At 35.7% G+C, this 72,089-nt stretch overlaps 3 protein-coding genes across 6 annotated transcripts; all 3 read left to right on the plus strand.

The window, feature by feature from the left end:
- Nucleotides 1-3,693: 3,693 nt before the first annotated feature.
- LOC131610096 (uncharacterized) lies at nucleotides 3,694-6,049 on the plus strand. The gene is made up of 4 exons (XM_058881962.1): nucleotides 3,694-3,844; nucleotides 3,922-4,188; nucleotides 4,267-4,336; nucleotides 4,418-6,049. Exon 4 carries the CDS (start codon nucleotides 4,642-4,644, stop codon nucleotides 5,494-5,496), a length of 855 nt encoding a protein of 284 aa, XP_058737945.1. The 5' UTR covers nucleotides 3,694-3,844; nucleotides 3,922-4,188; nucleotides 4,267-4,336; nucleotides 4,418-4,641; the 3' UTR covers nucleotides 5,497-6,049.
- A 14,282-nt stretch (nucleotides 6,050-20,331) lies between these two features.
- Nucleotides 20,332-27,326, plus strand: LOC131610097 (U-box domain-containing protein 3-like). 4 transcript variants are annotated; one of them, XR_009286399.1, is made up of 6 exons: nucleotides 20,333-20,582; nucleotides 20,823-21,103; nucleotides 21,249-21,365; nucleotides 21,880-24,789; nucleotides 26,791-26,911; nucleotides 27,064-27,326. XR_009286399.1 is itself a non-coding variant. In XM_058881965.1 (6 exons), exons 3-6 carry the CDS (start codon nucleotides 20,828-20,830, stop codon nucleotides 26,854-26,856), a joined length of 3,369 nt encoding a protein of 1,122 aa, XP_058737948.1. In that variant the 5' UTR covers nucleotides 20,333-20,582; nucleotides 20,679-20,728; nucleotides 20,823-20,827; the 3' UTR covers nucleotides 26,857-27,326. The 4 variants fall into 4 exon arrangements, 3 of the variants coding, with proteins under 3 accessions (XP_058737947.1, XP_058737948.1, XP_058737946.1); XM_058881965.1 differs by adding an exon at nucleotides 20,679-20,728 and having other exon boundaries at nucleotides 26,791-27,326; XM_058881964.1 differs by having other exon boundaries at nucleotides 20,332-20,582; nucleotides 21,892-24,789; nucleotides 26,791-27,326.
- Nucleotides 27,327-52,986: 25,660 nt separating this feature from the next.
- Nucleotides 52,987-54,728, plus strand: LOC131612450 (protein LIGHT-DEPENDENT SHORT HYPOCOTYLS 4-like). Its single transcript, XM_058884245.1, has 3 exons — nucleotides 52,987-53,366; nucleotides 53,443-53,839; nucleotides 54,149-54,728. Exons 2-3 carry the CDS (start codon nucleotides 53,541-53,543, stop codon nucleotides 54,492-54,494), a joined length of 645 nt encoding a protein of 214 aa, XP_058740228.1. The 5' UTR covers nucleotides 52,987-53,366; nucleotides 53,443-53,540; the 3' UTR covers nucleotides 54,495-54,728.
- Nucleotides 54,729-72,089: the final 17,361 nt, after the last annotated feature.

Here is a 72,089-nt window from a genome sequence, read left to right on the forward strand (position 1 = left end):
TACACATTATCATAGTGGATGTGCTCTCCGGTGCTGGTACATGCATGTGGTAGGCGCTGCGATCTTTGTCGACAAGAGTGCGAGGTACGTCGACATGACCTACCTCCGCTACTTCATGGACTTGACCACCGTTCACCAGTGGAACTGGGGGGCAGCTTGTTTACGGTGATTTCCGGTAAACAACCGCTAGTCTTCCAAACTATAATAAATATGATTTGGTTACTTGCAGGATCGACTAGATTGATCCTAGGACACATAGTCAAGAAGATTGTTATCAATGTTCATTTGAATCATATTCGTAATTTGTCCTCTTCGATGAGTATTGTTCGATTCAAGAATCTTGGTAATTGCTTCGTTATATGTAATTATAACTTCAACAAGAAAAATAAATAACATAACATATGAAACTTAAAAATTGTTAAAACATAAAGAATCTTAAACTGCAGAAACGTTAAGGACTTTAAAAGTAAATGATCATGAAAGTAAATTCGAAAGTAAAATAAAGATACAGGAATGTAAATGACAAGAAATAAATGGAATGCAGTAACTCAGAAATGTATTCGAAAATGAAATACAATACACATGTATTAAAATGGTGGTGTCATACGTACATTTTCTCAGCGAACTCTTTCTCGTAACACTTGATACTTGAGTAAATATGTGAGTGATTTGTACAAAATGAACACCCGGAATCCTAACATAAAGACCCCTATTTATACTAGTTTCGACCTTAACGGTCCTACACTAATCTGCTGCCACGTTTCTCATCAGAACTTCCAGCGAAGCCATCTGTATTTGGACAGTTACGATACTGCCTTCGAATTTCAAATCTTCCCGCCTGAGTCCGTCTTCGACGCGTGGCAGTGTAAAAACACTATGAAAACACGCTAAGTAGTAACACTTAAATATATACTTTATAAATTTTGTCTAAGTCCCGAAGACATATGCTTTCATTAGTCTTTCAGTGTTCACTATCTTCAACGAACTTAGAAGTCTGTATCTTCGAGGCATGACCATCAGTAGCCATTCTTTCACTTTTTAAGGGATGGCCATCAGTAACCATCTTTCCTTCGATTCTCAACTCCTTCGAAGGACAAACAATATAAAACGAAATCTTCAGCTAACAAATTGCCCCCAATAAATGCCTGTTTCGAGAATCAACAGAAATAGGCGTTTCTTGTCATTATAAGATTTCGTTTTTATGATCTTTGAAAGTTCCAAGACTGCTGACTAACGTCATAATCACTGATAACACTGTTTCCTAAACGTCTTGTCATTTTCAAAGATGTCTTCTCATGACTTACATTCCCACGTTTTAACCTTACTTACTGATCATTATTCCTATATACTAGGAGTAAGGCTAACTTATTCAACCGTCGTTGGATTAAATCACCAACCGCCATGTGTCTCTCGGGTTTTACCCAAAAGATTTAAAAGGGTTTCCGTTAAACCTTTAAATATTCGACCTTGTGACTTTATACCACCTTCCATTCATCTTCTACACCGAGAAAACTAAGAATATCTTCACTCTTTCTAAAATCTTGCTCTCTTTAGCAAAACTCCTCCATGGCTTCATCTTCAAATGTTCTTCAACCCGCTGTGAAGCTCCAATCAACAACACGTTCTGGGGAACGAGAGTTCGTCCCAAACCCTAATACTGAAGAAATACGCGCAATCTACGCTTCCCAGGTAATCATACCTTTTGATCTTTCTGGAAAAACTCTTGCCTTTATGGGTCCGTTACCGAGTGAAAATATCCAATCCATGAATAAGTTTTTCCCTGCTTACTATAAAACTAGACCAATAGTTAGCAAAGTTAGGATAGATGAAGACGGTCGTTCTCTTTTAGGCAAATCTACTAATGTAGAGAAAACTTCAACTGCAACCCCTTTAGCTTTAGCCAAAATTAGGTTAAACTATATGACCAATTCTGTAAAAGTGTTTAGGTCATTTCCTTTAGCCAAAGATCCTGATTTGTATTATGCTTGGCTAGAAAAGGTAGAGAAACAAAAAGGATCCTTTTGGAAATCGTTAGGGATATACGATTTGATCCAACTGTCAAAAACAGGTTTAGAATACAACCAACCCATGTTAGTAGCAGCGGTTCATTTCTGGGATGCTTCTCACAATACCTTCCATCTTCCCTGTGGAATGGTTACCCCCACGCTTTTTGATGTGGCTGCTATTACGGGACTTCGACCAACTGGCGAAACCTTTGATCCCAATGACATGGATAATGACACTATAGGTTTCAACGATTCGCAAGTTACTTACACGGCATTCATCCAGAAACACCATATTACCACCGAAGCGACAGTATCTGACGAAGAGCATATTGCTTTTCTAGCATTATGGCTCTCACGGTGCGCCTTCTGCTCAAGATCTATCCAGGTTGCAAAGAGGTACCTTTGCATGGCTAATCAGTTGCATGCTGGTAGAAAACTCAACCTCAGCCAACTACTTCTAGGGTCTCTTTACGAAAACCTTAGTGAAGCTGCGAATCTTACCAAGAATTTCAAATCTGGCAGTTTACTTTATGCTGGTCCTTTTTGGTTATTGCAACTGTGGCTCAATGCCACATTCGAAACTTATCTTCCTTTTCGAGGAGATGTCAATGAGGAAGATAGCACAATCAAAAATCGAACTATAGAAGGGACCAGGTTAGCTTACCTAACTCCAAAAGAGGAAATGGGAAAGCTTCATGAACATTTCTTGGCGTATTCAATGATGTTTGCTCGGCGTGATCAGTTCGATCCTTCCATGGCCCCATTTGTACACAGAATAATAGGTCCTGAATGGTTTACTCGAAAATTTCCACCAACATCTCAAGATCAGCAAACTGAATCCATGGAAATTTGGGAAGCCTTTCTGACTCCAAGATTATTTTCCCACCGTCTTCGACCATCAAAGGGTCAATGTATCCTCATGTGTTATCAACCAAATTTGGTCTCGAGGCAGTTTGGGCTAACTCAAATAACACCCAAGTGCTTATATGAGAAAAGGAACCATATGTGTTTCCACACTTTGTATTTGACTGAAGAAGAATGTGAACAAAAAATCAACAAATACGTTGACGTCACCAATCTTTCTCCTATTCCTTTTGAACCTTCTTTTTACTCTACACCAGATTTCCATCAATGGTGGACAGAGTATTATAGCTCTCAAATTTTTGATGCTGATAGCCTTGCTCAAGAACTAACCGCAGCTTTCACTGATGTGCAGGAGAACTTCAAAAAAGGTACTTCAACTCATATTAAAGAAATCCAAGCTTTTCAAAAATTCTTTGAAACTATCTATAGGCCTGATGATCTTAGTCGGACCGTTCGTGAGGCTGCAGTCGCTTTGCGCGAAAAGTTTTCCACCAAACTAAATAAATTGAAATTGCCCTCGTATGTTCGACCAGAACTACGTTATGAAGTGGCTTTCAAACTTCATCCTCCAAAATTCCCTCCACTACCAAGTGCTGATTTTGGTGTGGCTCTAAGTCCTCCTTTCCCAGACTGGTTTGTGTGTGGGAATGCTCTCAAAATTCTTCGAGAGAGTACTAAAAAACGCGCTGAACGAGTGGTCCCGACTAAGCATACCTTGGATACTTTCAAAGGACATCTTCATATAGATCTTAAACATGTCCGTGTCCTGACTCCAATACCTGAAGGTTTGAATTAAGATAATCTTTTTCGACTGACTTTTCTTTTCTTTTACTGATATACTGATTTCAGTCTCAACTACAGCTGTTGCACGAAGGAGGAAGATTAAAGAAGCTTCTGCCCCAAAAGAGTCTGAGACATCTAAAAGCGACAAACCAAACGAAAGTGATTCGATCGTCACGGATAAGAAGCCCACGGTAAATACTTATCTCATACTCTAAATCTTGTACAATTCTGTGATTGGTACTCATCTTTCTCATCTTTCACTTGCCAGAGCTCGAAACCCCCAACGGGTTCGAAGCGTAAAGCTTCTTCGACCAATGCCTCAGATGGTGAAGACAAATCTCCTCCTCAAACTAGACAAGGACAGAAAAAGAAACACAAAGCTGTTACCCCTTCAAGAAAAGGGAAAAAGGCAAGTCCTTCAAAAGCTGCTTCTCCTGGCAATAAGGCGTCTTCTGAAGAGTCTCCTTTGAAGACTGCCAGCAATGCTCTTGTTTTGGAAAGTCATAACTCAAGCCCAGACAATAATCCACCCAAGGTATCTTGCGTTTGTCTTACATATTATCTTGTAATTTTAACTAACTAATTGCACTGGCATTTTACCTTGTTATTGCAGGATGATGCTGGCACTGCTACTTCTGGTTTCAAAGACCCTGGCCTCACCATTGATGTTGATAAACTTTATGGTAATTGTTAAATTTCAACTTTCGTCAATTAAAACTTTCGAAGGCTTAACCTCACGATTAACTTGGCTTCGTTCGAAACAGATACTTCTCAAGCTAGAACCCATGTTCTCTCACCAGTCTTCGAAGACGTTAGGCCAATTGCCACTATATTGCCTAATGAGCCAATCGAAGAAAGCCAATCTACTGACGAATCCCCACCTACTCATCAAGGCAAAGATTTGGAAGAGGATCATCCATTCTCCGGCAGCGACAATGTGAACCAGCAATCACATGGCAACGAAGATTCTGCATCGGAGAAAGATGCCATGGAGGAGATTTCTCAACCAGAAAAACCAATTTCTCAAGGAACTTCGACTCCCGATGTAAAAACTATTCCTGAGACAACTTCGACGCCTGCTCCTACGAAGCCTACTCCTTCGGAGCTTGAACAACTTAAACAAACTGATCCTCTTGGGTTCCTAAGGGCTATCATGAATGTGAATACTTCTTCACTTTCGGAGCCTGATGTCTCTCCAGCTGTAACTGCAGATTCTAGTGACAAGGAAGATACTCCTAATCTTCTTCGACAGATAAAAGAGAGATTCTTTGGGGTCAATCTTGTAGATGTTCTCAACCGGGACCCTGTTAAAAGCTACAACTTAAATCAACTTTTAAAGAAAGTAGATTTGCTTCAAGTTTCCCCAGAAGTCTCAGAGATGATTGTTCTGCTAGGCTCTCTCCTTGAACAACTCCAAGCTGACATTCTTCGAAAGCAAAACGTCGAGAAAGAATTATCTGAGATAGTGGCCTCTCATGACTCTTCATGGAATTCTGCTGTGGAAGCCACAAAACAAGGTGAAGCCCTCAAGCTTAAACATTCGGCGAATCAAAAAGCCATTGATGAATATGAGAAGAAAATCAGCTCCTGGAAACAAGAAATAAAAATGCTCGAGGGCAAGATAAAGGAAGCTGAAAGTAGCCAAGCAGCCCTCCAAGAATCTAACCAACAAGATTTGCTCGAAGTGGTGCAGTCAGGAATCAAACATTTCGAGACTGCACAGAAGTTAGTGCCAGAGATCGAAAAGTTGAAGAAACAAAGGGCACTAATTGAACTTCGAATGTCCTCATGGGAAACTCAATATCTGAAGATCAAAAGGGATCTCCCTGAGGACTTTAGCTAGATGTCTTCAATCTTGTTTCATTTGTTGGATTTTTATTTTGTAATCGAGACATATAATATTTGTACGCCTGACTCCCATTTCTATCTATAATATTTGCTTGCATTAATTTTAACAAATCTTTCAATTTTCTGCCAAATATATCTTTAGATTTCCTACAGTGCTTTTATTAAATACAACATGTAGAACCTGAACATCCTTCGCAGCACTCTTGCCTCTAGACTTGACGTTTCCACTTCTTCTAGCCATAATCATTATTAAAAGTGACGTCATTTTCTCCAAAACGTCGGTTTTTAAGACGTGCGTGCATCAGTTTAATGATTACTTCTCAACTTCCAAGGGCGGGAAACGGCGGAGGCCATAACTTCTTACTTTGAAAAACGAACCGCAGTCTAATCACTCATTAAAAATGTAAAACCAACCTTCAGTATTCTCCTTCTATATAAAGGGTTCCATATCACTTTTATTTCTTCATTCAAGTATTTCTTCCCCAAACCAAAACACAGAAAAAAGAGAAAACACAACTCTTTCCTCTCAAACACCATTTTTCCCTGAAATGGCTGGAATTCTCTCCTTTAACGATCTCAAAGCTCTCATCAAGGGTGAGTTCAGACTTGATGAGGATGAACTCGTTCGTCATTTCATTAACATTGAAAATCTCTTTGCTAATCAGGAACTGAACTTCTACTTTGAGGAAGTCCTGGAGGGTGCCATCTACCCTAATATGGTGGCAGAGTTTTGGATGAATGCGTCTTTACGCATGGACCCTGAAGGTAGAGCCACCATTGATTCATCCGTTCGACATGCTCACCTTAGCATTACCCCCACCACTATTGCCAATCTCATAAGATGCAATAACTCCGGAGCAACTTTTGATGATAATGTTTTCAGCATGACTACTCATATCATGTTGAGAACACTCATGGATAGTGATCGCTACAGCGCACAAACCATCAGGATTTGGCACCAAATGCTCGTAGGCAACTTTCAACCTCGGGTGATTGATGAGAATAACATCATGGTTGAAGATCTGGAGTTTATTCTCTGTGGTATTCGGGGAAGAAAGATTAACATACCTTTGATGATCTTCAAAGGTCTTGTCAAAGCTGTTGCTATCGGCGTGGACCGTCGAGAAAGTGTAACTTGTCTTCCATACGGGAGACTCCTTAGTTACATTTTTCTCAAGAAAGGCGTAGTGAGAAGAATGCGTGATTCTGGGGCTAGGGACATGTTCGAAGCTGAACCTGTTCCTGTGCTATCTCTGGAAGGTCTAGACGCCAGAATTAACTAGCGAGTCTAGGTTTAATCTTTTTATATGTCTATGCCTTCCTCTCTTTTGTAATCTCAGATCCTATTTCTGGATCTTTTTGTAATGAAATGTATTTCCATGCTTGCAATGAAAAGAATATTTTGGTGTTTTGATTTTTCTTTCCATAATTCTTTCTGATTCTAAAGCCATTTTGATCAATGTGAAGTATATTTTGACACATGCCTGACCATTTTGGCTTTTCGTAGTACTTTGAGTGTCTACGTCTTTGCAATCTTTACTTCATGCATGCTAGGTTTATATCTCTTCAAGTATTTCCCGTTCACTCTTAAGATCCTGCGATCTTCTGCTAACTCTTCTATTTCGTAGGCATTGTTCGAGAATACTTTTAAGATTCGAAAGGGTCCTTCCCAATGTGGGGACCATTTACCAAGTGCCTGATTCTTTCGATCTATAGGTAGAATAACTTTCCAAACTAGATCATTATTAACAAAAGTTTTACCTTTCACCTTTTTGTTATATGCTCTGGACACTCTTTCCTTTTGCCTCTTTATCATTTCCAATGCTCGAAGCCTGTCTTCGTCCAAATCTACTAACTCGTTCATCATTAATTCCCAGTATACGTTGGGAGGAATGTCTGCTTGCCTTTGTATTCTTACTGATTGCAAACATATCTCAATTGGAAGTACTGCGTCATGTCCAAACGTTAACTGAAAAGGAGTTGTATTTGTGGCTTCTTTTGGAGATGTTCGACAAGCCCAAAGTGCCTGATCTAAAGTCTTATGCCAATTCTTGGGTTTCTTTCCTACATGTTTCTTAATAAGGCCAATTATTACTTTATTTGCTGCTTCAACCTGGCCATTTGCTTGAGCATAATAAGGTGTAGAAGTAAATAACTTGAAACCTATTTCTCTGGCAAAGTCTTGCATTTTTCGTCCAGTAAAGACTGATCCCTGATCCGTTGTTATGCTTTCTGGGATTCCAAACCTATATATAATATGTTTTTGAATAAACTCAATCACAACCTCTTGATCCACATTTGCCAGCGGTATTGCTTCGACCCATTTTGTGAAATAGTCTATTCCCACCAAAATGTATCTTTGACCTTTAGAGGACTTGGGGTGAATTTCTCCAATCAAATCTAGTGCCCATCCCCTAAAAGGCCATGGTTTTACTATCGTACTTAGTTCGTTTGCTGGGGCGTGTTGGATACCTGCGTGTTCTTGGCATTCTTGGCACCCTTTTGCAAATTCTATGCAATCTTTTAACATCGAAGGCCAATACATCCCATATCGAAACAAAAGCCATTTCATTTTGTGCCCTGCTTGATGTGCACCACATGCCCCACTATGTACGTTCGACAGAGCCAAGTATGCTTCTGCTTCTCCCAAGCATTTTAACAATACCCCTTCAGGAGTTTTCTTGAACAATTCATTTCCCATCAGATAATATGACAGGGCTCTATACTTGATTTTTCTGTCTGTATCCGTCGAAGGATTTTTTAGATAGTTAATAATTGGACTCCTCCAATCTGTGTCTGTTAATGAATCTATATTCAGTACCTCGAATTGTTCTTTGTTGGCATAACCCAATCGTGAGTTCTCCAGATCACTTGGCGAAAGTTTAGTAAACATTGCTCTTCCTCTTACTTCAATCAATTCTTCCAACTTTTCTTTTGATACTTTATATCCTGAGGCTAATTGTGCCAAGTCGTTTGCTTCCTGGTTATTCACTCTTGATACGTGTTTTAATTCCACATATTCAAATTTCTTGAGTAGCCTATTTGCAATAACAAAATACATGATCAAATTCTCTTTGATACACTTGTACTCTTTTGTCAATTGCTTGATGACCAATTCGGAGTCTCCTTTAATTTCGACTCTGGTTGCCCCCAATTCTAACAAAGCCTCAAGTCCAGCAATCAATGCTTCATATTCAGCTTCATTATTGGAGCATAATGGACCTTCAATTTTATACTTGAGCTTTGTTGGAATTCCATCAGGAGAAATTATCAATATTCCAACACCAGTACCCTCTCTATGTGTTGAACCATCGAAATATAACTTCCAAGGTTTCAAATCCACATAATGCTGATGATTCTCAACCACCGCATGGTCAACAATGAAATCTGACACAATTTGACCTTTCATTGCCTTGAGAGGCTGAAATATTAATGAATATTCAGTAAGGGCTAAAGCCCACTTGCCAATCCGACTGTGTAGTATTGGCTTAGATAACATGTGTTTAATAACATCACAATGAGATGAAACGTAGACGTCAACTGGCTTTATATAATACTTAAGTTTGATACAAGAGAAATACAAACAAAGGCAGAGTTTTTCTATATCAGTATATCTAGTCTCTGCATCATTGAGTACTCTACATGGCTCTTTCGATGCCGTTCTCATCTTCTTGGGCTAACATGCTGCCTATTGTTTTATCTGATGCTAATATACAGGCGCATGTGCTTCTTCCCATTCGGGGGAATGAGAATTGGTGGACACGTCAAGTATTGCTTTATTTGATCGAAAGCTTCTTGATGTTCTGCACTCCATTCGAACTTTCCTTGCTTAAGCCGTAATAGGGGCGAGAAAGCTTGGGTGCATCCACTTAAGTTAGAGATAAATCTTCTCAAGAAATTTATCTTACCCAATAAAGACTGCAATTCTTTCTTCGTGGATGGAGACTTGGTTTCCATAATGGCTTTTGTCTTGTTTTGGTTGATTTCTATCCCTTTTTTGTGGACTACGAAACCCAAGAAATCACCTGCCTGCACAAAGAAAGCACATTTAAGGGGATTCATCTTCAAGCCATATTTCCTCATTCTTTCGAATGATTGGCTTAGATGATCGAGATGACTCATACCCGAGGTAGATTTTACCACGATGTCATCTATATACACTTGCATGAATGTTTCTATAAAGTCATGAAATATAGAATTCATTGCTCTTTGATAAGTTGCCCCAGCGTTTTTCAGACCAAAAGGCATCACAATCCATTCGTAAGTGCCTATTGCTCCTGGGCAACGAAATGCTGTCTTGGATACATCATCTTCTGCTATAAAAATTTGATTGTATCTTGAATATCCATCTAACATGCTCAAATACTCAAAACCTGCGGCTGAGTCTACTAGCATTTCTGCTACAGGCATAGCATACTCATCTTTAGGAGTAGCTGCATTAAGGTCACGAAAGTCTATGCATACTCTTAATGAGCCATTCTTTTTAATTACAGGTACTATATTAGCAATCCACTCGACATACCTTGTAGTTCGGATAAATTTGCAACGCAAGAGTCTTTCGACTTCTGTCTTAATCTTCGAGTGAATCTCTGGCGCGAACCTTCTGGGAGTTTGCTTTATTGGCTTCTTCCCTTCTTTTATTGGTAATTTCAATTCGACTAAGTCTCTTCCGAGACCAGGCATCTCATCATAATCCCAAGCAAAACAATCTCTGTTGTCTTTCAACATTTTGATGATCGTTGCTTTCAACTCAGGCTCTAGTTTCGCGCTGATGTATGTTATTCTCTTTTGATCATTGTCTCTAAGATTTACTTCTTCAAGAGGATCTTGGGCCAACATCTTTATGTTCGACGCCATTGGGTCTTTCTCGAATCCCAAAGGTTCTTCGTCGTATATTGCATCTAACCTCTGACTTGGTTCTTCTCTTATGATCTCTTCAACTGGAGCCGTGTCTTCAGGGAATTCGAAACTCGTACGTATCTCCAATTCTGTTGTTCCTTCCTTGATTGGAACTGTATCTATCTTTGTACTTGATAGTTCGGCTTCGAGAGCCGCCTTTCTTTTGTTCTCGGCCACATAGGCCGAAATCTTTTCGAAGAACACAGACTCAGACATTATTACCGTCATCATCCCAGCCTGTTGGCCGTACTGTCTGATAATTCTCCAATGGTGCTGTATCTGGTGGTCCATCCATGATCTCTCTATCCCATTGGAATCCATTTGGATGCAAAGTCAAATAGTACAATGCATTTCTATTTGGAGCATACATCTCTTCAGCAGCATGACAAGGACCTATGTTTGCCAGGTTCCTATCGAAGTTGGTTCTATTTACCTGGTTGACTTCAGCCATGTAGTAACTCTGATCACCTTCGATATTCTCCACTATACCATCTTCTCTCCAAATCGTCACCCTCTGATGCATTGTTGAGGGTACAGCTGCTACACCATGAATCCATTCTCTACCAAGCAAAAGGTTGTAGTTTGCTTTTGCTGGTATAACCATAAACATGGTTGGCCTCGTAACTGAGCCTACTGTCAAATTGACTTGAACAACTCCCAGTGTTTGTCCTATTTTGCCTTCATAATTAGATAAGACCATGTTATGTGGCCTTATATCTGTATCGAACATACCAATTCTTTTCAGCATATATTGAGGCATTAGATTCACTGCTGCTCCTCCATCAACTAAGACTTTATTAATACCAACATTCTCAATCTTCGCCCTGATGTAAAGTGGCTTCAAGTGGTTTCGCATACCCTCATCTGGTCTTTCGAAGAAAGCATTCTGTTCTTCTACTGCACCATTATTCAGCACATAGTAACACACAGGTCTGTGTTTTGTCATTTCTTCGATATCAGCCTCTTCGCAGTCTTCTACTTCAACTTCCTGGTTAAACTCGTGAGGGAGTACAGATACTACATTACAATTAAGATTTATGGATGACACTCCATCGGAATCAAAATCATTTGTCATTCTATCCTCTTCTTTCCAGGAATTTGAACGCATCTTCTCTTCTTCATCTAAGAGTTTCTCAGCTTCGAACAACCTGCGTTCCACCGGAGGTTTGTTTAACTTTGCCCCCTGGTATGAGACTTGGTTGCTACTAGATTCTCCAACTTCTCTTGGCCTGTATTCCTTCTGAGACTTTTTTATCCTCTGATGCCTTCTCCACTGGGATCGAGACATAGGATTTTTTCCCTTATAATTCTCCAATCGATTCGCCTCTCGATTTGGTCTTTGAAATTGTTTCCTATATGCCATTGCAGTTCTTCCTCCTTGGTCCCAGCTTCGCCATTTGTTGGTTCTTGCATCAGCTTGTATCCACCTATCCCTGGGTGCATTCGCAGGGACTTTGAAAGTCACTCTTCGAGCTCTAGGGTGTGGACTATCAGGCCTCTTTGTCGGAGTCCATATGTCGAAACCATAAAGTTTAGGACGCAACCCCTGAGTTTCCCTACTCATATGGCAGTATATGCGTTCGAATGATCGTGCGAGTCTTTCATCATAGACTGCCCCACATCTGGGACACAGAGCAACTTCAGTGTTTCCTTTGTGGCATCTGACCAAAAATCCTACCAAGCTTTCATCCATCTTTGGATATAGTTGTAGCAGGGGATTTGGCTCTCTTCCTGGATGTTCCCATCTTTCGCGCCGAGCCCTCTCGAAGTTGGCTTCGACTCTTCGATTCAGCATGATCGAGCACCTTGGACACATCCATTGCTTACCACCGCTTCTCTCGTGACATTTCCAAAGATATTCTTTGAGGCTTTCAGTTTTTTGTGGAGCTTCGATGCCCCCATTTTGCCTTGTTAACCAAGTCTCTAATTCGCCAAACTCAGACACTGGGCGTCTGGCACTGACCATGTTAACTGCTACTGGAGGAACTTCAGAGATTTGTATTTTCTGGAGTTTCATCCTGAGGTCTTCAGTGGCCTCGCTGCTTTCTTCCTTCGAGGCTTCAGTTATCTCTGCCTTGGAAGATTCTTCAACATCAGTATTGAAGATTATGTCACCATTTAGGCTTTCAGTAGCCTGCTTTCCATTGAACTTTGATTTAGTTTCTACAACTTCGACTTCAGACGCCTCCACCATGTTGATATCTTCTACCTCACAGAGGCTAGCGTCAGCAATGTTCAGAGGATTTGAATCTACCCTCATTTGATTCTTGGTTTTGTCAGCAAACTTCAACCTTCCATCATTGAGAGCATTTTGAATTAGATCCCTGAAAAGAAAACATTGAGAAGTTTTATGGCCTAAAAAACCATGATATTTACAGAAACCTCTTTTCTTCCGTTGTTCCAACGGAGGAATTTTGGAATTTGGGGGTAGTATCATTTGGCCATCTTTTACCAGTAAATCAAATATTTCATCACATTTGGTAATGTCAAATGTATAAGTTTTCTTAGGGAACCTATCATTCTTATCATTTTCTACTGGGTTTTTTCCATTTGCTGGACTTAACAATTTGCAAGCATAAGGTGGCGCTTCTTTTAATTCAGCCAAGTCTATTTCGACTTCTTCAGGGCTATATGAGTCATTGAAAGACTCCTCATCAACATTCTCGGCTTCGACGTACGCCACTCTTTCTTTCTTATAGCTTTTATTTGCCCTAGCTTTTTCCGCCTTCAGGCGTTCGACCTGTCGAACCCTATCTGCTAATTGGGCCATGTCCCTGAGGTATTGGGTATCTAGTTTCTTTCTTATTGAATAATCCAAACCACCCGCAGCCATTTCGACGAGTTCATGTTCCGGAACCGTTGTAAAACATCTTGATTTCAACAGGCGGAACCTATTTAAGTAGTCATCAATTGTCTCTGCGAATTTTCTTTTAACACTGGCCAATTCTTTCAGACTTATCTTAGTTTGACCCATGTAGAATTGCTCGTGGAACAACCTTTCTAAGTATGCCCATGCGTCTATCGAATTTGGTGGCAAAGTAGTGAACCAAATAAACGCATTTTTTGTCAGCGAACTAGGGAAATATTTAATCCTTAGATCCTCGTTTCCCGCTAAGTCTCCTGCTTCTGTTAAATATCTAGCAATATGTTCCACAGTTGACTCATTAGTTTCGCCAGAAAATTTTGTGAATTTAGGAACCTTAGTTCCCCTAGGCAATTCTGTTTGCATGATATAATCTGATATAGGGGATGTATAATTTGGACGTCTGAGTCCAGTACTAAGGCCATTATTGGCCATAACCCTTTCTATCATGGCAGTTAAATTATTTTCTGTGGCCAGATTTTCTCTTCTAACTCTTTGGACAATCTCATCTGGATGATCGTCCCTACCCAAAATCCTCAATCTGGGTCGTTCTTCCTCCATTTCTTGTCGAAAGGGGACGGTCCTTTGACTTGAATCCTCCAAGTTAATTACCGGAGTCTTTTCGAACGACTCCGTCCTTCGTGAGGGGCCTATATCCCTAGGAACCGTCCTAGGTGGGGGAACCATATCTTGCACACGTTCCAAAATAGGCCTCTCTTCTTGACTCACAGGCTGTTTGTCTTTCCTTTTAGGTGGTGGTACTCCCATGAATTCTGCCATTCGATTCATTTGCGATGATATCTTTTGGAAAATTTCTACGTTTTCTCTATTTGTCGTAGTAACATTTGCCATTAGTGGGTTCAAGACTGAAGTTAGTTCTCTGGCCAAAACCCCTACCATATCATGGTTGCTTGCATCCATTTCTTGTCGAAATGCTGCTTGGTTATTTGTGGTGAAATTGGGTATTTGGGTAGAAAAATTAGTGTTGCGTCCACTTCGACCCACTGAACTAACATTTGGTGAAAATGTCGTATTATGAGTTGAGGTGTTTACAGGTCTTGCCCCTCGGACGTCTGTTCCAAATGGGAATTGGTATGGCATTCCATATGGACTATTTGGTCTCCATTCGAAGCCAGAACTTGTGCCTTGACCCATTGAATTGTTTGCAGCGTTTGTCCAGGGATACAGTACATCATCTGCACTTGTAGATGAGGGTGCGGTTGTCGATGCCGAAACTGGAACAGTTCCTGAATGTCCTGTAGTATTTTCAGGCGCAGTCTGGGAATTGTCTGCAGGTCTCGATCCATTTGGACTCGTTGCATCTCGTGCTTCTTGAGTAGAAGTCGAATTTGCCGCTCCTGATCCTGAACCTTGTGGGGGATCTTGATTACCCCCTGCACTGGCCGTAACGACCATTTTCCTGTTGTACCTTCGTTTGGGAATCGGTTGTGCACTGTCTTTTAATTTACCGTTCCTAAGGTTCATACAAGGTCTTGATATTGTCTAGACAAAAACAAAACAATTGATTAAAACAATCCGCGTGACACTGTCCCACTGGGCGTGCCAATTTGTTTACGGTGATTTCCGGTAAACAACCGCTAGTCTTCCAAACTATAATAAATATGATTTGGTTACTTGCAGGATCGACTAGATTGATCCTAGGACACATAGTCAAGAAGATTGTTATCAATGTTCATTTGAATCATATTCGTAATTTGTCCTCTTCGATGAGTATTGTTCGATTCAAGAATCTTGGTAATTGCTTCGTTATATGTAATTATAACTTCAACAAGAAAAATAAATAACATAACATATGAAACTTAAAAATTGTTAAAACATAAAGAATCTTAAACTGCAGAAACGTTAAGGACTTTAAAAGTAAATGATCATGAAAGTAAATTCGAAAGTAAAATAAAGATACAGGAATGTAAATGACAAGAAATAAATGGAATGCAGTAACTCAGAAATGTATTCGAAAATGAAATACAATACACATGTATTAAAATGGTGGTGTCATACGTACATTTTCTCAGCGAACTCTTTCTCGTAACACTTGATACTTGAGTAAATATGTGAGTGATTTGTACAAAATGAACACCCGGAATCCTAACATAAAGACCCCTATTTATACTAGTTTCGACCTTAACGGTCCTACACTAATCTGCTGCCACGTTTCTCATCAGAACTTCCAGCGAAGCCATCTGTATTTGGACAGTTACGATACTGCCTTCGAATTTCAAATCTTCCCGCCTGAGTCCGTCTTCGACGCGTGGCAGTGTAAAAACACTATGAAAACACGCTAAGTAGTAACACTTAAATATATACTTTATAAATTTTGTCTAAGTCCCGAAGACATATGCTTTCATTAGTCTTTCAGTGTTCACTATCTTCAACGAACTTAGAAGTCTGTATCTTCGAGGCATGACCATCAGTAGCCATTCTTTCACTTTTTAAGGGATGGCCATCAGTAACCATCTTTCCTTCGATTCTCAACTCCTTCGAAGGACAAACAATATAAAACGAAATCTTCAGCTAACACAGCTACTCTGGCATACCTATACCAGAAGCTGAATGAGGCCTCCAACTGGAGGACGAGGCAGTTGACCGGATCCTGCACACTACTCACAGTACGTTTCATTTAAATTGTTTCGTATTTATTTATGTTTCGTATTTATGTTTCGTATTTACTTATGTTTCGTATTTATTTATGTTTTAGAGCTGGATCATCTCCTACTTCTCCCGCATCCACGGCTTCCACATCGATCCTGCGTACGTTAACGCCATGCCCAGGGCCGCCAGATACGTTCTCCAGAGGGGGAACAATGCGGTGGGACCATACCGTGGGTACCTGGACCGCACGATGCACGACGACGTCACCTGGAGGCCGTTCAGCGACTACACTCAAATTGTCCCCTTTGACGGCATATCTCTATATTCTGGCTGGTTGGCATGCGGGACTACCATCATGGTCCGGTATGTCCCTGAGCGGTGCATGCGGTAGTTCGGATTCGTGCAGATGATACCTAGGTCACCCTTCGAGGCTGCTCCCGACACAGTGACCAGAGTGCAGCTCATTGCCATGTTTGAGGATTGGGAGCATCATGTGGTACCGGAGGAGTATCGTCGCCGGCGGGTCACCCAGGACTGGCACAGTGTGTAGGGGTACGTCACATGGTTCTATCGGGTTTCACATCCTCTGCTGACACCCGACGCTCCCGGCACTCCTAGGCCAGCACACGAGGAGATCCTGGAGAACCAGCAGGCCGAGGATGACCACGCCATTGATCTCCTGCCGATCTGCCAGCGGATAGAGATGCTTGGGCGGGACGCGTTGGATCGAGGTGTCGTTCATCAAGGCGGTCCAGAGGCAGTCGCCATGATGGAGATGATCGTCACTGATGCGGGCCGTGCGGCGGCATACGGGCTGTAGAGGAGGGCCCAGGGTGAGAGGGTTAGGCACACCCAGTAGTGGTCGGGTTTATTTATTTTTTGTTTTCGGATTGTATCTTTAGCACACTATTTTTTTTTGGATTTGGATCGGCTTGTATATATTACTTTTTTTATCATATTAGTTTTTTCTGTTTATATGTCATTTATTTTATTTCCCGGTTTCCTTTAATTAAAAATACGAGACTGTTAAGAAAAACATAAAAAAAAACACAGTTTTTGCATAATTCGGAAGTTCATTTCCGAAACCCCCCAAAATCTGAACAAAGGTGTTTTCGGAAGTTCATCTCCGAAAACACCCCCCATGAGGTGTTTTCGGAGATGCACTTCCGAATTGTGGAAATTTTTTTTAAAAAAAAGTGCTTCGAAAGTTCATTTCCGAAGCAGGGGTAATTTGGGTTTTTCGTTGGGGTGACCCCCATAGGGAGGTGGCTAAAGAAAAACCTTAAAAAATTCCAATCCGATCCGATCCAATTTAATGCGGTTTAATTTGGATCGATTTTTGGATATCCAAATTACAAATTATATTTTTATTAATATTATAAAAATACTAATAATTCATAAATTTGATCTAATATATATCATATAGTAAATTAAAAATTAATATTATAAAATGAAAATGATCGATTATAGTTGATTATAGTTGAAATAAATGAAATAATAAAAATAAATAGATTAAACTAAGCTAATAGATAAGATAAAAAAATTCATTATCATATAATAATAAATTTATGTAACATACCATACTAATAAAAAATAAATAAGTACAAAATACATATACATGCGGTTCGGTTTGGTTTGGATCGATTTTGAAAAATTAATCCGAAATCCGATCCAAACCGTCGGTTCTCACAAAATGGCATCCAAACACATCCAATAAACTTCGGTTTTTTGCGGTTTTCGATTTTTTTGGATCGGTTTTCGGTTTTTATTTGCATTGATTTGGATTTGAACACCCATATATATATATATATATATATATATATATATATATATATATATATATATATATATATATATATATATATATATATATATATATATATATATATATATGATACTTTAGGCTTAACTGTAATAGAAATACCATTTGTGTTTGTTTTGAATTTCCTTGAATTCAGTTTTTGAGCACTAGAGCTTAGGATTTACATGCTCTGTTATATGACTCATGTCTCGGATTCGCATGTAGTCCGAATTGTACAATTTGAACCCTTAGTCTGGATATTGGAGTCCATATTATCCTTTTATTTAATTTTTGGTTTGGTTTGTTTATATTTTCATGTTATGAATCTCTCTGTTGTGCTTGTTTGATTGTAGAAAAAATATTTGACAACCAAAAATGATTTTAGACAAGTAGAAAAAATATTTGACAACCAAAAACGATTTTAGACAAGGTAGAGTATCCTAACATGCTTCTGTTTGCAGAGAGAAAGATAGATCAACGCGACCTACTATTGGAGAGATTTTTTTTGTTGGTGAGGAATCATCTTCACGGGTTGACGTTAGCTTGTAATGGGTGTTTCTGAAAAAGCCCATTAGTTTAGTATGTTAGGTTTATTATAAATAACATACTAGTATCTCATCATTGCATAATGTAAATCCTATTTAGGGTGAGAGAGTTATTTGTTATTCTTGTAATCTTGATTAAAAGAGAAAGTAAAGAAGAATAGTTATAACCAATTCTTCGTGTTTTTATTATTTCCCTACTTTTTATACCAGTCAGTTATAATCAATTCTTTGTGTTCTTATTGCTCCCCTAGTTTTTCTTACCCTTGTGGGTTTCTTGTTGTATGAAACTTATTATACTTTGTAATTCCGCCATAGTTTTTCACAACAAAAGAAAATAGAATGATAACAATTATGACTTTCAAAATGAATTAATATGTAGTTACATAAATCAAAAGAAGGTATTTATACTAATAAAAATATTACTATTATACTAAATATATAATTGGCATTACTATTATATCTTTGACAAATTATACATCATCAATAATACTAATAATTTATTCTTACTATTTGAAGTTTAACAGTTTAGATAAATATTTTTAAATAATAATAATTTTCTTAATTATTATAACAATGAATTAATTATCTTTCTAATGGGCCTTCGTATAACACATGAATGCAATAGGCTTCCTAGAAGATTTCATATGCAAATAAATAACATTTTTCTTAGGAACGTTTCCCCCTCTTTGTTATTTAGTATGGTAGTAATTTCTAGAAGAGTTAGTGTGCATAATTTTTTTTTAAATAAGGTTAAAACAAAATAATTTTTTTAATTATTCGATACATTCCGTTTACTTTCTAAGCAAATTTAGAAATGATAAGTTTATACTCAATTCGGTGAACAGTCACGGGTTACATTTCATGTTTAAAATAATCTATTTTTCTTACAAGTTTTTACAATACTATTAGTAATTAATTTAGTATAAACTTTAACAAAATTATTTATTGAGAAATGATATCATATTATTTTAAGAGTTAAAAGGTAGTGCACTGACAGTGTAAAATAATTTTACACTGTCATCTAATAGAAAATCATAAATATGTCATGTCATTAAGTTTTTTTAAAATAAAAAAATGATTTAATTGGATACATGAGCGGTGATTGGTTGACATGTCAGTGCATCACCCCTTTTCTTTTATTTTAAATAGAGATTTATTTCCCCAAAAAATACCCAACAATTTCTGCTAGGGGTGATCAAAACCAAACCAACCCAATAGAAAACCGCAAACCAAACCAAACCAAACCGAAACCGCAAAAAACCGCATTTGGTTCGGATTAGTTTGGGTCATCTTTTAACAAAACCGCATGGTTCGGTTTGGTTTGCGGTTTGTATTTTATAAACCGAACCAAACCGAATCAAACCGCATTATGTTACAACCTAACTTTTACTTAACTCACATCCAACCCAAACTTAAATCTATAATACCTTAACCTTGTGATTACGAACAATTTTCTCATCCTTATACATGATTTTAGTCCCGATCTTCTCAAATCTCTAATAGCATTATCGCGTCTTCTTTTCCACATACATCTTGCCTCTTTTTTTATAATCTCTACTCTCTTATATTATTTCTTTTTCACTTTTTCATTTTTAGGCAAATGTTCCCTATTTCAGTTTCTTTTTATCGCACATCTTCTTCTCTAATCTCTCAACTCTTTTGTTTTTTCTTTTTCACCTTCACTAATCTCTCGTATCTTCTATTTTTTTGTTTCATTCTAATAATGTTTATATTGTTTTATACTATTATTTTATGTTTATTATTCCACTTTTGTCTAATTTAATTTTTACATACTAAATAGAAAGTTATTGTCAAAATATGACGAGTTTTGTTGTTATTTAATAGTGTATGAATGTCTAAATACAAAGTTATGTTATCATCTATATGTATATGAATGGTTCAATAAAATATTTCTAAAAAACCGAACCAACCGCACCGAACCAAACCGCATTAGGTTGGTTTGGTTTGGTTCGGATTTTTTTTAAAAGCCAACCAAACCAAACCAAACCGCACGATTTTTTCTCTTGCGGTTCGGATGATTTTTTTCGTCAAAACCGCCCAAACCGCACCGCGATCACCCCTAATTTCTGCAACTACAACCGTATTAAAATTACTAAGGACCCACAATCATAACCCCATTTTTTCCTCTGTTTTTGTATCTTATGATTTTTCTGAATTTGATCATAAAATTCCCTTTGGTTACCCGAACGGGGACCCTTTTCCCAGCCTTTCCAGGTATAACTTTGTTGAGAATGGAAAAACACAGCCATGAATATACGGAAAACCCTTCACTACTCACCTTTCAATTTCACACAAATTTCAATTTCAATTGATCTCGATCTGTTTCCGAATCATGCATTTAGGTATGCAAATGCATTTTGCAATTATCTTTCTTTCATTTTTTTCATGATTTTTTCAGGTTCCTTTTGCAGTTTTTGATTCATTTGTGTGGTTTCTAGGTTTTGTTTTGTGTGATTTCCAATTCTGTTGGTGGAAAAAAAATGAAAAAGTTGTACAAATAATTCCTTTTTAATTTCTTTGATGTTTTTATTTTTTATTTTTATTTTATAATGTGAGTTTGTTATGTGGTGTTACCAAAACAGGTCAAATGGATCTAGCTTCAGCAAAATGTGTAATCAACAGCATTTCTCGATTCATTCATTTAGTTTCGTGCCAAACAGTGAAGCCTATCCCTCTTCAGAAGAACTGTACTAATATGGTTTCCGTTTTGCGGTGTTTGAAACCGGTGCTTGATGATGTTTTTGATTACAAAGTCCCTTTGGATGAGAATTTGTATAGAGAATGTGAAGAATTGGATAAACAAGTTAATGAAGCTAGGGAGTTTATTGAAAATTGGAGTCCGAAGACAAGCAGGGTTCATAGTGTAAGCAGTTAGTTATTATTTGTACTCAAAGTAATGCGGTTATTGTTTCAAACTTTTTAGGATCCGGTTCCTCTTTGTTTTGAACATGGCTGAAATTGGATTTAAACCTCTTTAACTGTTGTTGTTTGGGATTGTTATTTTTCAGGTTCTTCAAAGTGGAGAACTGTTAATAATGTTACAGGACACTGCACTTAGGATTTGTCACATAATTGATAGATTCCATAAGTTAACTTCATCTACCTCAGTTTTGAATAATCTTCAGGTATGTCCAAAATTTGAAACTACTTGTTTCCTGTTTTAGAATTTGGGTTGATCCTAACTTAACCCTACAAAACCGGTTTGTAAAGGAAGGAATGTCATTCTTTATAAACTCATTTCTCGCCTTTTCTATATTTAATGTAGGATTTGGATTTTTCCCAATACACCCCCTCTCACGCCAAGTACTATTAGGCTTGGTGGGTTGATATAAATGGTGGGTGTCTTGATGGATAGGCTCTGACACCATCTTAGAATTTAGGTGGTACCTAACTTAGCCCTTCAAAACCAGTTTGTAAGGCAAGGAAAGTCCGCCACTTATATAAACATATTTGCCGGCCATATCTTATCCGATATGGGAACATCTTGGTCATTATTTTCCCATACCTCTCCTCTCTCAAAAGAAAAGAATGAAGATAGTAAATGATACTACTGTATTTGGAAGGAATGTTTATGTTAAGTTATTTGTTGTGATGTCAATCAATAGAGTTGTGAGGCTAATTGATAGCGACTTTTTTCAGCACCATATGCAGGAACTGAAGTGTCTTAAGAAGGAATCAACATCGGTCTATATAGAAGAAGTGCTGAGAAATCAAAAGGATAATACTAAGCCTAGCTATGAACGTCAAAGGGAAATTATAGAGTTACTTAATTTGACGTCAAACCAGGATCTACTGAAAGAAAGTATTGCTGTGGAAAAGGAAAGGTTGAATGCGGAAGTTAACAAAACAAAAGGGGAGTTGGATAAAATTAACCAAATTGTGAATCTTGTTTGCAGTTTACGTGATTATGCAATGAAAACTAAATGCCCTGAAGTCAAAAGTGATGTTTCAGTCCCAACGTACTTCCGATGCCCTTTATCGCTTGAACTCATGTTGGATCCTGTTATTGTTGCTTCAGGTCAAACATATCAGAGACAGTCCATCCAAACTTGGCTTGATAACGGGCTGAATGTTTGTCCCAAGACTCATCAGACACTTAACCATGCAATTCTAATTCCCAATTATACGGTTAAAGCTATGATAGCAAGTTGGTGTGAAGAAAATAACATCGAACTTCCCCATCATTCAAAGCAGGGTAATTCTACCCAAAGTTCACCCCCCAAAGATTATTTATTGCATCAAGATTTAAATCGACTCTGTAGTTTTGGGTCTTCGCATAGCAGCAATTCCAATTCAAAATCATCTCTTCAAACCGGAAATGCATTTGAAAAGCAAAAGGGTGATGAGTTCTCCAGATTAAGCGGTGAAGGTGAGACAGAAATGTTTGAGCAACAATCTCAGGCTCATTCATGTAGTCATAGCAGAAGTGAGTCATTTTCAAGTTCTATTTCTAGTACTGATTATGTACCGTCAGTTTCAAAAAAGGTGTCACAGATATCAAATAAGCAATCAAATGTGATGTCGTCTGGAGAAATTAATAATAATGTGTTTCTTGCTTATCCTGCAAATGAAGATGTTGCGAATTTTCCAACGGTATCACAAGAGCAATTTCAAAGCCCTGGATCAAAAGCAACAACGTCAGGGATATCAAATAAACATCAAAATGTGCAGGAGAAGCATCAAAATGTGCAGGAGAAGCATCAAAACGTTCCAACGGTGTCAGGGGTATCGACTAAGCATCAAAGTGTGCTGTTGTCAGGAGAAACAAAGAATAGTGTGTTTCCTGCTTCTCCTGCATATAAAGAATTTGGGAATTTTCCAACGGCATCACAAGAGCAATTTCAAAGCCCTGTATCAAAAAACGCAAAGACGCCAGAGATATCCAATAAACATCAAAATGTGCTGGAGAAGCATCAACATGTTCCAACGGTGTCAGGGGTATCAAACAAGCAACAAAATGTACAGGAGAAGCATCAAAATGTTCCAATGGTGTCAGGGGTATCAAATAAGCAAGAAAATGTACAGGAGAAGCATCAAAATGTTCCATTGGTGTCAGGGTTGTCAAATAAACAACAAAATGTACAGGAGAAGCAGGAAAATGCACAGGAGAAGCATCCAAATGTTCCAGTGGTGTCAAGGATATCAAATAAGCATCAAATTGTGCAGGAGAAGCATCAAAATATTCCAACAGGGACATCAAATAAGCAACAAAATGTGCTTCTGTCTGGAGAAATTAGTAATAGTGTGTTTCCTGCTTCTCCTGTAAATAAGGAAGTTGAAAATTTTCCAACGGTATCGCGAGAGCAATTTCAAAGCCCTGGATCAAGAAATGCAATGACGCCGGAGATATCAAATAAACATCAAAATGTGCAGGAGAAGCATCAAAATATTCCAACGGTGGTAGGGATATCACATAAGCCTCAAAATGTGTCGGGGATATCAAATCAGCATCCAAATGTGCAGGAGAAGCATCAAAATGTTCCAACGGTGTCAGGGATATCAAATACGAATCAAAAAGTGCTTCTGTCTGGAGGAATTAATAATAATGTGTTTCCCGCTTCTCCTGCATATAAAGAATTTGGGAATTTTCCAACGGCATCACGAGAGCAATTTCAGAGCCCTGGATCAAAAAATCATACGACAGAGAATGAAAATAATTACAACAACAATATTGTTTTTACTAGCCATTCAAGTTCAGAAGATGATGCCCATTCTGTTTCCAGCACAGAATCTGATAAATTGACCACCGCACATGTCGGTAAGTTGATTGAAGATCTACAAAGTCAATCAAAAGAAACACAAGCTACTGCTGCCGAAGAATTGCGGCTTCTTACGAAGCATAACATGGAAAACCGTATCATTGTTGGGAAATGTGGTGCCATTATGCATTTACTTCCACTGCTATATTCAGACATGAAGATAACACAAGAGCATGCTGTGACAGCTATACTGAATTTATCGATCAATGAAGACAACAAGACCTTGATTATGGAAGCAGGAGTCATAGAACCACTTATCCATGTTTTGAAGAATGGAAATAATGGTGCCAAGGAAAATTCGGCTGCAACTCTATTCAGCCTCTCAGTACCAGAAAACAATAAGATGAAGATTGGTCGCTCTGGTGCTGTTAAAGCTTTGGTGGAGCTTCTAGCTTCTGGAACTATTAGGGGAAAGAAAGATGCTGCAACTGCTTTATTTAACCTATCAATATTTCACGAGAATAAAGCTCGGATAGTTCAAGCTGGAGCTGTGAAATTTCTGGTTAAGCTATTGGACCCTGCTGATGGAATGGTTGACAAGGCTGTTGCTCTTTTGGCAAACTTATCAACAATCCCAGAGGGTAGAATAGAAATTGTACGTGAAAGGGGAATCCCCTTACTGGTTGAACTTGTGGAATCGGGTTCTCAAAGGGGAAAGGAAAATGCTGCATCGATTGTCTTGCAACTTAGCCTTCATAGCCCTAAGTTTTGCACCCTCATTCTTCAAGAAGGAGCTGTACCTCCCATAGTTGCATTGTCCCAGTTTGGCACGCCAAGAGCAAAGGAAAAGGTATGGAACCAGCTAACCCTCTTTCAGTTTGTAATCCATTTTGATTGTTAGATTTTTGTTAGTGTACATATATTGTCATTTTGCTGAATTTGGATGAGTTGTTATCCATCGATTTTGATTATTAGATTTTTGTTAATGTAAATATACTGTCATTTTACTGAATTTGGATGAGTTGTTATCCATCTATAGATAAAATAGAGTTTTTAGGAACACCAAATAAAGAACTACTAGATTTTAGCAACCTTATGATCTCCTCAATTTGATCATTGTTCAGCATGGTTTTTTCCACCTTATGGGTTGTAGGGACAGATCTGGGTGCTCTAGGACCTGGTTTTTTGTTATTCATATTTCCTGGTTTCCCATGGTGTTTCCAGCAAGTTTCTTGGGTGGGTGTACATCAGGACAGATTGAGACCATCAAAACTAGTTTGACCCGTTGAGTCGAAAAGAGGTGATTTGGATTGAATGAGAATCACCATAAACACCCTTCTGCCCCTGCTTTGGAGGCAGTGTGTTTTTAAGAATATTATTCTCCTATTCAAAGGTTGTCAAGATCGAGATCTTACATAAGATCGGAAGAAAATAGCAAGATCGTAAAATATAAAATTGAAGCTAAGATCGGAAGATCCTACCCAATTATTTTTATAAGATCAAGAGGGGGTAACAAGATCGTAAAACATAAGATCGCAACAAAAATCGTAAGATCCTATTAAAATGAAAAAATAATAGTACATAGTTGAAATATTTTTACATGATATATGTTAGTAGGCAAGTGTATTAGTGAGAAAATGACTCTTTCATATTATTTAGATATGTATGATTGAGTTTTAATACTTAATTACTACCACATGGAATATTTGTTAGACATTAGGGACATATTTGATCAATTACTAGAATTATCACATGTCAATTAGTTAAAACAAACCCTACAAGTGAGATGTTTATTCTCTAAACCCTAAATCTAAAACTTCATCATTTCAAAAGGCACGCATTCATCCCCGCCGAACCGTAATTGTTTTGTCTCTGCATCTTGTCATCCTTCTCACTTTTAATGGTGGTGGCCGGAAAACGGCCAATCATGCCCGAAACTGACAAAGACCGCCGAAAATCAATGATTTTACAATTGTTTTCACAATTTGACTACAACACGCGATTCTGCTTAAGATCGGGATCGTTGGTAGCGAGTGAGATTGTAAAATCTTATGATTTTAAGATCTAGATCAAGATCTTGACACCAAGTTAAAAGAAACGAGAGAAGAATAATTCTAAATTGTATTGATTTGTGCGGATTTCTCTCTTAAATAGAGGCAGATATAAGAATAACTATACATGAAAATAATATATATATATATATATATATATATATATATATATATATATATATATATATATATATATATATATATATATATATATATATATATATACAACTTAGAAATATTCACAGAACATTCTTAATAATATTATGCCACAGTTTTCAAGCCTTGTGATTTAATCATGATAATTAACACATTCGGTTTGTTGAAACTAAATGCTGAAATTTTACTTCCCAAGATATTACGTGCAGCATATCATTCTCTCTCCCTGCCATTTTCCCTAAGAAAATGAAGGAAATTATGAGTTCTGACTATCTAGTTTGCGTTTTTCTTGATAAATTTTCCCTTTGATTTGATACCTTCTAAGTAAGACGATGGGGAATTCTATCAGTATGTCTCCTATTAGGCACACTTGTTTAAGGTGTAGCCCGTTACAAATGGCCCAACCCTAGCCTAGTTTGGAATTATGTGTAATGGAACACATAGAAGAAGAGCAGGTCAGTTATTTTTTAGGCAGAAGTTTGGTTCGAGTGAGGACTATGAAGTCCGGATACACCAAAATGGAAGAAGTATCGCTATCAGACATAGAGTCTGAAACATTGGTGGTCATGACATATAGTATCTCTGGTACTAAACATAATCCAAAATGTAGAACAAATACTAACATGTTGTTCACGTACATGCAGGCACAACAACTTCTCAGTCATTTTCGTAGTCAGCGTGAAGGAGCTAACGGGAGGGGAAAATCATGAAGATAAACAATTTCGGTTATTTTGTTGCCCTTCACTTTCTCTTTCAGTTATTAAGGTCTGTAGGTTTACTTTCATTACTAATTTTTTTATTCTTTTTAAATGTATACTTCGCAGTAGTGTCGAGGGTTTTATCTTACAGTTTTCACTTTTATTCTGTTGGTTTTAATGGCTTTGTTTCATTCTCATTGAAGAGGTGTGTTATATTAGGTAAGTTATTTCTGAAGCTTTAGCTTGGCGACAAAAGTTGAACTCTATTTTGCTAGAGTCAAGAGTCATAACTGGTGTGGTCCCTGGTCTTTTTTGTATATATATTTGTAAATATGGTATAAAATCTTGTGGTCTACCACAATTGTATTCAATCATGTGATCAATTCATGCTTTCACTCTGACTTGTATACCATATACTATATAATATACTAGTTGTTAGAGGTGTTTTAGACGCCGCTGCAGTTCAATCATGACAAAATAAATAGAGGTCTTATTTAACAACGATTTAATTGTGACAGTATTTTAAAAGATCCAATTCAGCCACCGTTTAAACGTGATAAATTTTGGACCATGTGGGGTTGCTCGCCTTGTACTCCCTCAAAACGGCCATGTTAATTGGTTATGCCGAGAGCGCTATTCAAATTGTTGGAAGGCTAGACATGTTAAGCTTGTTTGTTGAACATGTAAAGTTTGAATAACTGAATTAACCTTTACAGTGGGGACATTAGCTTGTGGTCATGTGTAATATGATAGGAAGATTTCTATCAAAGCTAATAAAATTAGGGTTTCAACAATAAAAGAGAAAAGACATTAAAAACAAACTAAGAAAATAGAGATAAAAAGATAACTTTGATTTCATTGATAATTTTGTCATCTCTCAATGAGTACATATATAGTAGTAGTAGAGGATAATAACTAAAGGCCCAATAACTAATTAAAGCCCACCTCAATAGTATTTTAAGGTCCTAAGAACATTCTAAAAAGCATTACAAATTAAATAACAATAATATAAATTATACTTCTAATTAATCATAATCCTTACTCTATCATTGTCGCGGAGTTCACTTGAACCTTGTCTTCAAGGTTCTAAAATTAGTCCCAGATTCCATTGCTTAAACTAAATAATCATAACAGGAAATTTATCTTGAGTCACTGGTGGAATTGTTGCCATTGAGATCACCATGATTCTTATCTTTAACATGGTGGGATTCAGTGGTCCTGTTGCTTTACGCCTATACATAAGAGCCATACATGTTAAGACAACACCTAGTGGTCCTGTTTCTTTACGCCTATACATAAGAGCCATACATGTTAAGACAACAACTACCTTGGGATGTTTTTCTCCATAGATCTCTTCTGCCTTAGTTAATGCCTTTGTCAAATGCTCCTCTGCGTTATAGAAGTTACCTAAATGTGATTCAAGCTGTCCTAAAGCACACATGACCCCATCATTAAACCCTCCATGTTCATGTTACCACCTCCTAAGTATACATTGACACTTTCTTTAAGGTCAACGACTCCTTCTATAACATTCTGGTAAATCGCTTTCGCCATTGAGTAGTTCTGCCTTGTTTTTTGGAACTCCGCATACGATAGAGCAGCAGTGCCTTCGCATAGCTTCGTGCGTAGAGATATGTCAAAGTAAGGTTCATTTGATTTAATATCTCCCTTAACAAGTTCAATAAGCCCTTTTAGAGCTCTAGCACGAACATTCAGAGCTTCAAAATCTTCTATTTTCTCGTTCTCCACGAGCTCTATACATTTATCAGCCACTGCAGATGCCATATCATCCTGTTCCAACTCTAGATGAAGCCCAACCTGAGCTTCAAAGGCAGCAACTCTAATATCCAGGGCAGCGACATTTCCAGGAACACTTAAATGTGCAGTACTCAAAGGTCTAGATGTATTTCGAACAACGTTTCTTAAATTTGCAGGTATAAATACCGGATGATCTAAAATTGAATTTGAAAAATGATTGTTAGTTGAGCTAGAACCACCATCCCACTTGTCTTGCTGCCAGTACTCCAAACTTTTGTTAAAATCAACAGGTCCAAACATCTCAGCAAGCCCAACTAACTGCCCACTTGTATTAACAAAGAACAAAAGGAAAATAGGGCAGCCACCAGGTTTCTGCTGAGCCTATTGGTAGGCGCCATCAGGCTTCTTGTTGCCGTTTTGTGTGCTGGCCCATACATTATACTTGATGCTTTTGTGAATGTCATCCTCACTATAAGACTTGATGACAAAAAATTTAGCATCAGTGTATTCTTCTAGAAAATCAGACTTGTTGTATTGCTCACAGTCTGAAATATTAGAAGTCATCTCCTTCTCTTCATCAGCACTAACTAGCAAATTCTGCCCTTTCACAACAAGAACACTCGGTGCAAAAACCTTTTGGTTCTTGCCACCCTTGGCCCTAGGTGTACCAGCATTGGAAAGAGTTGGAGAAGCATGAGTAATCCATCTATGAGTCATCAAATGATAAGTCTTAACAGAGATTCAATATCATGCTTGTGAATTCCAACAGAAACCCTCATTATCATATGTTGAGGCCTCTCAACAACAGTCCCATCAACTTTCAACATATAAGACCTCTCAAGGGTTTAATCCAAAGTAATCATAGTCAAAATCCCTGTCATAAATTATCTCACTGTTCAATCGAGTCGAATTCTCAATGATTATTTCATAGACATCATCAGCAATCAACAGAGCTTTCTTCCCAGATCTATGATTAAAATAATTGTACATAATCTTCACAGTTGCAGAAAACGATTCCTTAGTGTTCTTATGCAGATTCGAAACAACAATCCTAGCCGCCAAAGAAGCATAATCACGGTGGTTAGCCGTCATGTCGACGGCAGTTTCAGCGGCCAATTCATCGAGTTAACTAGTAGTCACACCTCTATAAATGATAAGTGCAAATTGTAGCTATTTTTGCATATACTTTTTAGTGCACTTATCGACTTTTTGTTGTTAATTTCAGTTGAATAAACCCAACTTTTATGTAAATACGTTTAGTTTGTGTATACTTGTGTTTTTGATTCATTTATGTATCATTTGATAGTTTTCTATTCATTTTGTAGGTATTGAGGCGTATTTGGAGCATGAGCAATAAAGTGTCGAAGACATGGCTTCAAACGCGCGATTTTGAGCAACGGAAGCAACTAATCAACGAATAAATCTCAAAATCAAATAAAAATAAATCATCAATTTAGTTGATATTCATTCATTATTTGATAGAGCATGGAATAAGCTTTCCAACGCTTCGAACCGGGCGCAAATCGGAGTTACGGTTCTCAAGTTATGGCCGAAACAATGCAAAAATTTTCTGCTACTGGTGTCACTCGCCGGGCGAAGGATTAGGCTCGCCGGGCGAGCCCGACTGGCCCAAAAATGTGATTTGCTACTGCCTGGAGTCGCCGGGCGAACCATTTTAGTCGCCGGGCGAAGCAGTGTCGGCAGAAAACGCAATAAAGCTGTTGGAAATCATTTTTTCAAGGATGGTTGGATATTTTAGAGCTCCAATCCATCCAATAGCATTTTTTGAGTGGAAAGATGCTAGAAAACACATTGGAGCTGTCAAATGGATGATCCGGGGTTGAATCCTTCATCAATCGGAGCCGACAAACCGGGAGATTTTTGGGTTTTTCTTCTTTTCTTCTCTTTGTGGTTTCATTTGTGGGTTTTATGTAGATCTACTATGATCTCATGTATATTTGTTGACTATTATGTTATATAAAGCTTGCTTTCATATTTTTATGGATTATTGTCTTAGATTGTTGCTTTGTTGCTATGTGTTTGAGTTGCTATAGAGATGTAGGGCTCTAATGCTTATCTAGGATGATTTTCTATTAACTTAATTGCAGAGATGGATTAGGTTGATAATCACTTAGTGTCAGTGCTTAATGCGTCTGAGTGGTCGTGTTTGTCTGAGAGATCGACATTTACGGGAAGCTCGGATTTCTCATGTGTTGTTTAGGTGTCTGAGAGATCGTCACTTAGATAATGTTGTGGGTTGTGTTGTTGACATGTGGTAATATTGATAGGTTACAAGTTGAGTATATTCGGTCAATAAGTTTAAGTTTGTGAAGAGTAGATTATATGCAATACTTGATAGTTTCTTCTATCTAAAGAATGAATTCTTTTTGTGTTAATATTTACTTTTCCGTTTTCATATTTAAATTCATTCAAAATCAAACTCATAACTATAGAAACTGTTGAACGGCAGTTCAATGCACTGATCCCTGTGGAGACGATAATTTTTCCCGGAGTAATACTTCCTAATTTTTGTTGCTTGCCGCTTTACCGCCTCAACAATAAACACCAGCACAAACCTTCTGAGAGACCAAAACAGGGTCACAGTGCTCAGTGCTTAAGTCGTAACTGAGTTTCTTCAAGTGCGTCGTAATCTTATCGAATTGAACAGTCTTTTGACGCCCGTCTCTCTTAACGACATACATCTTGTATTGATTTGAGAGATTTTGGTTGGGGAATTTGGTCGAACAGTTTTGGCGCAAGAGTGAAGAGATAGGTGTGAGAGAAATGGAAGCTAGGGTTGTTGTGTATTTATGACTAATTGATGAAGGTAATTTGATAGGAGGAGAGGAAGGTAGAGGGTTTTCAGAAACCTTAGATGCCTGTTTCAAATGCGTCAGTTTTCGTTCCATGATGGGAGAAGGAGGCGATGGTTCAAAATCGTCGTCGCTATCCATGATTGATTCTGAGATCTGAAACAACACTTTTTTGAGTTGGTAAAAAAACGGCTTTTCCAAATCTCCTGGCTTGAGTTGTTTTTGTTTCTTTTTCTTAAAAGAGGAATGAGATACTTGGAGATACTTCTCAAAATCTCTTCTATTTCTAGAATGGATTTGATATTGATGATAAATTGTGGAAAAGGTGTTTATTGGTTGGAGTTGTTGATGATAATTATTATAGTAATATGAATAATGAGATGATGAATAAGACGAATATGGGTTGGCATTAGATGGATGTGGTGAATACCCATGATTTGGATACAAACTTGGTGATGATGATCCAACATGAGCGTAACAAGGTGTAAAAAGTTCCCATGGAAAAGATGGAAATGAAGATGTAGTAGGAGATGTAAAAGAAGGGTTTGTGGGAAAGGTGGGAGTAATACTCCATGGATGATATGAAGGTGTATGATAAGGATAATCCACAAGAGGATTTCAGTACATGGATGAAAGCACCAATTGATAGGAAGATTCCTATCAAAGCTAATAAAATTAGGGTTTCAACAATAAAAGAGAAAAGGCATTAAAAACAAACTAAGAAAATAGAGATAAAAAGATAACTTTAATTTCATTGATAATTTTGTCATCTCTCAATGAGTACATATATAGTAGTAGAGGATAATAACTAAAGGCCCAATAACTAATTAAAGCCCACCTCAATAATATTTTAAGGTCCTAATAACATTCTAAAAAACATTACAAATTAAATAACAATAATATAAATTATACTTCTAAGTAATCACAATCCCTACTCTATCATAATATATGTTGTTTAAATGTAAAGTACAACCTCTTTGTGTGTAATATTGAAAAGTCATGAGTAAAATAATGCACTAATTTTTTTAGATGCAGGAAAGCAAAAGGTAAAAGAATAAGATATGCTATAAATTGAAAAAATGACTCGAATAAAAACAATGTTGACTCTTCAAGAACTATACTCTACCATACAAAAGGAAGGAATTAGACTATGCCAAACGTGTCAAATCACTCGCACACAATACTTAAGTGTTCAAGTTTCTAAGTGTCGTAATGATGACATATTCGAAAAGATGTTTGAAGTAGCGAATTCCCAAAACATTGAGACGTCTCCCTTTTGCTCTCCTGAACGTAAACACCAGAGTAGTCGGCAGCCGAGGCTAAAGTAGCAAGCCCTTGCCTTGCTAAGCACAAACACGAGCTTGAGGAGTTACTATTCTGGGCTGACCATAGCGACCCTAACCGACCACTTTGAAGGAATTGTAATCCTTTCAGAACCAATTTAGCATGCGAGGACTCTCCTCAAGGTGATCACAAATAATCTTAACTGCATTCACATCCAACGACTTTCCACAATTTACTCCTAACAAATAAAAAAATTGTTATTTCTTCTCTACTATATATAGAGAAGACGCCAAGTTCAAGCACTCAATTTCAATTCACTCTTCTCTCTTACATAATGACTTGAGTGTTAGAGTGCTATCCTTATAGATGAGCCATTTCTCCACTGCACCTAAAATTTAAATCTTCCGTTACCACCGCTCCTTACTCCATACCGCTTCTTTTTCCATTTTTGATTTTAGATTTTAGAATATATATATATATATATATATATATATATATATATATATATATATATATATATATATATATATATATATATATATATATATAATTATATATATAATATTTGTCTTATCTACTTAGAAAAAGTTGGCTAATATGTTGATAAAATGTCCAGTAAAATATTCATAGACAAAACTAGTCATATTTTCCAAAACAATATGATCTATAAAATCAAGCTTTGCATGGTTATTTTTGCGTGCAGTGTATGATTTTCCCAGGTGACGGATGTACGAGACTGTCCCATGTTCAACTTGATTTTTTTTTTCTTCTTTTCTATTTCACAGCGTTTTCGTATGTGTACTATTTTTCAGTTCATTCTTCCATAAAATTAATCGTTCAAGTTAGCTTAAGTGTAATCATGGAACATAGGCAAAATGTTGAATGTAAAGTGTTTTTGTTTACTATTTCTGATACTTCTAATATTATTGTAGACCACTTCTTTCTAGTTTCTTTAAACCTAATTAGGTGTATTGTTGTTTTCAACAAACAATAAGAATACTTCTAATGGCATTTCTTATGGCTACCGGTAGCTGGACTGTAATGGCATTTCTTATGCCTTGTTTTATTAATAAAGTCTTTATTCTTTTGGCTGTTCAAAAAAAATAAGAATACTTCTAATTGTAATAATGAAATTTCTGGTTGAAAAGCTCGACAAAAACAGCAATAGTAGGCTTTGGTTTTCTTCCAATACAAAAACAAACGTACAGATTTTGGATATATAGTCCAATTTGGATGTGGGACTCACCTGAACTATGAGCAATTTGAAATTGCAAATTTACCCATTTAGTGTATCTATGGTAAACCGTACATACAAACCATGTGTACACAACACAAGTGACTGCTAGCTTTGTAGACTTTTGATCCCTAAAAGAAAAACATCATGTCTCGTTTTAACTCTAGTGCTTTTTCATGGTGGGCATTGCAATTGCCAATTGATATATGACATAGTTAAATAAGAAGGTAGTACGAAATTATTCTATACGTTTTATTTCAATGCTTAATGACTCTCCCTCACATACTTATATTCACAATCCTATATATATCCTGTCGATTTGAAATATTTTCCACTTTAAAATCTCAAATGTTTTTTATTAATTATAAAATCTAAGAAGAAACGGATTGATTATTTGATTTTTTTTTAAAAAAATAATCATGTATTAAAAGAAATTACGCAAATAATTATGTTTCGGAGAAAATTACGCAAATAATCAGGTTTCAGAAATCTTTTACACTAAGGTGCATCTGAGAAGGCTTTTTCACTTTTACTTTGCCCTAGGCGCCATTTGACATGGCACATTCTGTACAACAAGTCATGTCATATGACGTCTCCATTCATTTTTTAGGAGGAGGAGTCATCTCATATGACTCCTCCTTGTATATGTGTTTTCTATAAATAATACTCCCTCTTTCTCCACCATTCTTCACACTTTCTCACTAAATCTTCTTATTTCCTCCCAAATTTTATCATCATGGCTTCTGAGATTTTCACAAGAGATGGGTATGTATTTTTCTCGGCCGTCAAACCTCCGATTAAAATAAAATTTTGGCACATCCATTCCATGAAGTGTCTTAAGAGAGAGTTGAAACGCTGGTTAGACGGGGACATCCCAACGGACGAAGAAATTAGAAGAATCCAGAGAAGAAGAACCGCCACCTCACTTGCAACTGGAACGTCTCGCACTTGGTTGGAGGAAGTTGAAAGAGACAGAGACGTAATGATGATGATGATGCACGGTTCTGATGACATTGTTTTGGTGCTTGTAATTTCTTAGATATTTTATCGTGTTGTTGACGTTTTTTTATCCGATGTATGTGTTGTTTTTAAATCGTTATATCATTTTATTTTTAAGAATCGTATGTGTTGTAACAAATGTTAATAAAAAAGACATGTTTAGATCTTAAAAGAAGTGTGCATACAAATTTCAATTTGTTGAACCACTAGCACGAGTGGGACAATTTTTTGTATTGTGTCCGACTTGACGACATAAACCACACTTTCTTTCTAGTTTGTCAAGCTCGTCCATTTCAGTTGTGATACGCTTGCTTTTGGGACGACCCTTTTTATTTCTCCGCATTTGGTCGTTGTGCCAAACAATTCCCCCCTTGTACGCAGGCCAATAATACTCTTTGCTACCACTGCAAAGTCATTGTTGTATACGTGGAGCAAGGTCTCAGACTTGTAAATGGGAGACAGAAATGTTAATGCATCTAAGTGAGAATCGGCACATGCTGCAATGACATGGGAGCAAGGCATACGAAATGTTTGACTTTCTGCAATCGCACCAGCGTTCTTCTAGTAGAACCCTATACTCTTGTCTTGGTAGCCCTTTGTTGTGATCGATTGTCTCTTTGACCATGAAATTCTGGTTATGTCGGTCAAACCTTGTAACCATATGTGTGTTGGCCTTCACACCTTCTACCTTGATAAATCTTATGCAACATTCACTCCACAATTGTCCAGCTCGTAACACCGCGTCCCATCTTTCACCTATTTGTGCAAACAACGAAGTCATCCTAAAATATGTTGATTTTACCATAGCGGTTACAACGAAGCCATCCTAAAACAACGAAGACATGTGTGTGTCATGCATGCAACTACAACCACCCCTTTAAATTTATCATCTCAACACTCCCCTATAAATATACTTGTTTGATTTTGTTATTCATCATCAATTCTAACACTCTCTACTACACACTCTCTTACAATCTCATATATCATTTCTATCAAACTTTAAATTATGGCTCTTCTCTCCATGGGCGATAAACATAGAGGCACAATAGAAAACATTATCGCATATGTAAGTTTTACATATTCATTTGTATATTTTACATATATTAATTTACATATTCGTTTACATATTCATTTATTTATTCATTTATTTGTTTAGGATGCGTCGAGATTTCGATGTCGTGGACACGGTTTTATGTCTCCCGATTCGCTTATCATACCATATCTACAACAACCCGGTTTTGGACATGTTATAAACATTACAAACACCACGATTGATACGAGGTTCATACTTGTAGTGTTAAAAAGATGGAAACCTGAAACACACACGTTTCATCTCCCCATTGGTGAATGTACCGTCACCTTAGAAGATGTGTATATGTTGTTGGGTCTCCCTATTGACAGTAATGAGGTGAATGGTCCAGTTCAACTACCCAATGCTCTATGTGAGAAATCGTTGGGTAGAAATATGTTAGGTCAAGTTGATGCGAAGGGTCAAGGTATTTTTCTATCCCAACTTAAGACACATTATGAGAGTCTTCAATTGAATGAACACTCAACCGAGGAACAAAAAATAGTAAAAGCTATAAATTACATTATGATATTGTTTGGTTACCTGTTATTTCCCGAAAGTACAAGTAATAGTGTCAATATGTTGTATTTACCATTGCTTAGAGATTTTAACCAAACAAGAGAGTATAGTTGGGGTTCCGCTGTTTTAGCCTTTCTATACGCTACATTATGTAAGAATGCAAAAAAAGACGCTTGTACTTTTTATGGATGCGCCCTCTTGCTACAAGTATGGGGTTGGTGGAGATTGGACTCTCTTAACCCCATGAACGACATGATATTCAGCTTCCCCAACGCAACAAAGTAAGTCTACAACGCTATCTATTTTATCTCGATTAATGATAAATATTTATAAATAATTTATTAAATCTCTTTGTTTTTGGTTTTGCGTAACAGGCATGGATTACACGAAGAATCCTCAACGACATCTTTCTTCGTATCGTAATCTTTTGGATCACCTTGGAAAGGCGATGTATGCATTACCTATAAAATTTTCTTCTTTTAATTTATTTATCTTTAATCGTTATCATTAATTTAAGTTTATTTGCAGTTTATTTGGAGACCATATTTGGGTTTGGAGCATCAACTCAACCAAGAAGATGTAGAAATTTGGACTGCAAAAACTGCAATCATACGGTTCTATGTTGTGGAGATGCACCATAGCGACCGAGTTAAAATGCAGTTCGGCATGCTTCAAGATATTTCGTCTGACCCAACTTGCTTGATCCTTGGCATCAAAAAAGGGTTGACGGCCGGTGGAATATTGATAATTAGCAAGATTTTGCACCAGAGTGGTGTAGGATGTGGAGGAGACGTGCCCAACATGTGTTGTTGTTTCCTATTTTCCCCGATGAACATCGTATGCAACACACACGTCAATATATCACATGGTACATATCGGTTACTAACTCTGAAATGTTTGTGGCTGAACCGAGGTATTTGGTCGACCCACGCACACGTTGGGCGTCGACATCAAATCAACAACAACAATACCATCCACCATACACCACTCAACAAGTATACCACAATAATATCTACAACCGTTCACCACCCAACAACAATACCAACACCAAACCCAACACGCAACATATATTATTCGACAATTCTCTTCATCTCTCGTCAGATTGGACGAAATCAATTTTAGCCTTTTACTATATACAAAACAAAAGGAAAAAACAACATACATATTATTTTAAATATTATCTTATTCTCACTCTCAAATTACCATTCAACATCAAAGAAATCAATGTGACAGAGATAGGGATACTGACTAGTATTTACTTTTTAGAAATTGTTTAGGTGCACGCATGTTGAAGTGAGTGGTGAAAGAAAGAGAGTTGCATGAGGTTGAAGAATTGATTCATTAATTAGACAGAAGTTAAGTACTAGTTGTCTCCTTAAAGATAGAAGCAGAAGCCCGTTGAAGATTTATTGCTTTATGGACCACCAGCTGTCTCTGATCTGTAGCAGGGCTAACTCCTAGTTGTAGTTGAGTTACTGACTCCTTTAGTACCATCACGTAATTAACATTGGACCTACTCAACCCCATTTACTTTTTTTTTTTGTCATCATCAAATTGTAAATAATTGAATCAACTCATTAAATTTAAATCCATACAAAAATTATTCCATCCATAGTATAAAACGATAAGGTTGAGAAACAGTTAATATTTTTATATAGTTATAATTTAAAACGAATGAAATGTAATTACTCTATAAATAGTTGCCACATATATTTAATATTTTAATTGCTATGTACGTCTCTGAGCTTTTAAATTTTGTAAATATTTATCCAGATTAATATAATTTGGTTTTGAGTCCTCGAATTTTAGTTAAATCTTTAAAATTTTAAATAAATTGTATTTAGATTTATAAATTCAAGGACCCGATGAGATGTAATTTAAAAATTTAGGTAGTCAATTTAAAATATTTTTAGTTTGAGAATTTAATATTTAGTTATGTAATTGTAATTAAAAGTGAGTACAATGGTAGGATTTCTGTTTATTTTATCGAGCACAAGATGATTTATTAATTATAATATGTAAAAGTTGAATGATTCTAATTCATCTATTTTCTTGGATATGTATATACACAGTCCTCTAATAGAGGAGGCCAGTGAGAGACCGGGTCTAACACCTACAACCTAGGTCATATGCCTCTAAATTTTGACTTATTTTAAGGATGGGTGAGTCATTCCTCTAATGCAGAAAGTGGTAGAGTATTTTAGATATTGGATTCACTCAACATGTGGCTAAACACATTCTCTTATGAGATACAATACACTTATGGACGAGAGAAGGTTGATCACATGCACATCATGTGGTCCCACCCTTTCATAATGGATCGAGCTCTTTAGGGTCGACCAACGATATTTTAGTCTATAATTCGTCAAGCACGAGACCTGTAAGGGAAAAGAATTTAAGCTAGGACTATCTTGTTCATACTCCCTCAAGCACGAGTCTTATAAAGAAGAAGTGGTTAGCCTAGGACAATCCTATTCACACCCTCAGGCATGAGACATGTAAGAGCGAAGTGGTTATGCATCTTTGAAGTCAACACCAATTGGAGTGCTTATTGACGTGAACATTCATGTTTATTTTTTATCATGATGTTTTGTGAAAATTAGACGACAACTCGCCTAAGAGCAACAAAACTTTGAGGCAAATGGTGTATTTAATGTGATAAAATGATCAAAGTTTTCTTAGGAATGAATAAATGATCAGGGTTGTTGTTTCAATTTTTCATGCTTGTGATAAAGACCCTTGATATTCTACCATAATAACGATTTCTATGACCCTATAGACTATAATAATGACAACTATGACCCTAAAGAGACCTATTTTCCCTTATCTTTTTTTACATGACTGAGTCATGGTGTATATTAGAGAGCATGATGAGAACAATACTTTAATAGAGTATTAAACACACGAGGAAAGATGAGGGATGTGGAAACCTTGTTTAGCAAATTCAAGGTAACATGATGAGATGGTTGATTGGAAACTTGTAGAATTGGTAATGTTTAGGCGCTACGATAGTAGCTCTAGTAGCTTCAATTATGACCAAAGTAGTGATAATGACCTTGTTTTGTCCTCTTCTTTCCCATGGCAGAAAAAATCGTTGATGGCATTGTTAAAAGGGTAAGTATTTCCTTTATCGTTTCCTCAGGGATTGATGTGATACTACCGCTGTTCTACAGTTTAATGTATTTTGAGTTAAGGTTTTGAAAGGGTTTGGTGTCATAAGATGTAAAAAACATGAAAAGTAATTAAAGATAATAAACTAGGGTTTAAAAACGATTTGGTAAAACTGTGTCAAGATTAGTTTTCGTTAACTTGCTTTGTATATACTCTAATGATCATGTGTATGAACATATTAATGATTAATACAACCACGTATCCTCTCGATACCGTTTATCTCTAAAGAAATATCGTGAATATTATCATATTAACCGTCAGATGATCTCTCATGCCGACAATCAACATAATAATCTTTAAAACTTGATACAAGTGATTATCAACTCACAAATCTATCTCTAGCGTTTGTTTATTGATAGATGAATATCATTAGATCAAGATTTGAAACATATATCTCAATAGTGCATCAAAACAACATATAAACATGCATAACAAAGATATTCACCATATATTAATCATCCACAAGGTTCATACACAAAATATCAAACTAAATACATACTATACAAGCTAACTAACTCTAATCTTGACACATGAGAAATTTATCTCTTCATAGCTTCAACAACAAACATCAACACAAGATTTTCTAGCATAAAAATCCAAAGATGATGAAGAAATATGCTTGAGAAATCTTGAATGCTTTATGAGATTCTCTCTTCTTCTCTTGCCCTAGAATGTTCTTGGTTGGTAGGAATGAGAAAAAGATAAAATTAACCCTTAAAATATCTCCAAGTGCCTAAAAGTAGTGTCCTTCAAAAAGTAATCCCGCTTAGCGCACAGAGGGCCGCTAAGCGGACTAGCTAAAATATTTTCTGCCACGCAAGGGTCCGCTAAGCGGAATGAGGCCGTTAAGCGGAACTGGAAACACGATTCACCTCTGGAAAGCCCGCTAGAAGGCCGCTTAGCGGACCTTGCTGAACAAGAATTCTCATTTGCCTCTAGATAGCGCGCTAGACTGCCGCTTGGCGGAGCTTGCTAATCCACAATTCTTCAAAACTTGCTCCAAAGTGACATCTTTCACAACTATTCTCCAAAGCTTTCCCAAAAATGAAAAATACCTTCAAAACATATAAGAAAAACTAGTAAATTACATATTTACTACTAAAACTTGATTTTATTTATTTACACGATTATAAACGTAGTTGAATCAAAAGTAAGGAAAGGAGTTATTGAAATACCACAAAAGTAATTACCAAACTATCCATATTTTGGATTCTAACAGGCATTTACAAGTATTGTCCGCTAAATGGCATAGTTGACACCATTAGTTATGTCTTCACTAGCACAAACAATGCAGCTTCATTAGTAAAAAAGCTATTTATCCACCACTAGGGACAAAGATGATGTCTTATTAGACTCGTGTATTGAGGATGAGACGACCAGCCTAATGAGGCCATAGAGTGCAAGGGGAGATTTTTTTATACATATACATATGTCATTGTTGACATGGGGATGGGGACTCCATTCACCGTGTTTGATTTCGATGTCTTGTAGACCGTCAATATCACCCCTTTTCAACTTCATCCAAACAATTAAGCTTTCATCAAGAGGTTTGAGATATTTTGTAGGGGTTTGAAGATAACATATACTATAGTGACTTCGTGGAAAGCTTTTTCCCTTTTTCTTCTTGCAGTTCTGAATATTCTGGGTGTGTGACCTAATCATCTGAGAAAGTTTCCATTGCTGATTTGGTTATACTTGCTTGATCTTCTTTTCATACTTTCGAAACTAGGCTTCATGAGCTTTCCGTCTTTCCTCTTTCAAGCAACATGTGACCCAGAAGTAGGTGGAGGACGATTTTTGTGATTTATCTTAAGTGCTTCCCCCCTTTCAAGCCCAGTGCTTGTGGGGCCGTGTACATCCCAAAAATGAGCAGGAATCTAGAAGCTAATTGGAGGAAATTGTCAAATTAATCTGAGTGTCTCATTCATAAGCACTTCACCCATTCAAGCCTCGTGCTTTGGAAATAATGCACCCCGAGAAATCATGGTTTGGTGTTTGGTCGTGTACATTGGAGGTTAGGAAACATTTCCCTTAAGCGCTTCGCCCCCTTTCAGGCCTCACGCTTGGGGATTGTGTACATCCCGAATATGGCATCCCAAATATTGGCATACCTATAAGTAGATTCGATACGAACTCTCACATTGTTACATCCCAAGTTAGAGTCGGGTACACCATAAAAGTTATGTAAGTCATCCAGGAGTCAATATATCCATACAGGCCTGTATGAGCATTTACCATTGTGACGTCAACATGTTAAAACATGTTTCTTAAATCCCATAATGAATGAATATTCATGGTTATGACCATTGAATGATAATCAAACGCCTTTATCTCTCATGTCACATGAAAATAAGAGAATCACTATAAAAGCGAAGACACTTCAAAGTAGAAAGGAACAACAAAATCATTTAACAGAAAAATCATCACTATGACTCTCTTATAACTCCTTTAAGTTATTTTATTGTAACTAGATGGTCCTTTATATTTTTTTGTTACAAGTTCTTCCTTTATGTTAACTAATGTATGCATTGTTGACCTTTTTTTTTTTTTGCTTTATTTTGTTCTATTAATTTATTTTAGTTCATTTTTAACTTCTAAAATTCATATTAATTTTTTTTTGTCCAAAAATTATGAAAAAATTTCTAAAAAAATTTCTTCTCATTTTACACTTTGGGTAATTTTCTGTTTTACTATTTTTTTCTTTAATTTGTTCCTTTTGCATGTATTTTAATTAGTTTTAAAATACTTTTATGCACTACAAAAATTTTGAAAATTTTATTATAAGATCCAATGATGGGATCTGACTTATCTTAAGTGACACATCAACACCATTAGTACCACTTTCAGCTTTTTTGGAACGGAGTTTATGAAAAAGGTTAACGGTACAGACGTTAGTTAACATAAAAGACTGGCTTGTAACGAAAAAAACATAAAGAGCCAACTTGTTACGATAAATTAACTTAAAGGACCCTGGATATATTTTTGCCTTGTTTTTATGAAGGTCTTTTTTAGAAAGTTTTAACTAAAAAATAAGTGGGTGTATTATACAAAAATTCTGTATGAAGGTCTATTTCTATTTGCTATAATAAATCCACTTAAATTTATGAAGCTGTGTTCTAGCAAGTTTTAACAAAAAAATAGTTAATGAACATAAGGTGCATGTTACTAAAATAGACTTTTATAATAACAAGTGGGTCTATTGTAGCAAACTAATATATATATATATATATATATATATATATATATATATATATATATATATATATATATATATATATATATATATATATATATATATATATATATATATTAGTTTGATATGTATATATAAAACGTATCAAATGAGAATGAGTAAGTTATATGAGAATCTCAAAATTTAACAACAATTATTGGATTTGAATTAATGGTTGTGATTAAAATATATTTTTAAAATTTGCTTAGTGATTTTTCTGTCCGAAGGTACGTGAAACACAAGAAAGGGGGATTTGAATTGGGGTTCAAGGTTTAAAACAAATTTCTTCCCAAATCAAAAACACAAGAACAAATAAATAACACAATTATTTTTATCCTAGTTCACTATTAACGAAGTTACTCCAGTTCACCCGCCAAGATGATTTTGCCTTATCAATAAGAACTTAATCCACTATAACCAAACTGATTACAGAACCACAATAAAGACTACCTATCGATATTGCAAACCACAACAAATACCAACTGTCACTTGTTGCAAACCACAAGAACTAACTGTCAATGTCTTCTTAAGAATTCTGACTACAACCCTAGTCTCTCAAGGAACTATCAACTTCACTCGTTGAATACAAAAAATTTGTGTTTACAAAGATGCTTCTTGAAAGCAGATTACACAAGTTTGAAAGACAATTAAATAACACAAAAGTGTTAAGCAAGTTTCGAACAACAACTCACTTGCTGCAAGTTAACGCACAAAAGTTTACTTATTATAAAACTTTACAAATAAATTATTAGAGTTATTTAGCAGTGCTTCAGAATGAGTTTGGTAATATTCAGAGTTGTTGTAACATCGTTCCAACGTCTCTTTGATTCTTCTTCTAAGTCTTCTTTTTATGGCACAAGAAGAGAAGTTCATTAAAGGGTAGAATTGGAATATGCAATTCTAGCTGTAGGTTCTAGCACTCAGTTAGGAGAGGTAGACAATACTGTACAGTAGTACAGACCTAGCGCCACCTAGGAAGAGTAGAAACCACTTATTATTTCCTCACGTGAATTCAAATTTGATCTTACATCTTCCAATATTCAGTGGCTTCAAATAATAGTTGTTGAAGCATGTTTAAAAGGATCAAACCATTGAGTTACTAAAACCTAAATCTTCACAGCCTTTAAAACTTGTTTAAACAGAACCTTGTCTTTAGAGTCCTTAGCACTTGGTTGTTTGAAACTTCAGAACCTAAGTCTTCAGAGTCTTCAAAACTCTTGTCTTTAGAGTCTTTAGCACTTAGACTTCAAATCTTCAGAACCTAAGTCTCTAGAGTCTTCAGAACTTGTTCATCCAGAACCTTTTCTTCATAATCATCGGAACTTGTTCTTCCATAATCTTGTCTTCTGAATCTTTAGAACTTGGATAGCAGAATCTCAGAACTAGAAGAGGCCCCAAAAGTTCTTTCATGAGAGTCTCGATCAGAAGCTCTATTACTAACGTTCATCAGAACCGTTGTTATAGTATAAGCATTCTCGAACTAGACTAAATTTGTAAACACGTTGATCTTCTTCAGAGTTAAAGGGTGCTTTGTTCAAAATCTAATGATGTCACACACATTTTCTTCAGAGTTAGAACCTGTTAGCAAAAGCTACACACTAGACATAAAACGTTAGAGTACTAAATTATTCTCTAAGATATCATGTAATGTTTTCATCAAAACCTAAGGTCAGATGCAGAACCAAATCTTGTTCTTACACTTTCTTCTTAAATGCGTCTGATTTTTTGAATTTTTGACACAAGATTCACTGAAAGCCACGATTTAATCTTAACATTTTCTTTTATATATATATATATATATATATATATATATATATATATATATATATATATATATATATATATATATATATATATATATATATATATATATATATATATATATATATATATATATATATATATATAAAAGTAACATACATCGTTATAAATTAACATTAACATCGTTATTATATGATACAAAAATTAATTCTTTTATACATACCCCTCCATGTGCATCACACGAGAGCCCATAATTCAATCCTTTATTTCTGCATAAACTAGCAGATAAAACTAAATAAAAAATTGGAATGAATTAAAAATTTACTAAACTGATTTAATAATAAAATCCAGCTTAGAAAATTGACCACATGAACTTCATGCTTGCGGGGTTACCTCATCAATGTCTCTATTAAAGTATTGCATCATTCAACCTAGGTTTAGTAGTGGATGTGAAATGTCGAGTGGTACCACCCTAAAAATAAATTCACTAATATTTTGACCATATATATTCTCACATCATATAAACTAAAATTTCAAAGCTCGAGTAACAAAACAATACGCAAATAAACTAGTGTTTGGTGGAATTAATTTTCTATTTATTGATGTGAAAGGTTACTTCGTGAATTGTCAAGTATGCTTGAAAGTTACATTTAGTTTAAAATTATTTCAATATATTTTAAAATAATAATTACGACACCATCAATTAGTAGTATATGATTCACTCACTTATATAATTAATTAATTATAATCTATGTATGATTGTGAAACGTGTTGTGTATCGTTGAAATAGTTTTTTTTTACTACTTGTGAGAAATTAATTTCATATATATAATGTTTTGCATGTGAAGGCAATATAGGTAGGTATAATTAAAAACACTGAGTACTGTATATGATAGGAACAAGAGAGAAAGAATTTATTTATATGAAATTGTGAAAGACGGGAACAGTATAAGAAGATTGTAGTACGAGATTCTGTCATGGACTGCCTAACAAGAACTGAAAAAATTAATATCATACTAGTTGAATTATTTAACTGCTACTCTCGGCTGCATGCAAAAAGAGTGATTTTTTGGTCAACTGAACTAAGCTGAAAACAGAAAAGGAATTAATAGAGAATAGTGCCAGTAGGAAAAAGTGTAAAAGAAAGTTAATAGTAGTAGAAAGTTATTCAGTTACATTAACTTCAACTAACCAATTGGAGAGAAAATATGTAAGAATGATTTGATGGTTTATGTAGATGAGTTACGTTGTTAGTACTTTTAATTATCATGATGAATAGTTTTATCATATTTTCTTATAAATTTGTTAGGATTTCAAAGGACAATAATCTATCAATGGTGTTGAGTCTTAGAATGTCAACTGATACTTGTAATAAGTTATGATCCTTTTAGGAACTATCCTATATGAGGAGGCCCAACTAAATATGTGAGAATGCTAGATTGATACAGATGCCGCCTAGGGAGGTGTAGCAAGTGACTTAAAGCCCAATAAGATTGTTAATGGTAGGCCCATTCGCATTAAGAGGTTTCCTTTCAAATATGATGATCACATACTTTACAAATAAATATGAAAATTTCTTTGTACAACCATATGGGGTGAAAACCCCTATTGAAAACCCTAAAATATCCTTCAGAGATGCATCTCCGAAATCATGATTTTTTTTAATATTTCAGAAATGCATATCCGAAAACACTTGGGGACCAGTTTTGGATATGCATATCTGAATTATGTTCTGAGTGTTTTTTTTCTTTTCAAAACAATGATAAATCTCATATTTTACATGATTCGACAAAACTGCAAAACGGAATCAGATAACACATAAACTAGAATAAATACAGTTATATTAATTAATGGTAGTTGTTCAGATAAGTCAAAAGTGTAAAAATATTACAACCCAACAAAGTGTCATGAATAAAACATAAATAGGCAAGTATTACTGAGTATGCCTAATCCGAACTCCCTGAGACCTCCTCCGACTCCTATACGCCGCCGCACCGGCCGCGTCACTGACCATCCTTTCCACAATGGCAACTGCCTCTGGATCGCCCTGCTCAATGATACCTCTGTCCAATGCATCATGCCCAATCATTTGTATCCGCTGGCATATCGGTAGGAGATCAGTGGCATGGTCATCTTCGGCTTGCTGGTTCTCCAAGATCTCCTCATGTGCTGGCCTAGGTGGATCTCCAAGAGCATGGGGTGTCATCAAAGGATGTGACACATGATAAAACCATGTCACGTACCCATCTACACAGTGCCGGCTCTGGGTGGCCACCATACGCCGATACTCCTCTAGCACCAAGTGATGCGCTAAATCCTCAAATATAGCAGTGAGTTCCCGGCGGGTAACGGTGTCAGGAGCAACCTCAAACGGAGACCTCGGTAGATACCTGACCATGGTGTTGGTCCCACATGCCAAACATCCAAAATATAATGCGATGCAGTCGAATATGACAACATTACCGTAATCAACGAAGAGCGTCCACTAGATGTCATCGTGAGTAGTACGATCTAGGTATACACGATATGACTCCACTTTCTGATTACCCCTCTGGAGGACATATCATACAGCTCTGGTCATGGCATTTATGTAAGCGGGATCAACATCGTAGTCGTGGATGCGGTGGAAATAAGAGATGATCCAGCTCTAAAACACAAATACGATAATATGTTAAATAGAAATATGAACCATAAATAAATGTGAAATAATTAAAAAGAAACGCACCGTAAGGAGTGTGCAAGAGCTAGTCAACTGTCTGGTCTTTCAGGTGGAGGCTTCATTCAGCTTCTGGTATAGGTATACCAGAATGGCGGCCCCCCAGTTCCACTCGTGAATTGTAGTCAGATCAATAAAGTATCGGAGATAAGTCATGTCGACGCAGGTTGCACTTTTGTCCACAAAGAGTGCAGTGCCTACCAAGAACATGAACCAACACCGCAGAGCGCAACCACGATGATACTCAACAATAAGCCCGACACCTTCCTCCTCGGACTCTGTTGCCGCCACCAAGTGGTTCTCATAAAGCTCTTTTAAGTTGGAGAACCGGATATGCGCCCCCCTCGTTGATCTGCACTCATAATACTCCATGTTTGGGTCCATACCCAGATAGTCCACCATCCACTCTATGGCCTCAACCTTCTGTATCTGAGAATGGTCCAATAACCTCCCTCTGATCGGCAGGTGGAGAAGACAGGCCACGTCATGTAGGGTGATCGTTAACTCCCCAACAGAAAGGTGGAAAGATGAAGTCTCCTTGTGCCACCTTTCAGCAAATGCCCCCTGCATGTCGTGGATGATGGTACTACATCTGGTCATGCATAACCCGCCAAGTCCGGAACCAGCTACAATTTCATTAAAACACTCATCCCGTGGTTTGAACAAATCAAATATTTTCAGCACATGGTTCACGAATTTTATGGGCGCCCGTTCCTGTCATAACAAAAGCAAAAACAATGTTAGTTAAACCGTTAGAAGAAAGTGCAATAAAAACTTAAATAAAAACGGTTAAATTATAAAGTATAATAAAAAACTACCTTTCCCTCCCAAACACGTCGAGCGATGTGTCCGAAGGCCCTCCCGGGTAACCTCATCCTCGTCGTCCTGAGCCTCCACCCCGGGTACCCCCTCCTCCTGATGTTCCTCCACCACATTCTCCTCAACCTCACGGGAGGAAGACGCCCGAAACAGCCTAATCCTCAATCCAGATGAGGAACCTGCAGGCGCCTCATCCATTTGGACGAGTACTCATACTCGACCCCATCTCCGTGTCGCTGCTAGCTGTGAAGTCCGCTCGCGTCGAGCCGATGCTGTCTGGATCTCCCTACCCTGTCTAAGTCATGTTGGATTTCTTGACATGTTCCTGAAAAAATTGAAACTGCTAAGACTTTGAAACAATTTAGAAAATGAATAAAAAATCAGTTCATACTACATTTCGGAAGTGCATTTCCGAAACTGGTTAGAGGTGATTTCAGAAATGAACTTCCGAAAAACCCCTACGATTCTCCATTTTTGCAGTCACCCATTTCTTGCCCTAACCCATTCAAAATCCAATTTTTATAAACTAAACACTACCATTAACCCATAATAACTTCAACCTACTGCATTTTGCTAATTTCTAACAGCCCTAATAAGATTATCAATGCTAGAGTTCAAAGTTTGGAAACTTACAAATTTTTTGAAGCTTTAAGTTGCCTTTGAATGAGCCTTTGAATCCTTTGATGTTGTAGAGCAAGTGTAGTTTGTGTAGAAGTTGGAAGAAATGGGTGTAGTGTGGAAAATTTCATGTTTTGGGTAGAATGAAAAGAGAAGGGCGGCTGTTTTGAGTTAACAGAAAAACGCAACATATTTCGGAGATGCATCTCCGAAATGGTGATTTCGGATATGCGTCTCCGAAAACACCTTTTATTTTTTTAAAAAAAATAATTTCGGAGATGCATATCTGATATCACCCTTTTTGATGTCTTCGGAGATGCATCTCTGAATTATAGGGGTATTTATAGAATTTTGCCACAGGTTAGTAAGAAGCTATAGAGATCTATAAAGAAATTTTCATAAGTATTTGCTTTGATTTATTTTCGTCCTTTTGTTTTGAATTGTTTCTAGATTTATTAGGATTTTCATTGCTGTAAAATCTTTAGTATGATTTTGTACTGAGCACTTTATTATGAAAAATATCTCTTCTCTTCTAGGATAAAATTTTAACCGACCCCCGTTTAACCGAACCACGGACATAGAATCTCTGACCATAGGGTAATCCGTTTAATTCCTTTTCTTTAGGATAAAAATAAATGGCGGCGACTCTTTTTCCTTAAAATTTTAAGCCTGTTGCTACAGCCGCGCCTGAAGCGTGATATGAAAGTCGATTCCAATGTTAAAAGTCATCTACCTAGAAAAGAAACTAAAGTTAAATATGACCCAAGTGAGGATATGAAAATTCTAAGAACATTTTGACATAATTAATTGTCCAGTTTCAAAAGAACTAAACAAGTACTTGAAATGTGAAATAAAGAAATCTCGATAAATTAAGTCATGGATGAAATGGAATGGGACTGAAATTAAGATAACCAAATAAAGTCAACATTGATAATGTATTTGTATACACTATAGAGCTAAAGATGATAAATGATAACAAGGATCATGAAACAAAGTCTACCAAAGATTATAGACAAAGTGAGAATTGATCAAAATGAATAAATCATGAGTCAAAGTCTATCAAAGATTGTAGACAAAGTGAGAATTGGTAAAAATAAAAAAAATCAAGAATCAACATCTATCAAAGATTGTAGACAAAGTGAGAATTGACCAGAATGAACAGATCATGAATCAAAGTCCATCCAAGATTATAGACAAAGTGAGAATTCGCAAAAATAAACATATTCAATTGAAGAATAATTAAACTCACGTTAAAAGCCAATCGTTTTTGGACCTGTAGTCAAAATACCTCGAGGAATGAAACCAATAAGATATAAATGAGTTTTTGCAAAAAATAAAAATAAATGGTATAAAGCTTGATTTGTCGCTCAATGATTTTCACAAAGAATTAAGATAGAGTTTGATGAAACATATTCACCTGTAGTGGATCCAACTAATTTTCGATATTTAATTAGCCTTGTAGCACATAAAAGACTTAATTTGAACATGATTGATGTTGTCACATCTTATTTTTACTCCCTCACTTAATAGTTACATTTATTGAAACTCCGTAAAGCATTTAATATATCAGAGATACATAATTTTGGATCTCAAGAAAGCTACTCCATCAAAATGAACAAGTATCTCTATGGATTAAAACAATATGGACACAAGTGATATAATTGTCTCAATGAATATTTGCTAAGGGAGAGATATAAAAATAAGTCCATAAGTCCTTGTATTTTTATGAAAAGTTCTAGAAAATAATTTTCTATAATAGTTGTCGATGTAGATAATATAACATTATTGGAACTCCTGAAGAGATTCCAAAAGCTATAAATTATTTAAAGAAATTATTTGAGATGAAGGACTTAGGAAATAAAAAGTTCTTACTAGATGAACATGTAAATAATTGAACTTTTACATACCAAGAAGGTTATATAGAAAGAATGTTAAAACGTTACTATATGTGAACTTTTACATACCAAGAAGGTTATATAGAAAGAATGTTAAAACGTTTCTATATGTGAAAATCTCGTATATAGCAAAATGTTAAAATGTTATTATATGGACAAATCTCGTATGTTGTCTATCCCTATGATGTTAGATCATGGGATGTGCAGATGATTCTTTTAGACATCGAGAAGAGGATGAAAAACAAATTGGTCCTGAAATACCATATCCTAGTGTAATTCAAGCACTAATCTATTTTGATAATCATACACACCATGATATATTAATTTCTATAACTCTACTAAAAAGTTGTAGTTTTTCACCTACAAGAAGACATTTGAACAGAGTCAAACTTATACTTCATAGTTTTTGTTTATTTATGATGGTCCGACCATTTCATGGTGACATGCGAAACAAATCGTCAGCAAATTCATTTAATTATGAAGAAATTTTTAGCACTGCATAAGGCAAGTCGATAATGCGTTTAGTTGAGATCTCAAATTCAACACACACAAATAACTTGTGGAAAAAGAAATAAAATAACAATATATGAAAATAATACTGCATGCATTGCTTAATTGAAATATGGTTACATTAAATGAGATCGAACAAAACACATTTCTCTAAAGTTCTTTTTCACTCATGATCTTCAAAAAAATGGTGATATAAGCTCTAACAAATTTGTTCATGCGATAATCTTTCCGATCTTTCAATGTAAAAAGATTTGACTTCATCATCGAAGAAATAATCGTTCAACTAAGGGGAGAAATGAATATTGTTCAGCTGAGGGGGAGAAATGATTTTTTCTTAAAAGGATATTGTACTCTTTTTCCTTCACTAGATTTTTTCCCACTGTGTTTTTTCTGGTAAAATTTTAACGAGGCATATCTTGAACAAACATGAAGGAGGATTGTTATGAATAATGGATGGTTGCCTCCCTCTAATCTCATTTTAATTTATATTGATTAGTATCGAGGTAGTTCCCTTATAAAGAATGTAGTACTCTTTTTCCTTCACTAGAATTTTTCTCACTGAGTTTTTTCTAGTAAAATTTTAACGAGATATATTCTTTAATTATGGACATCTAAGAGAGAGTGTTATAAGTGGTATGATTATGGATGTCCACCAATTAAGAGATTTCATTGTTGATTTTCCATTTACTCTTAGACTATGGATAATATAATAAACCCTCTTCTTCTATTTCTCTGTTCTATTATTTTATTCAGTTTCATAACAATATTCAATATTTTAAATGAAACACTTATTAGTATAATTTTCTTTAATCAATTATTCAATTAAATGAAATATTTTCAACCTTTAAAACTTTTACCATTTTAAAGATATAATCATCATTTTAATAAAAATTGAAATAATACATGTTATCTATAAGAGTTTAATATAGCAAAATTAAAGAAGCTAAACTATCTCAATGGAGAAAACTAATGTTTGAATTCTATCTGAGAGGTGTATCTAACTTAGTGCATGTTTGGTTTGACTTTTGGAAAAGCCTAAAATAATTTTAGAGGTATAGAATTGATTCTGGGTGATTTTAAGATGTTTGGTTAGACAAAAGTAGAATTGACTCTATTTAAAACTATAATTTGTAGCCTCTGGCTCCATAATAGATTCTGGATAATTTTTACACTGTAGTTTATTGTTCAACTCAGGTTTACATAAATGTATTCAAACATAAATCAATTATGCTAAACTCATTTCAGATAAAATTAATTTTACAAATATCAATTCTATCCGCCGCCACTCCATACACACCCTAATTGAAAGTTACAAAATCTTTTAATATGTTGTAACAAAATTTTAGAGTTTTAAAGAATGTGATTGTCACAACTAAATTAAAAACAAAATAAAATAAAAATATTTTTTATAAATAATAATGAAAATTTACTACATTTATACATATGGAACATCTATTATTGATATAATTTTTCATATCGAGGAATTCATTAATTTTTTCCCTTTAATTTTACTATTATTTATTCAATACTAATAAGGATGGTAAGAAGTGGACAAAGATGGTGTCAGATATTAAAGTTTTTATCTTTCTAAAGAGTAAAGGAACAAGAAAAAGGTTAAAAAGAGTAAAACTGATAGAAGGGTAATACAGTCAATTCAGTATGAAGTGTCATTCATAACTACAGAGTCATGAAAAAACATAGAATCATGTTATTCCCTTATTTTTACCCCTTCAAACTTTTTCCTGTCTCCATCCAAACCTACTGTCCAACTTTTCTTTCCCTATTTCCTCCAAAGCCTAACCCTTCTCTCTCCCTCTCTAAATATCTCTCTCTCAATCTCTCTCTTTCTCTCTCTCTCTGAAAAACACCAAGAATGAAGAATATTAACATAACCACTAACAAATGATGATGATGAAACAAGTTTGAGTTTGCTTCACCTTTTTAAGGTAAAAAAAACTCAGAAATCAAAGCTACTAATAGATATATAGATATAAATATATAATATAGCTTTGAAAATCTTTCCAATTACTAGTATATTGTTGAATGAAAACTTCAGAGTACTAATCCCATCAATCTCATCACATTCTCAATCTCAAAAATATTCTTCTGCTTCATCATTTTCAGGTAACTATTTCTCTACCCTAAAATAAACAAAATCTGTAACATATCCATTAACCCCTTAATTTCATTCTCATCTCAGGAACCCTAGAACACCAATTCACAATTCACAAAGTTCAAAGCAATTAACCAACCTTGGATCTGCAAAAATATAAAGTTTAACAAAACTTTTATATATCAATGGATTCAATTCAACAATTTATACAGACATGTAACCATGAAAACACCTGCAACTTCATGAACACAATAAGCAGCAACAACAACACAAGCTTAACAACAACTACAGCAACAACAACAGCAAGTGGAAGCTCTTCTTCATCTGCAGCTTCAACCATAACAACCAACACACCAAACAGTAGCAGCCGGTATGAGAATCAGAAACGCCGTGACTGGAACACTTTTGGTCAGTACCTCAAGAATCATCGTCCTCCTCTTTCGCTATCTCGATGCAGCGGTGCTCATGTGCTTGAATTTCTCAGGTGAAGTGCATATTCAAATATCAAATATATAAATCACCATGCATCCATTCTTTCAATTGTATAACAATTTTTCTGTTGCAGAAAATCACAGCCATACACATGGATGCAAGTTTTGATATAACAGAAAATCAGTCATATTTCACATCTTTGTGACATGAAAAATCTTGATATGACTACTCAATTTGCAGTCACAGACCTTTTCTTAAAAAATATTTTAAAATTACGGCAGCTTTTGAAAAATGATATAGATATTGCGGTTACTGTGATGCGAATTGAGATATATAATTTTTGTTATTGTTTGATGTCTAGGTATTTGGATCAATTTGGGAAAACAAAAGTTCACACACCAATTTGTCCATTTTATGGGCATCCAAACCCTCCAGCACCATGTCCATGTCCTCTAAGGCAAGCATGGGGAAGCCTAGATGCACTGATAGGCCGTCTCCGCGCCGCTTTCGAAGAAAATGGAGGAAAACCAGAAACAAATCCTTTTGGTGCTCGAGCAGTGAGGCTCTATCTCCGCGAAGTTCGCGATCTTCAATCCAAAGCAAGAGGGATTAGTTATGAGAAAAAGAAGAGAAAACGTCCTCCACCACCACAACCACGGCCACAGCAACAAGTTCCACCACCACAAGGTGCAAGTGCAGCTCATTAGAGATCAATCAAATTCCAAATTCTCTCTCTCTCTCTCACTTCACTCTCTTATCTTAATGCTTTTTCTTATAATTTATATTTAGGGTTTTTTTTTGTTTCTTTTGTTTAATAATATGTGAAAACTGCTGTGATCTGAAAAAACATACAGTGCTTTGTCTTTGGATCCTGTTTGGTTGCTGTACACAGAGATGAAAAAGTGTTATAAAATGTAAGATATCATTTATCTGCTTTTAAAGATATTGCAGACTGTGTTGTGTTTGTGTACTCCTAGTTGAGTGATAGTGGTCTGAAAAAGTTGAAGCTAGTAAGTGAGAGTGTCAATGAATATACATGTAGTACAATATCTTTGTGATTCTCACAATCACAACCATGGCATTATTCATATATATAATTTATATATCTTTCAATTTGTACAACTTCAATAACTCAAACTTACACTTGCAGCATATTATATGCCTTTAATCATAAATATACTATATAATATATAATTCTATTTTTGATGAATTGAATTTAACTAAAATTGTAAGCAATTTGATGCACCACAAATGGAGGTTAAATTTGAATTTTGAACCTACATTTTTAGTAAGTAGTCACTTCCATATACATAATGATGGATGTGGATAACATTATTTGGGTTTGAATGTTTCACATATTTGTATATTTATAGAATATGATATGATTATTTGTGTGTGTGGAAAGAGAATGATAGAGGTTTTATTTTAAAGCATATATATAGTGTGATGATGATGATGATAATAAGTTCTGTTTGAAACTGACAAGCTTTATTGATTTCTCTTCCCATTGAAATATGAGACTAACAGTTGACCGTTAAGTTTCATTGATGATCATACAGATTCATGTGTGTGTAGCAGTAGTGCTGTCATTTCAAATTATCAAAAGGAAGTTGCCAAAAATATTTAATGGCAGACAATGTAATTCATTCATAAATGACTAAACCTTCAATTATTAGTTTTTATTGCTAACTTCAATTATTATTAATTTTTTTGTTAATCTATAGTTGATTGATCTTCATTATTTTTATGTTGCTAACATGAAAAAAAATATAAATAATGATATTTTGTATCTTATATTGGGTTATATTGAGTTGGAGTATTCCTGATAATTCTTTCAATGTCACTTTTTGTTTTTAAAAACAATCTAACAGAATTAAAAAAAAAAAAAATTAGAGGTGGAATGCTATCAATATTTCAATCCAAATACATAATCATGGGGAAGTGGAAACAAAATCCAACATAGTAGAAACCAATCTCAATTAGTCAACTATTTCTATATGTATTTTCTAGCCAAACTTAATCATGGAAGTACTTATATTCTTTCTTCAAAAAAGCAATATATTGTTCAAAGTAATTTCCACCACAATGGAGAACCCTACTACAAAATATGTTATCATTTCAGATATCCCAAATTGATCACATATGCTTGAGTGCCAAATCAAGGAAAGCCCCTAAAGACCACTCACTATCTTAGGAGTTAACATCCTCTCTATTTCTTCTTTTCTCCATTGTTTTCATTACTATAATTACATGTGATATATATTATATTTATTTAAATTTATACACATAAAAAATAATAATAATCAAGTCTTTCATTTCTTTGTAGAATATGAAGAGGACCCTACTCCTACCATAGACCCAAAACAAAGGAGGATAAAAAGGAATAAGGATTTGAAATCCTACTTCTACCTTAGACTCAAAATAAAGGAAAATAAGAAGGAATAACAATTCGAAATTAATAAGTCCTACATTTTTTTAATGAGTTAAATATATTAATAACTTATTATTTGAGCACTCGATATTAGGAGCAATTCTTGCATGGACACGACCATAAATCTATATTCTTAGGCACAACTAATAAAAAGAGAGTAATTTTTAATTTATTTTTATTTTTATTTTGTTTTTAATTGGATTCATGGGGTGGTTGAGATTACGAAGGAGAGAGAAAATTCTTAATTTATTATTTAATTAATTAAAATTATGTGATTGGTTGTGTGTAAAACAATTTCTTAGATCCGTGTCCACTTAAGAATTTTCCCGATATTAAAAAGATGTGTGGAGTTAAGAAATTACGCATATGTGAAAATAAGCAGGGGCGGAGCCAAGGCCCAGCCAGCCCGGGCAGGCGCCCGGGCTCAACCCCTATTTTCTTTGTACTCCCCTAATGTAATAGTCGATTTTTAGATAAAATCAGGGATAAAATTAGGGGCAAAATTTGTAAAAATAAGGTGTGAAAATTAAAACTGATGAATAATAAATAATGCAAAGTTTTTGCCCAGGCTGCCTAAAATTTCTGGCTCCGCCACTGAAAATAAGTAAATTGAGATAATTATAAGTGGTTGAGAAGCTCGGAATATTGATTCAAAATTTTAGATCTAAGAGCATCCACAATTAAAAAACACAAATTAGTCTACTATGTTCTCACATCTCATATACTCCAATTATGTTAGTGTAATAATTTAATTAGTATAAAAGTCTAGTCTCCTAAAAGACAATAAGAGAGGTAAAAAAAGATATATTTTGACTTAAATTTATGAGACGAGTGATTTTAGATTTGATATGTTTTAGTGTTATTAACTATAATTGATTTTGTTTCTAAATTTGATTTTTTTTTTAAATCAAATTTTGACGTTGATGAGAGGCTATCATATTTGAGTTTTTCTAAGCAAGGTTTGGGGCTAGAATTTGAATTTTCACTTGAGATTCATGACAAATGTTTTTCTCACGTACATGGAGGAGGTAATTAATTTCTTCAAAGGTGAAGGGATGCTTATGAGTATGAATAGATACAACAAGGTCACAATATTTCGATCCAAGACCGTTAAGAATATAGATGGTAAGTTCTCATCAAAGATATTTCTTCAATGAAATAAAGTTCATTTGCAAGGATTTTGACAGAAAAGAGATTGTCGTTGATGGATTTACTGCCTTTGATGGAACAATGAATTTTATTGCAAGATCCGTAGTTTTCCTATTACTAAAATTAGGGTTTTATTTTTCTAGAGTTGGATTTCTCCTTTAAAATGTGAGAGTGTTTTTGTTATGGAAGTTTTATTTTGGCTGAATGAGTTGTATTGTCCTAAGCTTTAATGAAAAGTATTTGAATCATAAGTATGTTTTTTTAAAGGCAATATATATATATATATATATATATATATATATATATATATATATATATATATATATATATATATATATATATATATAGGATGGTTATATTGACTCCAAGAGTAAGTGTACAACACTTACTCCAAATCATAACCATTGATTATCATTAATCCAACGGTTTTAATTAAAATTTTATAAAGAAAAATATTTCCAAAAATAACTAGATTAAATGAACAATTAAAACCGTTAGATTAATGAAAATCAATGGTTATGATTTGGAGTAAGTGTTGAACACTTACTCTTGGAGTCAATATAACCCTCCTCATATATATATATATATATATATATATATATATATATATATATATATATATATATATATATATATATATATATATATATATAAAGGTACTACAATCACGGTACAAAGAATCTCAGGAGAAGGTTCAAGAAGTAACAATATCAGGATCAAAACCAAAAAGAAAACATATTAAAACTACCGATTACAACAAAACCAACTACCAAGAATAAAGAACAACATAAAAACAACCACAGAAACAAACAGAAAAATCAACATTAGGAAAAGCTAGATCTCTCCGATCTGAGGACACCTGAAAAGAGCAACAAAGCCACAAAATAAGAAATAATACATGGTTTTTGTATTGGTATAATTTTGCTAAAACATGGTTCATAACTGATGTTGAACAAGATGTTGTAACATCCTGTTCTGCTGTCATACCAAGTTTTGCTGTTATGTGTGTGGACATATGTTCTGCCAGATGTTGTGATAATCTACACCAGAACATTCTGACAGTTCAAACTCTTTTTAAACCTTGAAAGATTTGATTGAAAAATATGAGAATCTGAAATATTCAGATAATCATTACAAGCGCAGGCAATCAAGGGATGACTAGGACAAATGCTAGTTAGTCATATTAGTCTCTGTTTTTAGAAAAATAACCTTTTAGATTTCTTTTGGAAAACTAAGATTTGATATTATTTTTATCTGTTCCTAATTTGTAAAAAGATCTTGTAGGTGTTTCAGAAAAGAGAAGATTGGATTCAAATTGAAGTCCAAGCCCATTCTTCAAGTATCGATAAAAAGAAAAACTTGGAAAACCTAGTTGATCAATCTTTCTTGTAAGGAAAACCGTGGGAGCAATAAGGATTGTTGTTTTGGGAGTTCTTAAAGTTCTCCATGTTTTCTGTTTATTTATGTCACTTATGTATCTTCTGATACATTGAATTGGACGTGTGTTCTCACTCTTGAAGGTTTTGAGCAAGAGAGTTGAGTGTTGTTCTTGATCAAATATTTTAAGCAAGATTATGTATTGTTCTTAGTTAGGGTGCTTAACTAAGTATTTTGTTTATTGGAAATTTTAATCTTTCTACTTGGGTTCCCTTGGTCATGGGGTGTGTAACTGTTTTATTACTGCGGTGATTGGAAGTGGGATGACGATTTCTCAAGTCTAGATGTCGACTTCTAAGCAGAAGTAGCATTGAGTAGTAATTAGGCGAGAAGTTGTAAACGGGGGGTTTAGCTTTGAACTAATACTACTGATAGTGGACTTCCTTCCTGGCTTGGTAGCCCCCAGATTAGGTGTTGTTTGCATTGAACCGGGTTAGCAATTCATTGTGTTATTTATCATTCTGTCATTTACTTTCAATTTTGATAAATGTGTTATAATAAGTTAGCAGATGTTATAACATCTATCTTTACATTGTGTGTTGTTAGGACATCTTTTGTGAGTGCTAGATTTTCAATTGGCATCACAGCAAGCACCCTGTTCTGTTTATTAGGTGAGCTCCAAGGAAAATGTTTTTCGGTACTATAGATAAAGAAGGAGGATAGATCAATAGATCATCTCTGATGGATGGGTCTAACTATGAGTGGTGGAAAGTCAGAATGATTACTTTCCTAAAATCTATGGACACCAAAGTTTGGAAGGTTAGGAACATCCTTTTAATAAAGACAAAGATGAGAATGTGACCTTAAAAGCTGAAGAAGATTGTTCTGATGAGTATGATAAATCTTCTCTTGCAAACTCCAAAGCTCTGAATGCTTTATTCAATGGAGTAGACAAAAATGTCTTTAGGTTGATCAACACCTGTATTTTTGCAAAAGATGCCTGGGAAATCCTCAGGACAACTTATGAAGGTACATCTATGGTAAAAATGTCTAGACTCCAGCTTCTCACTTCCATATTTGAAAATTCTAAGATGAGTGATATGATGAAACCATCCAGCAATATCATATGAAGATTCTTGAAATTGCTAATGGATCCAGTGCATTGGTAGAAAAATGTCAGAAGAAAACTTGTAAGAAAAATTATTAGGTCTCAACCTAAGAAATTTGACATGAAAGTAAAATCCATTGAAGAAACTTATGACATCACCACTATGAGGGTTGATAAACTTGTTGGTTCACTTTAAACTTTTGAATTAACTGCTGATGACAAGTCTGAAAAGAAGAACAAAGGCATAGCCTTTGTATCTAGCATTGAAGATGAAATAGGTCAAGCTGATCTAGATACTAAGGAAGGAATGCCCAAAACTGTTGTGCTACTTGAGAAGAAATTCAATAAAAATTTGAAGAGAATGGAGAGAAGAGGAAGACCCGATGTCAAGAACATCTCACCTAACATCAGAAACAACAATGATTCTTAGAATGATACCAGATTTGAAGAAAAGTCCAATCAAAGCAAACATATTCGATGTTATTAGTGTGATGGATATGGTCACATTACGGGTGGCAAAACGGGTCCGGCCTGTTGGGCATGTCTGTTTTGTCCGAACTTTTGTGTGGGGCGGGCCAAGGTTTTGGGCCCTCACCCTCTAGTGTGACCGCCCCGCCCGCCCTGTTTTAATGGGGGTTTTGCGGGCACGTGCATTAACATAAGTTTTGTAATTTTAGGCTTAAAAAATGTAGTGCCCGTGTGCTTAGCTCGCCCCGCCCTCACTTTTTTTTGCAAGGAGGGCCAAGATTTTAGGCTCGCACCCTCAACTATGACCGTCTCACCCCGCTCTATTTTCTTGCGAGCTTTTGCGGGGCTGGCCTAAACGGGGAGGGCATGTCCGTTTGCCGCCCCTAGGTCACATTAGACCAAAATGTCCAACCTATCTCAAGACTCTAAAAAAAGGGTTGACTGTATCTTTGTTTGATGATGATGATTGAAAAGATGAATCTACTTGTGAAACTGCCAAACTTGTGATGGCTCTTTCTGGCAGATGGGCAGATGAAGTAGAATCTTGTGATGAGAAAAATCTTTATAAAGACCTGAATGTGTCCTACAAGGATACTTGTGACAGGTGTGAAGATAATCTCAAAATTATAGAAGAACATAAAAAGATCATTAATGATTTGGAAATTGAAAAGAATGAACTTCTATGCATTGTCTCTCATCTGAGAAATGATGTAACTCTTTTGAATTCCAAGCTTGACAACATGACAAACTCGCTCAAAAGGATAAACAATGTAACTGGAATGATACCAGAAGCTGAAGTCACAAAGATCATATATCACTCTAATACTCTTCAAAAGAAAATGTCTGCAGAAAAGTCCTTTCATGCTGTACAGAAAAGAATGTTCAACATGTCAAACCACATGTTTCAACATCTTAACAGACTAAATAAAACTCTAAATTTCAACTCCTAAAATTTGGAGATATCATTATTGTGGAAAGTATGGTCACATTAAGCCATTCTGCTTCAAATTTCTTGGAGATCAAAAATCTTCAGCTCATCTTGAAGCTGATCAAGTCAACAAAAAAAGAAGTTTCGAAAAAAGAGATGTCAACCTAATAGCTCATACCACATTAAGAAGAAAAAAAGAGAAGAACATTTTATTTACTTAAAAATCATATCTTTGTAGGTCTATTGTTAAGTCTTGTACTTTTACTGATTGGATGAAGGACAATATTCATTGTTTTGACCAAATAACAGTTTGAAGAGTATTTGTACATATTATGATGGTGGAGTGTTTTTGGTGCTTTATTTGGAGGACTCTTTGATGACGGTGGTTCATATGAGGTCAGATTTAACTTCTTCATTGAAGGTGGTGCATATCTATCAAGTCTTCTAACTTGTATTAAAATTTGCTTTATTATCTTTTTGTTGTTTTAAGTGTTATCGGTTCATTACATCTCGTGCTATCTAATTACATGGTTCTTGTAGTTGGTGGAATTATTTTGTCCTTCTTATATACTAGTGTTTAGATGGGCACACATTTATGAAAATATAAATAATATTTTTTATTTAAATTTAGTTTTTAAAAAATATCATGTGAAAGTTAATATTAAGGAGTCATGTTGAAGTTAATAATAATGACTTCAATTGAAGTTCTTATTACACACTAATATTAAAATAAAGAGTAAAAATGATTGAAAAATAGACTACATCTATATTTTCCATTCAAAACAATTTGTCAACATGACTTGAAGAAGAGAAAGATTCATACCGGGTCAAAAACTAATCAAGTCAGCTAAAGTTTGCATATCAAAACATCCAATTAGCCATAATTTATTTGTACACTAAACTCTCTTATCAAAGTACCAAACTCAACATACTCTCAACCAGTACTTAAAACAAATAGGTCAGTAAAATTTGTCCAAGAAATTAGCTGTCGATAAAATCACGTGTAATTTTTCTTACTGTTTTTTTGGCTCAAAAAGAATAATTTTCCGTAATCTCTCTGGTCATGAAGAGACGCCTAATGTACCTATCTTTTTTGTCAAGCAAATATAGGACATAGGATATACTACTCTGGCCTTATTTATAAGCAAATATTCCATTTTTAGGTTCATTGAGTAATGAATGTATCTGGTCTACTATGCAGACCAGATACATTCATTACTCAATGAACCTAAAAAAGGAATCTTTGCTTATAAATAAGGCCGGAGGGAGTATGCTGTAGACTCTAGATTATAACTAAGCTTACGACACTTTTGAAGTGGTTCTAGTGGGACATATATATGACTCTACCACTTGCAATGAGAAGACATGAAGTATCTATTCCCTTCTTGTAATTATTTAGATGGTGTTTGTTTTTAGATATTAATCATAATTTCAAAATTATTATTTCAAAGAATACTATTGTCCATGAATGTCGTTTTCAGGCTGATGTGTTTTCGATCTTGTCTATAATGTGCTTTGTTGTACTTGTCTATATATGTATACGACTTTAGATTGAAAAATTCCTTTACTTAATTATAAAAAAAAGGTGCTTTCATTGATCTTCAAACAATCCTATGACTACTTGCTTAATGAGTGGGGTTTACTTCCCTGATTTAGCTCATCTGAATAATTTAAATCATGTATTGACTTATGAATCAACAATTGATATATTATATGCAAACATGCATGATAAATTATAGATGTATTTTGAAATATAAATCATTTTGGTTTGAGAAATGTTATGTTTGGAATGAGCACATATATAATAAATTATAGTCGTATTTTGAAATATAAATCATAGGTTCGAGATATGTTATGAATGGAGGACTTTTAGAACAAAAAATTGGTGATGGGCAGATGGAGTTTGCAATGGAAGTTCTCTAGTATGACAAGGAAGTATCTTGTAGATGAAGAGAAGGTGTATCTGCAAAATGTTCAAGTCAATGAGATTAGAGAGGTACAAACTTAAAATAATAGAATGAATTGTACCTTGGACGATGGTTGGAACAGCCCTTGGTGAATGCGACCTTAGATATACAAAAGACAGTCGAATTGACTCCAACGATTGAGAAGAGCGCAATGACTAGCTTTAATGTGCAACTCCTAAGCGAGGGTACACACATTCATCAGTGTGACCGAGTGGAACTTTGGGTTGGGCTCTCATGTTGGGACGATATTATCGGGTCATTCGTCTGGTCCAGAACATGATTGTTGTAGATTTGCGAGATCATACTCAAGAAAATTCGGTCGTGACGTTTCATAGCCTCTAGACGGCCCTCTATTCTAGGGAAGAGACTGATGATGAGTTGCGTGTGAATAAGTTGATAAGAAGATTCCTATCAAAACTATGAAATTAGGGTTTTCTACACTAAAGGGGAAGAACACTAAAATTGACTAAATAAAATAAAGGAAAATAAAAGACTTTTTCATTTGATTCTTGATACCTAATGTCTCAATGAGACTACAATATATAATACTTCTAATGGATAATAAACTAATGCCCAAATATTAATAAGAGTCCACTAAATAACAATGCATAAAAACATCAATATAAATTCTAAATTAACCTAAATAATATCATTCTCCTCTCTATCATAAGTGGTCTTGGGAATATGTGCATTACATTATGTTGTGAATTCAATGCCAATAACAAAGTATAATAGGGAATTAGGGAAGAGAAGAAGAACACAAGAATTGGTTATAACTGTTATTCTTTTACTTTCTCTTTAAAACAAGATTACAAGTTTACAAGAATAACAAATAACCTCTCTCACCCTAAATTAGGATTTGCAGCTTAACAATGATGAGAGACTAGTATGCTATTTATAATAAAACCTGACATACTAACTAATGGGCTTTTTCAGCAAGGCCCATTACACAAGCCAACTTAATAGACAAACTAAGTTAACAAATTAGGGTTTAAACACTAAAACCTAATTTAACATGCTAATAACCCTAGCATCTTCGACATCTGCATGCTAGACCCATCTTCGACTACAACATGCACACTTCGACACCAGCATGTGAACAATCTTTCGACTTCATGCTTAACTCTGTTGAACTGTCAAACCAAGAAGCTACCCTTCGACAATACTAGAGTTCGATCCAATATCTCACAAATCTCCACCTTGGACCTAACTCTACAACGTCAAAGAACAAACTAGCTTTCTTCATGCAGTTTTATCAACTGCATACAGTGGAAAAACTTGCAACTCGGCAATGTCTTGGTGATCATATCAGCAGCATTGTCTTCAGTCGAAACCTTCAGCACTTGGACTTCTCCACGCTCGATTACTCCTCTGACAAAATGCAGCCTCACATCAATGTGCTTAGTTCGCTCATGATAGGTTGAATTCTTCGACAGGTGTATTGCACTTTGAGTATCACATTTAACAGTGATCCCTCGACCTTGAAGTTTCAGCTCCTTCGCAAAACCTTCAAGACACAATGCTTCTTTCACAGCTTCAGTTAGGGCAATATACTCCGCTTCAGTGGTTGATAGAGCAACAACCTTCTGAAGTGTTGCTTTCCAACTAATTGCAGTGCCAAACATAGTGAAAACATATCCAGAAATAGATTTTCTGGAATCCATACAACCTGCATAATCAGAGTCGACATATCCTTCTATTACTGCTTTACTATCTTCACCCAAGGCTCCACCATAAATTAGGACTCTATTCAGAGACCCATTTATGTACCTTAAAATCCACTTCAATGCTTGCCAGTGAGCCTTTCCAGGATTCGCCATGTACCTGCTTACAAGACTTACTGCGTAAGCTATGTCGGGTCTAGTACAAACCATAACATACATCAAAGAACCAACTATATTAGCATACGGAATGCTATTCATATAGGCTCTTTCAACATCAGTACTGGGACACTGATCAATACTCAGCTTGAATTGAGGGTTTGTTGGAGTCACAACTGGCTTCGAATTCGACATACCAAACTTTTTCGAGAATCTTTCGTAGATATGCCTCTTGAGATAAGCATAACTTCGACTTCTTTCTATCTCTTTGAATGTCAATTCCAAGAATCCTGGAAGCAGCTCCCAGATCCTTCATATCGAACTCCTTATTGAGTTCAGCCTTCACTCTCGTCACATCTTCAACATTGTTGCTTGCTATGAGAATATCATCCACATAAAGCAACAAAATAACAAATGAATTACCAGGTCGAAATCTGAAGTAAACGCAGTGGTCGAACTGACTTCTAATGAAACTTATGCGTGCCATGAACATGTCGAATCTCCTATTCCACTGTCGAGGAGATTGTTTCAGCCCATACAAAGATCTCTTTAACTTGCACACACAATCTTCCTTCCCCTTTTTGACATACCCTTCAGGTTGCCTCATCAGGATCGTTTCATCTAGATCACCATACAAGAACGCAGTCTTCACATCCATCTGTTCCAGTTCAAGATCGAACTGTGCCACCATGGCAAGCAACATTCTAATGGACCTATGCTTCACAACAGGAGAAAACACATCATTGAAGTCGACACCTTCTTTCTAAGTGAAACCCCTTGCAACTAGCCTTACCTTGTATCTTTTCGACGTCACTCCTTTAATTCCTTCCTTAACTTTGAAAATCCATTTACAGCTGACTAACCTTGCCTCAGCAGGTTTCTTGATCAGTTCCCAGGTATGATTATCATGAAGAGATTTCATCTCATCATCCATGGCCTTTAGCCATTCAGTCTTATTTCGACTCCTCATAACTTCCTTGTAGTCTCTAGGTTCTTCGTCTAGAACCTCACTTGCAGAGATTAAGGCATAAGCTATAAGATCTGCATACCCAAGCCTCTGAGGTGCCTTTATGACTCTTCTCGAGCTATCTCTCGACAATAGGTAGTCATCGTCAGTTTCCTCAACTTCCTCAGCATCTTCTGCTTCTTCTTCGACTTAATCAGGGATATGCAATTCAGCATCAACATGTTCCACCTCAATAGGAATCTCTACCTGTTCTAGCTCTTCTGCACTTCGACCATCATCATCAGCTTTCTTGAAAGCCATTTCAGCTTCATTGAAAACTACATCTCGAATGGTGATACACCTCCTGTGGCCTGACTCTAGGCACCATAGCCTATAAGCTTTGACTCCTTCAGGGTATCCCATGAACATGCATTTCAGAGCTCTAGATTCGACCTTGTCTTGCCTAATGTAAGCATAGGCTATGCAGCCAAATACTCTCAGTTTGTCGAGATCTGGTGGATGTGTCATACCCCAAAATTTGCCCTCATATAATTACAAATGTTATTTTATTTCGATTAAGTGACATAGTCCAATCGATAAGGAGGTAAGGCTTGCAGGTACAAGGTTTCGGGTTCGAATCCCACTACTGACGTTTTTTATTTGTTACTAACTTCTTTATGTTTTTTTATTTCTATTTTAAAACCACAAAATTGTATTTTTTTTATTTAATTTTTATTTTCGTTTTTTTATTTTAGGTATATTTTAAATATAGTATTTTTCCATTTTTGTTTATTTTTAATACAAAAATAACTTAAAAAAAAATCATAAAAGTATAATTGGTAATTTTTATTTTTGCTTTTGCTGCAAGTCAATTTCATTGAAGTATTTGATTTGATTTTCTCTATTTTTAGAAAAAAATCAAAACAAATATTTCTTTGAATTTTAATTGTGTTATTGATTCCTATTTTTATTGATTTTATTTCCATTTAAGTTAACCTAATTGAACCCTATAAATAAATCATCTTTGTACAATAATAGGGGGCCAATTTTCTAACCCTATTAATTCTCCCATCCACGAACTATTTTTGGGGAACACAGATCTTTGTTTTTCAACCTTGACTGTACATACAACAATTCACCTATTCATCCTCTCACTACATATATATCATACTCCTCCCATGTGAAAAAAAACATATATAAGTTTTCAACCAATCTGCTTTTCATTCAAACCTACACCATTTATATAATCAAAATCATCTCCATTACTAAGTTCAAAATAGTCACCGGAGAATCAATTCAACACAACCACAACCATGGTCGTTACCCTTTTTTTTTTACTCCCTACAAATCGGCATTAAAATCATCATCACACTTACTTGTTTTTTTCTATAACATTCATCACTAATTGCTACATGATAAAAATCCAAACAAAGTCATCAGTTACTATAATACTGCAGAGCAACACTTGTTCGGTCGTTTTTTTTGCAGGTTGAAAAAAGTTCAAAAGAAATATTGTCAACAAAACAATCAAAAACCATATGGTCATTCTGTAACACAAGGGATTGAGGAAGAAGATCAAACACCACCACTCCACTTGTTTGACCCAAAAAAAAAAAGAGAAAGAGGTTGCGATTTCACGATCCCTCACTAACATGACGGAGCCTCACGCTGCCGCTGGAGAAGACTCCCATCACAGACTCACCGCAAGTCCTCCTTCAGCAAGACCGCACCATGATCCGCCATCGTCGCTCTAGTTTCAGCTAATCTCCGCTCATGGATCTGCCACTCCAGTTTCGATGAACACCGATGCCATCGATAGCACGATTTGGTGAAAACCTGCAACAAAACAACAAACATCATCGCATCTCGCCGATCTATCGTCGGAGCTTCCCTAACCGGTAACTCTTTCATCTCTTCCTTTTATCGTAACTGTTTGTTTGGAGAGAGGGTGAGGATAGTTGTTGTTTGTTTTGTTTTTTTCAAAGAAGAAAGATAGAGATGTGGTGTTGTTGAAGAAAGAAATGGAGATAGATTGTTATGCCTTTAATGTTTTTATTTTATTTTTCTACTCATTGCCACTTATCATTAGTCCATTGGCTGGTGTTGGTTGGCATTTTGAAATGACGCAAGAAAATACCCTGAAGAGGTACACCGTCCATGTTTAGTTACTGGTGGTGTCTCTTATTTTTTTCTTTTTTCTCTTTCTTAATTATGTAATTTTAATTAGGATTACTTTTAGGGTTAGAAACAAGTGGGCCTTGGACCTCCCTCATTTAATATAGCACCTCCATGTTTCTACTACACCTCTTTAATTTATTTTATTTAATTTAGATTTATTTGTTAATTTAATTGAGGTGATTTAATTGCTTCATAGAATATATAATAATCAAGCTAATTTAGGTTTAGGGTCAATTTGTTAATCGTTTTAATCAAACCAATTGGTTGCGATGGTTAATAATAAAATAATTCAATTCCCAAAACAATTCAAATAACATTTATTCTGCTAAATGGTTTTAACCATCTTATTGGTTACGATGATTAGCGTTCCTTCTTATCAACTCGTTATTATTTGTGATCGAATCTATCGATTATGAGGGGTAACGATAAATTAATAAATCAGTAATTAAAATACCTCAATTTGCTAAAAGTGATGATCGAATCAATCGATTAGAATTGCCAGCAATTTTCTACTAATCTATTAATTATGGTGATCAAACCTATTGATCATTGCGATTAATAGTGCAAATTAAAACCAGGGTTGTACGCCCAAACCTCAAAACATTTTTCAAACATTCAAAATACTTCAAATCAAACTACGGATTTTTATCCTTATTCAAAACTACGATAGGCCATTCAAAAAGCCTCTAAAACCATCTCAAATCAAATTTCAAATTCTAAGGCGTACAACCCTGTCCCCGAACTACGTTGACTCTGATTCTCCATAAGGAGATACGTAGGCACTTGGCAACAAGGCGAGCCCCCTCTTCCAAACTCTAATCATGTTATCATGTTCAAATAATTAGCTTTTAACTCTATTAACTGTCTGTCATCTTTCTTTATTTTTTAGCCATAAACCTTAGCTTTATAATGCAAACCTTAGGAAAGGGTTGAGGGTGCCTAACACCTTCCCTCGACCTGAATATAGTATCTTACCCCGATCTCTATACTGCGTAGGGTTTCCTATTCGCCCTTCAGAATAGGTGGCGACTCTCTAAGTTATAAATTTTTAGGGCAGGTTGCTACAGCTGGCGACTCTGCTGGGGATCACACTTAATGGTGAATTACTATACTCCTATAGGTTTTGGCAGGGTTTAGGTTTGTGGCAAGCTATTTAGGTTTTTGGCAAACTTTTTAGGGTTTGGCTAATCCGCCACTTTTAGGGTTTGTTTATTTTTATAAATATTTAAATTTTTATTTTTATTTATTTATTTATAATTTCAGTTGTTTACATTAGTGTAAATAAATACCTGTCTATTTAAATATTTGCTGTTACTGTATTTTTTATTACAAGCGGCTGGACTTTGAGGTTAGTTTTTAATATTCAAATTTAAATTCATTTATTTATTTATCTACATCTTTATCTATTTACAGTAATTTTATTTATTTATTTTTACTGTAATTTAAATAAATATTTGCTTATTTATTTTTATTGTTGTTGATATAATTGTTGTTGGTTATACTGTTGGGTGTATTACATTGTTGTTAAAAACCTAAGTGTGGGAGTTAACTTTGAGATCAATAGGGGACATGAATCGCCTACGAGTCTCATTGATAACTCCACTCGGAGTGGGTTGAGTATTCGGAAATGTCCAAAACGAGGCTTGACTTTGTTGAGGGCAGGACTGGATACTTGGCTGATCTCTCCGAGAACCTACCCCAAAAATTCGAACCTCATGGATAAAATGAGTTGTTCTAAAATCCGAAGAGACAAAAAGTCTCAGAGGCTACGAACGACCCCATGAGACCTTCTAGAACCCCCCTATAAAAAGGTTGGCTCCCAAGAGCCGCTACGTCGAACCTATGAACTTATGTGATTATGTGCTATATGTATATATATGTGTTGATCATTTTTTTATTTTTATTATTTCTTTTTCCATTCATCATACATCAGGGGCATTCTTGCATCATATTTTATTCAAAAAAAAAAGAAAGAAAAAAGGATATCATACATATCATGCATGGCATACACATCACTTTCATGACATTAAGAGAAGATTCCTCTTCTATCTCCAGAACAAGGGACCATTGGGAAGGATAACCTAACATCCCGACCATATTATCCAACAAGATTTCAGCAGAAGAGATCAATGGATCAGCAAAAGCAACAGGGTGGCCAACGCACCTGGAGGTCCAAGCCAAAACGATCATTCACTCCGTTGTATATGCCATTGTCTCAAGCTTTGCAACGTCTGCTCAGTCAGAACTTGGTAACTCTGCTACCTCCATACTCAGCTCCAGCTAACCCCGCTCCTGGGTACAAGCATCATGCTAGGTGCGCTTATCATTCAGACAGTCCTGGTCATGATACAGAGGATTGTGGGCCGTTAAAACACAAGATCCAAGATTTGATTAAAGAAGGGCTCATTGAGTTCGAAGATCCTCGCAAGTCTAATACCATAGGTGGCTAGAAGGAGGATTTCTTAGATCATTAGTTTTGTTTTCATTCGCAAGTTCTTTCCGTTTGTTTAAACATTAGTCTTACGACATATGCTGTGTACTTTACAATAATCATTAATGCATTGCTTACGTTTGTCTTGATTTACTCCTAGTGTTCTCACTATATTTAAAACTGTGTTTTTACTCGGTTTTCTCATTTGCGATATTCAACTCTCGTTAAAGTCGTACACCTTTAGAGGGAGAATGACGAAAACGATACCACAATTTCATACACTACGCTTTCGAACAGACCGTGTTGACGATGTACAGACATTGTTTCAATTCCTAAATAACGGAGATATAAGGATGTTAATCCCTTGTCAACCCCTTTGAGCCTAAAGAAGTATGAGTTTTCCTTCATATAAAATAAAACCCTTAATACATAACCTGGGGTAGGGTAGTTGCTCAGTTAACTTAATTATTCCAAGTTGTTCCTTTGAACATAATCACCGATGGTTCCCCGTCATCATTAAGTCCGGCAGTCAATGTCCGCAAAGAAAAAGAAAGCAATGCAAGGGCCTGCTAAGTCAAAACCTATTAAGGAGACTTAGATAAAATTGGGGCATCCCGCTGACTGTAGTTTTAAAACGAACAGTTCAGGCAAAAGTTAGGGATAACAAAGTCGAAAAGAGGTCATTACATACCCTCACAAAAGAAAATATTACAAGAAAGGAGGATGACTGCCTTTGCAAAATAAACTTCTGGTTTTTGAACCATCATAAATGTCAATGTCATAATTCCCCAAATTCTTTTGGAGACTAAATGCATAGTTAACTGAGCATAGGACTGGAGAACATCACGAAGATTGGGATGGGTACAAATAAACTTTGAGCCTCTATCTTTTGTTTCTTTAAACCGTGAACCAGGCCACGTTACCACCCTTAAAAGCCCTAACTGAAGCATGGTTAGTTCGAAAGCATATCGTTACCAAAGGTATCCCGACTCCTTAAGGTCTACTATAACTCTTGAGTTGATATCACTTTCTTACAAAAAAAACTTTGTTTTACTCAAAAAAATGTTTTTAAACTTTCAAGACAGACATATGCATTCGCATCTTATGAATTTCATTACAAAGTACACTTGTCTATGTGGATTCAGATGTTTAAACATCAGGGAGAAGTTGCATGGGGCATGGCTAATGGCTAAAAATCCTAATGACTGACGAAGTAGCTTTAAAAACTCGTCAAAAGAAGAAACATCCCTTACGCATGACTGGGATGGCTAATGTGTACACATGGCATAACTCGTCAGTATACCATTTACATGGGGCAAATCTAATCAAGATCCATAGAATCTCTCGAAGACGCTGAAGAGCCCATGGGGCAAGCCCATTACCTGGGGGCATGTTGCAAAGGTCACTCAGTATCAGATGGCATTAATACCACTCTCACATCCTTTCCAGGAACCTTTGTAGGATACTTCTCAATCTGTCCATATAGTCTTCTTTAAGAC

This window comes from Vicia villosa, linkage group LG6 (genome assembly GCF_029867415.1).
Source record: "Vicia villosa cultivar HV-30 ecotype Madison, WI linkage group LG6, Vvil1.0, whole genome shotgun sequence".
In the NCBI taxonomy this organism is placed as follows: Eukaryota; Viridiplantae; Streptophyta; class Magnoliopsida; order Fabales; family Fabaceae; genus Vicia; species Vicia villosa.

What these genes read in the sequence shown, in the direction of transcription:
- LOC131610096 (XM_058881962.1), top strand. Translation starts at nt 4,642, where the DNA reads ATGGAGGAGATTTCTCAACCAGAAAAACCAATTTCTCAAGGAACTTCG.
- LOC131610097 (XM_058881963.1), top strand. An exon ending in AGACAAGCAGGGTTCATAGT is followed by an intron (nt 21,104 to 21,248) that starts GTAAGCAGTTAG and finishes GTTATTTTTCAG; the next exon opens with GTTCTTCAAAGTGGAGAACT. An exon ending in CGCCAAGAGCAAAGGAAAAG is followed by an intron (nt 24,790 to 26,790) that starts GTATGGAACCAG and finishes ACGTACATGCAG; the next exon opens with GCACAACAACTTCTCAGTCA.
- LOC131612450 (XM_058884245.1), top strand. Translation starts at nt 53,541, where the DNA reads ATGGATTCAATTCAACAATTTATACAGACATGTAACCATGAAAACACC. An exon ending in CATGTGCTTGAATTTCTCAG is followed by an intron (nt 53,840 to 54,148) that starts GTGAAGTGCATA and finishes TTTGATGTCTAG; the next exon opens with GTATTTGGATCAATTTGGGA.